Source organism: Lathyrus oleraceus, chromosome 7, assembly GCF_024323335.1.
Source record: "Lathyrus oleraceus cultivar Zhongwan6 chromosome 7, CAAS_Psat_ZW6_1.0, whole genome shotgun sequence".
Taxonomy (NCBI): domain Eukaryota; kingdom Viridiplantae; phylum Streptophyta; class Magnoliopsida; order Fabales; family Fabaceae; genus Lathyrus; species Lathyrus oleraceus.
The window spans coordinates 263,869,972-263,942,060 of record NC_066585.1 but is presented as its reverse complement, the minus strand read 5'-3'; the positions used below and the strand labels follow the sequence as shown (position 1 = coordinate 263,942,060).

Below are 72,089 nucleotides of genomic sequence, written 5' to 3'. Positions count from 1 at the left end.
TTCAATGGCATAACTATCTTCCGAGTTTGGATTATATGATTGATGTCGTTTAGACCTTGCTTTAAACTTTGCTTTGATTTGATGTTTGCTTTCCATTTTCCTTTGCTGTCTTCTGAGTTGACAATCGTAGTTGGCTTCTCTCAGAGTCTTCAACTACCAGAGTTGTCTCCAGATAAGCAATTGATGTTCCTAGATCAGAATCTGCATTTGCTCTTTAGATTTCGTTCTAATCTTTGAGTATTTGCACACTTAACAAATATTTAGTGTATAAAATTGTTCTTCTACACTTTGTTATCATTAAAACACAAAGGTATGTAGATGTAGAACCGAACTTATTCTTACAATCTCCCATTCTTTGATGATGACAAAAAATGTATTTTGATTAACAATTTTGATAATTATGTTTATAAAACTCCAGAGTTAGGTTTGTAAGCTCCCCATGAATTTTATACTTTTAAAATTATTTCTTCAACTCAAATCTGCAAAGTGAGGTTTACAAGCTCCCCCTGAGTTTAAGATTCAAAATCATTTTGGTTCAATGAAAGTTCATATCATATACATATCCATGCATTTGGATAAACATAGTTATAAAACGTCAAAGATAGGTTTGTAAGCTTCCCCTGAGTTCTATACTTTCAAAATTATATCTTCAACTTAAATCTGCAGAGTAAGGTTTGCAAGCCCCCTCTGAGTTTAAGATCTAAAATAATTTTGGTTCCAATGAAGGTTCAGTTCAGATAAATATGCTAATAGCTTCATATTAAGGTTTGTAAGCTTTCTATAAGTATTTTAGACTATAAAAAATTCTTTATCTCAAAGTACCAAGTGAGGTTTGTAATTTTTCCATGAAGATCATTTGAAAAACAATTATATTTCACTTCAGAGTTGTTACATTTAATTCTTCAAGGGTCATTGTCATTAACCTATTCAGAGTGTTAATATTTACACACTCTATAGATCATTTTTCTTCTCTCTTATGCTCAATGTATGGGATATTATTCACTAAATAAAAATGATCAAAATCATTACTCTTATCCCCCTTTGTTGTCATTAAAAAGAATCATAGAATGATACCAAATGAAGGAAATTTAAAATCATGACAGAGAGTGACAAGGAGAATGAAAGAAATATAATCGTTATGGGAGAAAAAATAATGAAATAGGATGGAATGATTGATAACATCTTTTCAATGCTCTAGTCGGTCCAATTTTATTCTTGATAACTGAGCAAATTAGAGAGTATCAGTCAAACTTGGAAAAATGTGCTTGAAGACCAAGAAGTTTCTCTCTCCTTTGTTTATTGGAGCAAGGAAAGTAAAGTTGATTTTGCTTTGTCCCAAAACATTATATATAAGATATGTTTTATTACAAGCAAGATCATAATTCTTTATCATCTCCTTTCAATCCCTTATATATCTATCTCTTGTTATGAGCAATTCATCAGAGAGATCTAAGATGAGTTCCTCAAAAGAGATCAGCAAGGCTGATTTGAAGCACAAGGATGCTGATAAGAAAACGCTCAAAGATGAGAGGTTTAAGTCCCCTGAAGATTCAAAAACACACACTGGTAAGACTACTGGAGCAACTGTGCCGGGAAGAACTTCACTTACCAAGATGAAGAACCTCAAGAAAAAGAAACCAGCAGAAGATAGTGGATCAGACACAGATGAGGACTACATGACCTTCCTTATGTTAGGTGGTTGGAATTCCGACCTAGATTGAAGGTTGTAACTATTTAAAGTGCTTTTGTAGGCCTTTAAACAAAGTCTTGGATTGTAATGGCTTTTGAAGAATACTAACAAATTTCTTTTCCATTACTTTTGTTTCTTTTGAAGGTACGAAAATCAATAAAACAAAAAAGAATGAGTGAGATAAAGAGATAAAAAGACAAGACTAGGTTTATATAGGGGTGAAGGAGAGGAAGAGTAAAAGATTTGAAACGAAACAATAAAAAAAGAGAAAGGAGATGGGAGGAAACAAACACCAAGGAAAACTGAAAAGACGTGCAACGACTTTGTGTGTGTATGTGTGTGTGTGTGTGTGTGTGTGTGTGTGTGTGTGTGTGTTTGTGTGTGTGTGTGTGTGTGTGTGTGTGTGTGTGTGTGTGTGTGTGTGTGAGAGAGAGAGAGAGAGAGAGAGAGAGAGAGAGAGAGAGAGAGAGAGAGATCATTTATATTCTAATTGATTGTTGACATAAGGAATGCCAAAGCATGATTTTGTTTTACCCAATGAAAATAATAATTACCTAAAGGTACTTCAAGCGTTTTTTATAGCTTAAAAGATAGTGATACAACTTATAACACATATTATCCATAACAAAGTACTTGAGAGTAACCAAAGTTTTTTTTACAAATTAAAAGATAGATTAACCCTAACAGGGTTCTGACTTAGAATCTTTTAACCAAGACAATCTTCTCACACAAAGAGTTGATTGGTTTAGAGGTGAAAATATTAGAATCAAAATTGATCATTCTGATGTTGCACATTCTGAGATTTTATCATTCATTTCAAAACAAGGTTTTCTTTTAAATTCTTTTTAACCAAAAAGAAACTTATATTCAACAAGGGATTTTAGATAAGATATCAGTCCTTTGAGGGTTTGTATTAGTGAATATCCTTCTGAACATTTCTATTGATTAAATGATGTTTATCTTAGTATGGTTGTCATTTTGAATGCACAATATGATTCATAGATAAACACAAGGAAAAAAGTTAACAAGGGAAAGCGAAAGTTTTACCCTTATTGCTTTGATGAGCTTCTTCTCCAGAGGTTTTAAGAATATGAGTGTTGCATCCAGATTCTGATTGCTCTCATCTTTCATTCCTAGATTGTTGTTCTTGTTGTTTCACCCTTGAGTCAAGGATTTATACTTTCCAATAACTTTCTTTAAACATTCAGATGGCATTGTATGATAGTTGTTTTACAATGGTGCCATAGGAACATGTTTCATAACTTTAGCAAGGAGTCCATAAGACATGAGTTTCCAGAAGGATTTTGGCTTTGAAAATATTTCGAATATGCTCAAGTATCCTTAACGTTTTACTGGAACGATGTTTGCATCAAATTTTGAACACTTATGCATTCAATAATTTTTAGAGTCTCTTTCTTCTGATTCCTTGCCTTCAGGGTCTAACAAGCAGTTCTTCAGCCCTACATGTTTTTAACTAGCTTTGACTTTTCAGAGCCAAGCTATATTTTTAAACTAAACATGAATTGATTCATTTTTAATATTGGTTTCAGTGTTACATGCTATGTACACTACTACAAAAGGTGCTTTTAATGTCAGACGCAAAATGCATTTTACCTCGGCTGTAGTAGCGAGGTAACGAAAGGCGTCATGAAGATTTATCACTTATCACCTTGGTGATTTAAGAACCGAGGGGTAACGTTATATGCACATGGGTTCGAACCCCAGCAGCAACGCTTTTATTATTTTTAAAACTAGTGTATTTTATATCTTGATTTATCTTGAAAATCAAGGGATAAGATTATTTCTTTTTTTTAATGGTTATATTATTTACCCATAATATTACATTGTTTATACAAAATATTAAAATAAAAATAAAATTCTCTAGAGATATAGATAAAAATCAAATTCCCAGGGATCTTGATAAAAATCAAATTCCCTGAAGATCTAGACTTTAGATCTTCGAATTATTGAATATTGGGGAAGATCAAATATTGGATGCAAGATTATTCTCTACGGATCTTGCATGCATTTGATTATGAAACAAAACAAAATAAGGATTAGATAAATAAAATCAATATTCAAATATATGATTTTGTGCTCAAATAAATATTTAAGAAAACAAACCTTAAACCCAAGTAATTTTTTTCTCTTGCAATCCATCTTAGAGAACTTTTCCAAATGTTTTTATGTTTCAAGCATTTCATATTCTATATAGGTTAGATTTTCAATATTTAGCATACTTTTATAATGCATGCCCCTTAGGTTTCACGCGCATCACTAAACGCATATTCTTGAGCGTTGATAAACATTAAATGGATGCCAAAGATTTGTTTAAGAGCGTTGAATATAGTAAAAAAAATGTTTAATGATCCCCTCGGTCACAAAGAAAACCGAGGTGAATAAGCTTTTTTTTTAATTACATTTTTTTACACATAATATTAAAAATACATTACAAAACCTGTTTCCCAATGAAAATTTTTATTTTCCATGTCCAGGTCTCATTTTAAGATGCTAGAGATCTGTTTCCCAATGAGAATTTTTGTTTTCTGCACTTGTAATCTATCCTAGATATATTTAGTAGCAACTCATGATCAAATGGACGGTGGTGAATATCTTTTCCAACAGATATTCATCAAAACTCTTCCAACAGATCTCAAGGGTAAAATGGTGTTTGATGAATATCTCTTTGCGGCGGCTACATATATATTAGTCTCAGGGTAAAATCTATTTAACGAGTGTTTTTATAATAAAATATGATTATTAAACACTTTGGTTTTATTATAAAATCGAGGTGAATAGTTCTTTTTTTTAAATTACATTGTTTATACATAATATTAAAATACATTGTTTATAACAAATCTTCGGTGATATCCAAATTTTGTTGCATACCCTTTAAAACAATTTTTTTAAACAAGAATGATTTTTTGCACTTGCAATTTATCAACTGAGTACTCTTCAAAGGTTGAACTCCCTTCTTTAACTGAGCGTTATTCCAAAAATACAAAAACGAAAACATCAACACCATTATGTGAGATAGATTGCAAGGGCAGAAAAAATGTTCTGTTCAAGATACAAGAACATTGAAGATTTTTTTGTCTTGCAATCCATCCCAGAGAATGATGCTTGCGAGATTGGGGCGACTTCATATTAGTAAGGGTTAGGGTAAAATCAGTTTAACGAGTGCTTTTATAGTAAAATTTTATTATTTTATGTCTTGGTTAAATAGAAAACTGAAGGGTTAGAATATTTTATTTACACTTATAAACAAATAAAATCATAAACTGCGATAGTTAGGAATCGAAACTTGTACTGAGTTTTTTTTCACCTCGGTGCTTTGAAAATCCGAGGGAATATATGGTTTTTTATTTTTTAAAATAATAAAAATAGTGTGTCTTGGCTTTATACCTCGATTTTCCATTATTCGAAGTGAAAGCTTCGTCATGAAAACCGTTATTTATTGTAGTGGTAGTCTTTTGATCATTTAAAGTATCTTAACATGATACACTCTTAAGAATCAAACTTATCTAATTTCTTGTTAGTATAAACCCAACAAAGGACATGTTGACTTCAAACAAAAACAACCGAGTTACTGAGATCAAAAACAATTTTAGATCTTAATAATTTGAAGTTTTCTTTTATTATATTAGTCTCAAACTTATCTAATTTTAATGTTTTAGATCAAAAACAATAATTTGAAGTTTTCTATTAAACTATTGAGACTATATAAGAATAGTTTAATGTATCCATATAATAGTCTCAATAGTTTAATGTTTTAACTCATGATCATCAATGTATCCATATAATAGTCTCAATAGTTTAATGTTATCCCATTTTATAATAAAGTTCGACTATGGATACTTCAAGAATAATGTTCTTATGTTTAATAAAATCTCATGATAAAGTCATACTTAATGTTTTATTGAACATAATAGTTTTTCTAGAGATTTTATTATTTTTGAAAAACAAATATAACAAAAAATGTATTTTATCTATAACCATATATAAAAGAGATACACCATTTTGGCATGGCCTACTTATTTTCCACGTTTACCTTTTAGGCAAACTATTTTTATCTCACACATACATATAACAGTTTTCCCCCAGTTACAATATAATTGGTAACCACTGTCAACTTCCTCACAGGCATGGAGAAACTAGACTGAGATTTTTTTTCTTTCATATTTATCCTTTGCAAGTTGTTGAAATTTCTATCGGTTACTAGAATAAAACAAAATTATAATTAAAAATTAAAACAAAAGAGCATACTACATACCCATGTACATCATTAACTGTGTAAGATAACTTCCACCACCACAATACAACATGGCCCTTTATCTTTTTTTAGGACTATTTCACTTTTTACACTCAGTAAAAAATAATATTAACTCATTCTTTATTATTCTCTATATTGTTTTTCAAATAACTATTGTAATATGTTTCTATGATTAATACTTCTTTCAATATTGGACTGATTTTTCAAAGATAATTTATTCACTCTGCTACGTCAAATCTTCCATCTTCTTTAAGGCATGCTTACCACATTTTAATAATCCAAAATCCTATGCACAGTTTTTCATACTTAACTCTTAAGTTGTGATTGTTATTATTCATCTTGTAGTACTATTTTTCAACATAATTAGTGAAATTATGTTGCTTATAAATTATATGTGTGCTTGGAAGTTACATCACTAAAATGAAAAATAATATCCGTCAAATATCAAGTCAACAACAAATGGCAAGAAGGGACGAAAATGAAAGGAAAAAGGAGACAAAATATGAACAACAAGCAAAGAGAAAACCATTTATTGAGACGACGTGAAAATTATAGGTGGCGGCAAGAGCAAGAGGAACAAGCTCAAACATCTCGTACTATAAATAATCAGTCGAAAGTTCCATTTCAAAATTTTACAAATATGACTTTTTCAAGATCACACTTTCAAGAACTCATGACAGTGATACCGGCCCAAGTAGAATTACACATATACATGATGTTACACTTGGTTGGTGATGATCAATATAGACATTATATTGTATGTTGTAATAATATTGTTTATTTGTCATCTCTTGTTTTAAGTATTTAAATCAGCATATCGTAATTGCATATCACCTAATTAACTAATCAACAATAGTCAATCTGATACATGTATAAGGGATATTGTTCTAAGTATGCGAGCAGAAATTTTAACACATGTATATAGGTTAATTATTATTTTTTGTTGTAGAATTTGGCCACCAACGTAACTTGATTATATCATCATGTAATGATTAATATTAATACTGCAAAATAATAAATTGTTAAACAAATCTGAGACGTAAGTACATTGTCCTCAAGGATTTATCTGCCTCATTACGCGCAAATCTTAGTGAAATTCTGGTATAGTCAGAGTTCAAATATTCTATACGAAGTCATGACATCTGATCCAACATTGTTACTAATACAGCAAGACAGTTAAAAAAAATAAAACCCAGTACTCATATGCACACAGTCCCAGATGTCACAACATCTGCTACTCTACCACCATGGACAGAAGAACATCCAGTTTTGTCCATCTAGTACAAAGACACAGTAGAGATCAAACATGGAACTTATGTTTATTGATCCTGCCCAGTTATCAGCATGATGTCTCAACATTGATTTAAACATCACATGTTCCAACATTACAGAAGGATGAACTGTAACAGACCAACCAGTCTATCAGTAACACCAGTCAATAATGAATGTCATAACATTCTGTTTTACAATCAGACTGCAGGCTATGTGTCAAGTCTGTTATTCTCTTCATAAACAGACTAGAAACAGACTAAGTTATAACAGACAAAATATAGTGTGCAGAAGGTAAAAACACCAGTAATTGTTAACCCAGTTCGGTACAACATTACCTACTCTGGGGGCATACCAAGCCAGGAAGAAGATCCACTATTAGCAGTATTAATTCAGAGTTAAACTCCCCCGTTTACAACTCTTCACTTAATCCCTATCCAATGCAATCTATACCTAGGCACTCCTAGATAGAAACCTCCAGTTTCCATTCCTATCACTACAATTACCATGTAATGCTTAGACAACTTGAACATGCTTCACAGCTTCGTTCAAGAACATAACAACTCTTGCCTACAGGCTTTGAGTTACAAAATAATCTCATGCTTTCAAGCACTGAGAAACACTTGGTAACCTTCCCACAGGTTGGGAGGTTTACCTCACATATACCCCTAATTTTTACATTGTTTGAGGCTTACAAAAACTAGGTTACAATCTGCTATTTATAACCTAACCACCCAACTGGATTTGGGCCTTCAGAAATCGTAGCTGCAAGCTTCTCCTTTGCTGTTACAGAGCTGGCAGAATTCTTCTGCTACAATCAAGGTCTTCAATCTTTTATTTCCTAAAAGATCTCCATATTTGGGAACTGTATATTCACCAAATATATTTACCAAATCTTCTGATTGAATCTTCAAGATCTCCACACAGGAGTTAGGATATTCACCAGATCTCCTAATTAATCACAAACCAAACCAGAATTAACTGATTCAGTTTTATACACATGTGAGATGTCACAGTCCCGATGTCGTGACATCTTACATGACATGTTGGTCCAGATGTTGAACTTCTTTAACCCAACATATTAAAACAACAGAGGTGATTACATTATTTGTTTTACAAAATTAATGCCAATCTTAAGGTACTAACAATCTCCCCCTTTGGCAAATTTTAGCTAAAACAAATAACCCAATATGGGTCTGCACTTCCTCTTTGTCTTTGACAGCCCCAATGCCACCACCACTGTTGGTGTACATGAGGAAGAAGATGTACAAGGATCAGCTCCACCACAACCCTTCCCCTCAATAGTAGGGCTTCCTGAAGAATATGTAATGCTGAGTACATAAATAATGTAACTCAGATCATAAGACACAACTGTCTTCTTAACTCAGATCACAAGACACAACTGATATACCCAGTTAGTGACTTTTGTGTCTGAATCCATCTTCTCCTTGCTACCAGATATTGCTTGTTTCTGGTGCATCCTCAGGACAATGTTTCTCTCCCCCTTTTTAGCTAAACATTTATAAATGACACCTTCACAAAACCAGATCCAGGAGCAGTATGCCCAGATCTTAACAAACCCCATAGTTTAGAGGGAATGAAATATCGCTCTTGTGAGAAGAGGAGTGCTGATACATCCTTTAAATAGGCCAGACCATGCTTAGGAATTAACGGTAGGAGTAAATGCTTGGTCAAGATCCATCCATATTTGCTGAGAATCAGTCAGAGAATCACCACCAATATCCCAGACAATCTTTGAATACCTTTTACAGCTCTTGACTGTTTCCAGAAACAGCAGCTCCAAGACTATTCCATAAATGCTGTCAGACATGTTACAAGCTATGTCTTAACATTTGATACTGCTTTTGTCTGTGTTCTTCATATATCCTCCCTATCGCCATTTTCTAAAGCCATTTTCTCACCTCCAATGGTAGCTTGACATCTGGCACCACACATCCATATTTCCTTATATAACTCCCAGCAGGTACATAGGATATCTTATGTTAAGACATCACATATGGCATCTTGTGAATACTCTGTCCTTTTTGTTCACAAGGCAAACTATCAGCAGTTAAACCATATAACAGTAGTTCAATCAGCAGCAGAAGCAAAACAATTACTAGCTATGGCTACTAGTAATACACACATGCACAAGGGTACTTCTCCTCCCCCTAAATCTGTGCAACAAACAGAATTACTAGTTATGGATGCAACTAGTAAGACACACAAATGTACAATGCACAAGGGTACTTCTTCTCCCCCTAAATCTGTGCATACATCAAATAACAGCTGCTGTAACTCCAGCACCTGTACCAGCCAGAATGTCATACTGACATCTGCTTCCATATTTCCTTATGACTGTAAGTTTCAGAAGGAAATAAAAATATTGTCCAAGGCAATGTCATGACATCCGGTCAGACATTCTTCTGCTCACTCAGCCTTGACACACACCACATCATCCCACTAGCTAACAAGGTTCCATACCTTGTTATCTGAGAACACATAGACCACAAGCTTGATGTTTACTTGCAGTGCAAAGACAGAACTCCCCCTGTCATGAACAACCAACTCTCCTCTTGAAACATGGAGATCACATATGAACATATCCAACACCCCAAGGTTTTACCTTTACAAACTTCCTGATTCAACGAGAACCCAGACCACTTGATGAATGGAAAACATAAGACGCATCTTCATGTCTTCAAGAGCACACCCTCTGTTCAACCCTCTTGGATGAACACATCCATACTCTGTGTCAATCTCTCTTCTAACCAGAACAAAAAACCACTTCATAAAATGTTCTAACATGAGTTAGGACATCCTTCACAACATAACACCATCTGCTAATCTTCAGATATCACTGAGTCATTAGCTTGATCCACAAGAAACCAGACACAAATTGGGACATATACATTCTCATCCCATTACACGAGATAGTCTTCCATAGATAGCTCAACACTTCTTCCACAAGCTCCAAGAGATGAACAGAAAACACCTCCTTTTGTCTTCAACATACTGCTTATCTGCTCAAAAGTAACTTGTCTCAGACTATCCTCAAGAATAATCAGTTGCCATATGTAGATTATCTTGATTCTTCGAACTCACTTCTGAGATAGACCAAATGCCATTGGTTGATTACCTCCTTCATGAATCCTCATATGAAAAAGTCAAATGCCATTCTTTGACCTCTCCACGTTTATCAGACTTCTCCCAAAGATATTCTGACCTTCCAAGTGAGACTTAACTTCAAGCTGTTTGAAGTATCCAATCTACAACCCTGTAGACCCTTCTATCTCAAGTTGATGTGCCACTTCACCAACTAAGATTCTGATGTTGAACCAAATGTCATAACATTGTGTTTTGACATCTAGCTGTTGAATTCAGCTCCTTCTTCTGCCACTTGAAATAACTTCCTCCCTTCATAGAACAAGAGTTCAATGTTCTCATAGACTTGATTGTGGAACCAAGTTTGAGTAAACATCCTCCATCCTGCAGGTTTGCAGTTAAGTCATCCAAGCTCACACCTTGATGAATCCCTGCTTCTTCTCCAAAGACATCAGACACTCTGATGCATGAGTCTTCAGAAGGACCAGTTAGAAACTATCCCTTCAGCTATGCCAAGGGTTCCACTTCCTAAAGCAAAGCTGTTTCCATGATGTCAAGACTGCTGCCACTTGTTCTTGACTCCATAGTGTGCATTAGCAAATGCACTTCCTTACCTAGATCAGAAGTAAACTGATCCAAGTAACCACCATCAGGACTATGATGTTGTCTTCTTCTTGTACACACCAAGGCTGAACATGTTTCTTGCCAGGAAACCTTTTCAGAGATCATATGCTTTTGTTGCCACCAAAGTGATAGATCATAAACCAATGTACTATCCTTCCTGTGATTCTGCACAGGATCTTGAAGAAGAGATGTTCCAACATCTTTTAAAAACATCATTTATCTTGAGCTCCAAGGATAATCAATTAAATACTTGTACTTGGCACAAGTAGACATTGATCTTAAATCCTTTCCCAATATTCCTTTCAGATACTTCCACCATAAGAATACTTTGAAAAAAACTTTTCTAGTGTCAACATCTTCTGCTTGCAAGCACCTCAACAGATTTGAAAGTCTTCCCAGATTAAATTCACCCTTAGGAATGAGAGAGATGAATTCTTCCTTGCAAATGTGTCACACATCCACCAGAACCCATGTGACACAGGTCAACACCCAACTAGACCCTAGGCTGACCGAATGTGAGGAGGTTAACCAAAACTCCCCCTCAAATTAACAATCATGGAAGCTTCACACCAATATCCATGCATTGTACACAAATGTCTCAACATGACATACATCACCCCTATCGGTGGCAACTAACTTTATGAGTTATACCTATACATACTCCAATCACACCAATCAGACTCCAGCTGACCATAAGCACTGGTGAAAGAAAACAACACCCGTCAATAGTAGATATGCATTACCAGAACATACTACCTCGACCAATCTCTGAATCTTCATATTCTCACTCCTTGAAAGAACTGTCACTTCTGAGCGTGGTGTTTGAATAACAAGATTCATGGTCCCAATCCTCTTAAATGAAATCTCAATCAGGTTACCCCATTATTGACTTCTAACGTCCAGGGGACTTGTCTTCCAACACAACATAGTACTTCAGGGAACAACTATCCAATCCTGATCAATCTATAGGAATAAGACAGACAGCATGAAATTGCACCATGTCACATCTCAACCAGCTTCACTTTTAGAGATCAGACGTCTAAAAAGTGACCTTCTTGAGCATACATACAGTTGACCCTACCCTTGTCAACTTAGCACACACAGATGTCTCCTCTTCCAGGTCAGGAGTAGGTTCCAAACAAAAATGTCCCTTTGTTTGACACCTAAACACGTCTGCTCTTCAACCAGTAGCTGCATACTTGTTGAACAACATGTTCTAACATCACCTAGAACATTAGTTCCACCTCCTTGGAACAAAACCCTCCTTGAAAGTCTTCAAGGTCTTCATATACACTACCCAAGAGAGTAAAAGAATCAGTGATCAGGTGATTCTTCATATCCACCTCACTTAAGTATTTGGTACCTTACCATATTTCATCTCCCACTTAAGTGCATCGTACCTTACGGTGTTCCTTAGTTACTCTATCTCTCATCAATCCGTCCTTTGTGTGTGACCCTATAGGTTTTCGCGGCGTCGGCAATTATATTAAATCACGTATTTAACATAATAAACAGTGAGCGGTATCTAGCAACACATCACTGCTACCCAAGTCACGAAAATGTCATGTGATCTGACAAAACCTCATGTGATAATAATTATGTGTATAATTACCCCTTTGCCCTTATGTCTATATTGAACACAAGGTATAGACCGTGTCACCCTTGTCCAGTTCAATATTGGGCCCATAGACATTTATCCTGTTACGCAGGATTGGCAAATTCCATCTAGGACACTCATGTCCCTCAGCATGCTTCGTGGAGTACCCATCAACTGTCTTTATGGTTATCCAGTTACGGACAACGTTGGATCAGCAATAAAGCACTCGACTCTACATCTAGGATCCATAGTGGTTTCAGGTCGAAGAGTGGTATACACTATTATCACCATGAGAATAACTTATGACACTTTGCATAACTTTCTATATAGTATTCTCATAGCGGGTCAATCCGGTATAAATATTACTCCTAATATTCATACCTATGTTTAAGACTTGATAACTCTTTATCCATGATCCATGAGATGTGATCATCAGTCTACAAACATAATAGTCTTAATGCTTTAATGTTATCCCACTTCACATTAAAGCTCGACTACGGATACTTTAAGAATAGTGCCCTTATGTTTAATGTGTTCTCATGATTAAGTCACACTTAATACATTAAACGGACTATCTATTCTAGGGACTTTATTAATCAACCATAATAAAGAAAATGCCTTTTATTATTAATAAATAATTCGATACAAGTACCAAAAGTATTGGCCTCTAGGGCTTACACCAACAATCTCCCACTAGCACTAGAGCCAATCAGGCATACCCCGTATGCCCATTGATCCAGTATGGCCATCATGCTTCTGCTGCGCAAGAGGCTTTGTCAGTGGGTCAGTTATATTGTCAAGTGTAGGTACTTTACATATTTTCGCACAACGCCTAAGTATGTGTTTGGATCGTTGGTGAGATCTAGGCTCCTTAGCTTGTGCGATAACACCATTGTTATCATAATAGAGACCAATGGGATCCACAATGCTAGGGACTATGCCAAGTTTATTGATCCAAACAGCTTCCTTTGCTGCACTTAAGGCAGCAATATACTCGGCCTCAGTTGTAGAATCAGCAACTGCATCTTGCATTGAACTTTTCAAGCTCACAGTGCCACCATTTAAGCAAAACACATAACCAGATTGGAATCATTCATATTAAAGCGTCTCAGCACTTTGTCTATGTATGTACTCTGACTTAGGCCAAGTAGTTTTGTGATCTATCTCTATAGATTCTGATTCCTAATATATAGGCTGCTTCACCTAGGTCCTTCATAGAAAAGCATTTCCCCAACCAAGACTTTACTTGTTGCAGGGTAGGGATATCGATTCCAATGAGTAATATGTCACCTACATATAATACCAGGAATACGATCATGCTCCCACTAACCTTCTTGTAGACACAAGGCTCATCTTCGTTCTTGATGAATCCATACAGTTTAACTATTTCATCAAAACGAAGATTCCATGAGTAGGTCACAGGCTCATCTTGATCCATGAGTAATACATCACCTAGATCAGATATCCATATATCTCAGGTAGGTGACGTATCCTGCCTGACCTACGCTAGTCTTGTTCTACTTGAGCAGGTTGCTCTTACACAACTACTTGTGTTTCCTGCTCTAATTCCTCCATAGGTGTATCGATACTTTGTGATTCTTGAATTTCTTCAAGTTCTACTTTCCTCCCACTGATTTCTTTGGAAATAAAATCCCTTTCTAGGAAAACTCAAGTTCGAGCGACAAACACTTTGCCCTCAGAAGGATTGTAGAAATAATATCCTCTTGTTTCTTTAAGATACCCCACAAATAAGCATTTGTTAGATTTGGGCTCAAGCTTAGTTGAAATTTGTCGTTTCACATAAACTTCGCAACCCCAAATCTTCATGTAAGACATATGTGGTCTCTTACCACTCCATATCTCATATGGTGTCTTTTCAACCTTTTGGATGGAACACGGTTAAGTGTGTAAGCTGATGTCAATGGTGTATGTCCTCAATAGGAGTTTGGAAGATTGGTGTGACTCATCATGGATCGGACCATGTCCAACAGGGTTCGATTTCTTCTCTCAGATACACCCTTCCATTGGGATGTGCCAGGAGGAGTAAGTTGGGATAGGATCCCACACTCTTTCAGATGGTCATCAAACTCTAGGATTAAATACTCACCACTTCGATCTGATCGAAGAGTTTTAATATTCTTACCTAGTTGGTTTTAACTTGTTAGGTTTCACCCTTTTGTATTAATGTTATTAATAGGCATTTCAAGATCAAGGACATACAGTCCATTATTCATTTGTGCAGTAGCATAGAATATATCATTCAAATAAATTGAGCAACAATTGTTCTTTATTATAAATGAAAAACCAAACTTGTCCAAACAAGCAATGGAAATAATATTCCTGCTAATTGCAGGTACATAATAACAGTTCTCTAACTGAATTATTAAACCACTAGGTAAAGTCAATTCATAAGTTCCTACGGCTAAGGCAACAACCTTTGCTCCATTACCAACTCGTAGGTCGACTTCACCTTTTGCCAATTTTCTACTCCTTTTTAGTTCTTGCACATTTGTACAAATGTGAGAACCGCATCCAGTATCTAATACCCATGATGCAGAAGTAGATAAATTAATTTCAATAACAAAAATACCTGAAGTTGGAGTCTCTACTCCATTCTTCCTATCTTCCAGGTACTTTGGGCAGTTCCTCTTCCAGTGTGCGGTCTTACCGCAATGGAAGCAGGTGCCTTCCTTTTCTATGTTTCCACTAGGCTTCAAAGCAGCACTAGTGGGTTTGGGTTTGGCAACTTCCTTGCCTTTCCCTTTATCATGTTTGAGGACAATCCTCATGTCTCGTTACCAATCCAGAAAATTTGTCCCAGACAATTTTTCCTTGTCAAGGTTTGATCGCAATATGTTGTTAGAGGTGTTTGTTGTCATGGTAATCTACACAAGGATTAATGAAAATATAAGTATTATTGACATATTTAATTAGGCCTTTAATTAAATATGCTCCCACTATTTTATTCAAAACAAATGACCCTCATCATTTGATTCGGAAAATCCCGTTGGAAGATTTTCTAGTGGGTTGAGATCCATATTTCACTTCGTTCTAAGTCCGCGTAGGCGGATTACACAAAACTAGGTTATTTTAGGTAAGAACTCCTTCCAATTGTATCTCATACAACTCTCGAAAATTTCAGTTGGGTGAATAACTCCTTATTCTAATCCATCATATGGATTATTCCCAACTCTTGCTTCTAAACATATATATAATCTTATTATAATTTGTTTAGTTAAGTTTGACCCATTGTTTTAACAGTTGGATATTACAATTATCCCATCGCACCTTACTAATATATAGATCATGCACCTCGCGTAGGCGAAACCTATATTATCCATTACTAGTCTTGATGAGTGTTAAAACTTGGAAAGCATAAACTTAATATTTATTTTGAGGGAATTGCAATTTTTCTGATCTCACCGGCTTGTTTATCATATAAACCGCCTCTCACATGCATCAACATACATTCACATGCATCAACATACCTACATACAAAATGAAACAGTTATGGCCCCTAGCGCAATTGTTCTCCCAAGCCAATGAGAGAACCTAAGCTAACCTACGACGATCTAAGCTTTTCCAAGCAAGATCTTCAAGGTTGTCCTCCTTTGGCACTGACTTCTTTGCTTTCTTCATATCATTACATTACATGAAAGAAACTCGTTTTACATACGAGGGAGTGAGATGAGAAAAGAAGTTACATTTGGGAGATTAAGAGAGGGGCACGACACGCAGGTCGTATTTTAAAACCCAAAGCAGAATAAAGGAAAACTAAGGCCATAACCGATCACCACAAGACAATAATAAACACTTTATTATTATTAATTCCTTTAATTAATTAAAATTAAAATCAAATTAAATCTCGACGACCGATCACCACATTTTAATGAACAATTCATTTAAAATCAATGTCGCTTTTCGCATCAACACTTGATACTTTTAAAGCACTGAGTTAGCCGAACGGGTGAATTTTGCCTTGCGTTAACCGGTTAACCATATGTGTTAACCGGTTAACACTGTTTGAAATCTGTCAAAAATTGTTTTCTGCCTTGCGTTAACCGGTTAACCAAATGCGTTAACCGGTTAACACTGTTTGAAAATGTCTTGGAAAACTGTTTTCCGTCTTGCGTTAACCGGTTAACCAAATGCGTTAACCGGTTAACACTGTTTGAAAACTTAAAAATTTTAATTTCGCATTGCGTTAACCGGTTAACCATATGCGTTAACCGGTTAACACTGTTCCAAAAAGTGTTTAGAAAGCACAACTCTTGTGCAGTCAAACCCCAATCGCATAACTCTCTGACAACACAACCCTTGTGCCGTCACTAACCCTGATGCACCAATTTCAGACCGTCAAACACATCTCGATTGTTAATTCAGTATGATTGATCAACACGTCATTGCTTCACCATACTAATGTCGGATCAAGAAGCAAACGACCATTGATCGCTCAAAGGAAAACAATCATTAAGGGTTTGAATGAACGAAACAAGAACACTATATCATATATAATGTATTTTGCATCAGGGTTACATATATCACATATATGTAACTTGATCAATCTCAATTTAACCTTTGATTCATTCTGTCTTTAATCATATTATTACAGAACAAAAACAAATATCAGATTCATGGTTTCGTAAGTGGCTCTGATACCACTGAAGGAGAATTGCCATCCAAGGCGCAGCGGAATTTAAAATTTTCTCCATTTAGTGATCCTTACGAATGGGCATGATCAGTGATAGAATCGTTACCTCTTGTGGCGATTCAAACCTTTGGTGCAGATCTCTGATAATGATCAAAACCTTTGATACAGATCCACGGGGCGATCACAAACGTTGAACAATGACAACGTCTCTACTCAGTCCACACGAACGGATTCCTTCAATCGCAGTGCTAGCTGTTATGAGTGAAGGCTTTGAGTGAGAGAAAGAGGGAAACAAAATTCCAAGTCTCTACTTGAATTTCTGTCTGAGTGGATTAGAGTGACAATGCTTCTACCCAAGGGGTTCTATTTATAGAACCACTTGTGTGGGCTTCAAGCTAAAAAGCCCACTTAAGTGTATTTTGGCCCATATCTTATAATATGCCCAAAATCACTTAAGTATTTGGTACCTTACCATATTTCGTCTCCCACTTAAGTGCATCGTACCTTACGGTGTTCCTTAGTTACTCTATCTCTCATCAATCCGTCCTTTGTGTGTGACCCTATAGGTTTTCGCGGCGTTGGCAATTATATTAAATCACGTATTTAACATAATAAACAGTGAGCGGTATCTAGCAACACATCACTGCTATCCAAGTCACGAAAATGTCATGTGATCTGACAAAACCTCCTGTGATAATAATTATATGTATAATTACCCCTTTACCCTTATGTCTATATTGAACACAAGGTATAGACCGTGTCACCCTTGTCCAGTTCAATATTGGGCCCATAGACATTTATCCTGTTACGCAGGATTGGCAAATTCCATCTAGGACACTCATGTCCCTCAGCATGCTTCGTGGAGTACCCATCAACTGTCTTTATGGTTATCCAGTTACGGACAATGTTGGATCAGCAATAAAGCACTCGAATCTACATCTAGGATCCATAGTGGTTTCAGGTCGAAGAGTGGTATACACTATTATCACCATGAGAATAACTTATGACACTTTGCATAACTTTCTATATAGTATTCTCATAGCGGGTCAATCCGGTATAAATATTACTCCTAATATTCATACCTATGTTTAAGACTTGATAACTCTTTATCCATGATCCATGAGATGTGATCATCAGTCTACAAACATAATAGTCTTAATGCTTTAATGTTATCCCACTTCACATTAAAGCTCGACTACGGATACTTTAAGAATAGTGCCCTTATGTTTAATGTGTTCTCATGATTAAGTCACACTTAATACATTAAACGGACTATCTATTCTAGGGACTTTATTAATCAACCATAATAAAGAAAATGCCTTTTATTATTAATAAATAATTCGATACAAGTACCAAAAGTATTGGCCTCTAGGGCTTACACCAACAGAATGGTCCATCCACCTACTTCAAGGGACCATTCAGGGAAATCACAGAACCTTCCACAGGTTCCAGCATCAGTACTAACATAACTCCTTCCAAGATACCAGAAAGTATCACCCATGGATCTCATCCAGACACAGAACAGGATGCCTGCTCTGATACCAATTGAAATTCTGGTATAGTCAGAGTTCAGATGTTCTACACGAAGTCATGACATCTGATCCAACATTGTTACTAATACAGCAAGACAGTTAGAAAAAATAAAACCCAGTACTCATATGCACACAGTCCCAGATGTCACGACATCTGCTACTCTACCACCATGGACAGAAGAACATCCAGTTTTGTCCATCTAGTACAAAGACACAGTAGAGATCAAACATGGCACTTATGTTTATTGATCCTGCCCAGTTATCAGCATGATGTCTCAACATTGATTTAAACATCACCTGTTCCAACATTACAGAAGGATGAACTGTAACAAACCAACCAGTCTATCAGTAACACCAGTCAACAATGAATGTCATAACATTCTGTTTTGCAATCAGACTGCAGGCTATGTGTCAAGTCTGTTATTCTCTTCATAAACAAACTAGAAACAGGCTAAGTTATAACAGACAAAGTATAGTGTGCAGAAGGTAAAAACACCAGTAATTGTTACCCCAGTTCGGTACAACATTACCTACTCTGGGGGCATACCAAGCCAGGAAGAAGATCCACTATTAGTAGTATTAATTCAGAGTTAAACTCCCCCGTTTACAACTCTTCACTTAATCCCTACCCAATGCAATCTATACCTAGGCACTCCGAGATAGAAACCTCCAGTTTCCATTCCTATCACTACAATTACCATGTAATGCTTAGACAACTTGAACATGCTTCACAGCTTCGTTCAAGAACATAACAACTCTTGCCTACAGGCTTTGAGTTACAAAATAATCTCATGCTTTCAAGCACTGAGAAACACTTGGTAACCTTCCCACAGGTTGGGAGGTTTACCTCACATATACCCCTAATTTTTACATTGTTTGAGGCTTACAAAATCTAGGTTACAATCTGCTATTTATAACCTAACCACCCAACTGGATTTGGGCCTTCAGAAATCGCAACTGCAAGCTTCTCCTTTGCTGTTACAGAGCTGGCAGAATTCTTCTGCTACAATCAAGGTCTTCAATCTTTTATTTCCTAAAAGATCTCCATATTTGGGAACCGTATATTCACCAAATATATTTACCAAATCTTCTGATTGAACCTTCAAGATCTCCACACAGGAGTTAGGATATTCACCAGATCTCCTAATTAATCACAAACCAAACCAGAATTAACTGATTCAGTTTTATACACATGTGAGATGTCACAGTCCCGATGTCGTGACATCTTACATGACATGTTGGTCCAGATGTTGAACTTCTTCAACCCAACATATTAAAACAACAGAGGTGATTACATTATTTGTTTTACAAAATTAATGCCAATCTTAAGGTACTAACACTTAGATTAATAATTAGTTGTACTTCTAATGATAATCATTCATGTATTCTAATGATAATGCATTTCATTAATCACCATATAAAACATTGGAAAAAGAACAATATTTTCATCATCATTTATTTGCGGTCTTCGAGACATGACACAACATTATGAAGATGGCCTGGCTATTACTCTTAATGGCGGTAAACCAGATATTTTTCTAACAATGACATGCAACCCTTCTTGGAGTGAGATAACATCAAAACTTTTAAATTTTCAAACACCACAAGATCGTCCAGATTTGCTAACAAGAATATTTTGTTCGAAATTCGAGTAATTAAAGGATGGTGTTATTAATAAAGGAGTCTTAGGGAAGTTTAAAAGCTACATGTATCTCATTGAATTTAAAAAACAAGGATTTATGCATGTGCATATGTTGTTGGTCTTAGAAAGTAACGAAAAATTGCGGGACCCAGAAGAGTATGATAGTGTGATTAGAGTAGAAATACCTAAATTAGAATGTGAATCATAGTTGTATGAAATAGTTGTAAAACATATGATCCACAGACCTTGCGGCATAATCAACCGAAAGTCTCCATGTATGAAAGACGGACATTATAAAAAATGCATCCCAAACAATTCTTGGATGAAACAAGTCAAGGAACTGACTCATATCCTGACTATAAAATGAGGTTTGATTTACCCATATCTTAGGTAGAGATAGGTCCGTCGACAATAGATGAGTGGTTCCTTATAATCCTTGGTTACTGTTAAATTATGATTGTCACATCATTGTATAGATTTGCAGTATCATTAAAAGTATCGAGTATTTATACAAATATGTGTACAAGGGCCCTGATCGTGTGGCTATGGAGGTTCACAAAGGATGATACATGGATGAAGTTTAACAATATGTTGATGCAAGATGGATTTATACTCCTGAGGCATCATGGAAAATATTTCGATTCACTCTTTACCAATTATATCCTTTGGTTGAAAGATTAGAGATCGACTTGCCGAACCTCCATAAATTGCGCTTTTATAATCATCAGTAAATTGCAGATGTGTTAAATAATGAGTGCAACTCCAAAACAATGCTCAGACAATTCTTTTCATTAAATATAATAGATCCAGAAGCAATATATTATTTGTATAGAGAGATTCCAAAGCATTATTGTTGGAGCAAGAGGGACAAGGAATGGCATCACAGGCGGTCAATAAGAAAAGTTATTGGGAGAATTTATACGATATCACCTACGAAGGGAGATAAGTTTTACTTTAAAGTATTGTTATCTCATGTCACAGGTCCAACTAGTTGGGAATACTTTCTTACAAATAATGTCACTCCTTTCAATACATTAAAAAAATCAGCCGAAGATAGGGGATTTCTAGAGACTGATCGTAGTATTCGTGATTGTTCGGTTGAGGCTACGAGTCTCCAAATGTCATATGCTTTACAAAGGTTATTCGTGACGATTCTAATATTTTGTGAGCCTACTAATGTTAGAAGCCTTTGGAATGAGTTTTTTGCACATATGACAAAGGATTGTCAAACAACAAACAACGTTGTGGAATCAGTCTTGACTAATATGTTGTTGAAGGACTTAAATGAACTCTTAAACCTGCACGGTAAAAAAATTAAAGATTATGATCTCCAATCTTTACCCCCTAATACAGTGGAGGAAGATTCAATTACAAGTGTCGTACAAGAAGAGTTAGCGGTCGATATCCCCAAGAAGATATTGAATATGTTGCTAAATTAAATAATGACCAAGTGATTGCATTCAAAACCATTATGAATGTAATTCATCAAAAACACAATGGGGTATTTTTAATTGATGGTCCAGGAGGAACAGGAACATTAATGTCAAGTTTAAGAAGTAGATGAGAAATTGTCTTAGCAACTGCATCATCTGGTATAGTTGCAACATTGTTACCCGGTGGTAAGACTGCACACTCCTGATTTAAGATACATATCGATATATAACTAAGTTCCATTTGTGGTATTCAAAAGCAAAAAGATCTTACAAATCTCATTAGAGTTCTTGTTGTAATATTTTATGATGAATCCCTAATGACAAACAAAAATTGTTTAGAAGCCTTAGATCGGCCATTACAAGACATTTTTAGCAACAATACTCCATTTGATGGAAACGTTATGATCATGGGGGAGATTTTCGTCAAGTTCTTCCTGTTGTAAGAAAAGGTACTAAGGCACAAATGATTTCGGTGTGTATTGTTCAGTCTCATTTATGAGCTCATACCAAGATTTTACGTTTGCGTCAAAATATGTGATCATTGCATGATCAAGAGTTTGCAGAATTTCTTATGCACATTAGTGATGGTGTTGAACCTACCAAACCATATGACATTGTGAGGTTACCTTCACATATTGCAATCCAATGGGAAGGTGAACATTACATACAAGTACTTATCAAACATATTTTTCCCGATTTAGAATTGCATGGTTGAGATGCTCCTTAGTAGAAAGCAGTTTCCTATGCGACTAAGTTTTGCAATTAAAATAAATAAATAACAAGGAAAAATTGTTCCAAATGTTGGAATATATCTTCCACGATATGTTTTCAGTGAGGGACAGTTATATGTGGCTTTATCCAGAGGTGTTTCACAGACTACGACAAGAGTTTTAACTAGGGAAGAAAAAATGAAAGGAGAAGATGGTGACTACACACAAAATGTAATCTTTAAACAAATTCTTTTATCGCACCCACATGTATTCATTAAGTACATTAAAAAATTGCTCACACATTGATTCCCATTTTGGTTACACAAAATACCAAGATTATATTGTATTCTTTATATAATAATTAAATATAATATTATTTTGCTTTAGTATATAGCCAAACTAAAACACAATGAAATCTTCCAAGTATGTAAGGAGTTGAGACGGAAGAATGTTGAAACTTACTTCGACATAAAAGTAAGTTATACTCAATCATTTATTTTATGTTTTTATATCATACATCAATTTTGTCATATTTATTCTCGCTATTCTTATGTAATAAATTTTAGATATGAGACTTTGAAGATAAATGGAACACATGGAAGGATGAACAAATAATTTCATCCATCGACAAACTGGACAATAAGGTGTATTTATCTTTTCCGCAATATGTATAAAAAACTGTTTGTTGCATTTTTACCACTCTTTCACTAACACTTTTATCATCCTTATTAAAATAGATCAAATGTCTGAAAATTTACTATGTCCGTTGGAGCTCCATAGTGATAATAGATAAAACACAACTTTGAAAAATGGTGAAAAGAGAAATAATATCTCAAAGGATGGAGAGGTTTTTATTTTATTCATTGAAAAATATTTATCCCTAGAATATTTTTGAAGACATGAATTTAACTTTTATTATTGGTTCATTATGTAAATGCATTGTGTAAATCATTATGTAAATAAAATCATATATATTTACTAAGTCCATCATTTTCCTTTTTTACTAGAAATCCACGTAATTCGAAAATAAGTCAGAGTTGTTAAACAACTCTAAACTAAAACAAAGTATCTTCATTCCCCAGGTATATATTTATTTATGTCACAATAAACCAGATTATATTCAAACGAGTCATATGTTTTGAATGTATTTATTTGTTGATATGATATTTTGTCATGTATTTGTAGTTTTTTAAAACTCAATAACACATTGATAAAGGGATGTATGAAGAATTGAGTCAAATCTTTACATGGTAAAAAAAATACTATATTACACTACTTACTATTAATTTCACTATCTTTTTCTCTAAAAAAATTCTAATATGAGAGTCTTACATTTTTATTTTACTACAGAAATAATTGCAGGGAAAAAGAAAATTCTTCGGATAAAGATTTCATTTTCGGACATTCCTCTTAAAGAACGTCATTGATTACACAATATAAATAGTATTTTTTATACTTCACTTCTTGAATATAATTTTGAATATTTTTATTTACTATTTTCAAAATGTAATAATATTATTAGCATGTTTAGACAATATACCTTTATTTTTATCTTAACTTTATTTAATTCTAATAATTATCTCTAAGTAAAATTAGTTTTAGTATGACATATACGTGTTAGCGCAAAAAACTAAAACGGTATGACAATGGTGAATTCGAGTGAAAAACTAAAATATTAAAGCATATTCAAAATAAGTAATTATCATCTTAATATAAACTATGTTTATTATATTTAAATAATATTATTTTTAATAGGACGTAAACTTCATAAAATATGTCCTCTCAAAAGAATTCTATTATTTTAATGAGATAATAATAAAATTAGTATATACAGTTAATTCACTAAAACAATTTTAAATATTTTTATTTATCATCTTGATTTTAAGTCTACTTGAGGGTGTTTAAATAATATTATCTTAATGCAATGTATAATAAAAACCTCATAAAAATATATATGCATATTTATTTTTTTCTGTTATGCGCATTAAAAAAAGTGGGCAGACAGGCACAGGAGTGTCCGTCTGAATGCTAATTATTAAGAAATAATTTGATACAATTACCAAATTCTAATAAAACTAATGGTCTCTAGGATTTATGCCAACAACAACATTGAAGAAATTATTAATAGATAATAAAGCAAAACTTTATTGTTGGATAAAATAAATTTGATTACAAAAAGGACAAGTTGTACCGTGGTTGTTACAATACATAGATATGTGGATATGATAGACAATGAGCACCCAAGTTCTTCAAATCCGATTGGCGTTATTTTGACTAGAAAGGAAATGAGCAATTCATCATAAACCTAGAATAAAGTGTTCTTTATAACAAAACTATATATTTATTAAATCGGCCGAATTGGATGACTCGGTCACTAAATAATATCACGGACACCTGCAAAATTTTAAAATACCATAATTTCACATGTTCATTCTTTAAATTCAAATTCTAAATATAGTCATCACACACAATAAAATTGTACAAACTACAAATTCAAATAAATTTTTAACAAGGTCTAATTTCAAACAAGAGAAAATTGTTCCGAATAAGTTTTGTCCGATGAAAAAAACATGCATTTAACCCTTCGGTTTTCCAAAATCTCCAGTTCACCGGTTTTTACCAGTTTTGATCGGTTTTGGCCAATTCTCACGGCTTCGATAGTATACTTGACCGAGCAATCAGACCAGGCCGGTGACCTCTCTAGTTCTCGGTTCGACCGACCAGTTCGGTCTAATTTTTGAAACATTGCATATGATAGCCCCCTATAGTATTCATTTTATCTATTATCGTTACAGGATAAAAAGAATTCAATTCAATCTTAGTACACTTCGGTCTTATAAGTATATAATGACATAATCTCTGATAATCAAAGAAAAGAGCGGATGGTGAAGTTTGATTATCTAATATATAAGATTCAACAAGATGGTTAAAAAGGAAAATAGTTGTAATTATCTTGAGACCATATAATACCCGAGCACTAGACAAACTTTATTATACTTCAACCATGAAATTAAAGGGGTTGTTAGTCTAGAGTAAGTTTTCTTAAACTAACCATGAAACTAGTTATATAATAGTTATAGTTCCAAGGCTATATTATTATAGTTATTTTTCAAACAAAATCAATTTAACAACTTTTACTCTAGCTCATCTCATCGAATAAAAAAATATCAATATTCAACACAAGTTCTCATGAGAACAAATTTATATATTATGTGACTTAATGTACACTTGTGTGACCTTTTTTGTCGAGGACTTTTGTTTAATATTTGTTTTTATTTTTGTATTGGATAGACTAATTTTTTTGTTATTATTGTTCTTATTTATGTTATATGTGAATAGTTTGATTTCTTGGGGACATTGTTGCATAAATATCTAAGATAGAGATATTCTTACATGGAATGGAAGGAAAAGAGAATAATTTAAATTAATTTTTAAAAATGAAAGATACATAGTGATGGTTGAAAATTGTTGCATTCGAGTATAACCTGTTCATCTATTGAAAAAAATAATTTGAGTTAAACCCCTATATGTTGTCCATGGTAAAATAGAACCAGTTTCTAGGTTCACCAATCTATGATCTGAATTTACACTTGTCTTTTTTTTTAAGTATTATGATACCATAAAAATAAATGATTTTACATATGATGCAATAAGACTAATGTTGGAAAAAAAAACAAAGCAAGCATGGAGAAAAAAAGAACACAATCACAACACAACATAACGTAGAAACTCCAAAAGCGGAGAAAAACTACGTCCGTTGTCAAAGACAACCAAAGAATAACACTATATGAAAATTGTTACAACCAATAATATACTCTCAAATAACTCAGACCCTAGTACACTCACACCCTCCAAAACAAATATATTTAACTACATCTCACAACACTCTAATACAAGAGAACAAATAAAGTCAAATACAAGTTTAAAGTGTTTTTGACTAGTGCATCTTGGAATGAAGAATTTGAATCTTATATATATATGTGTGTGTGTGTGTGTGTGTGTGTGTGTGACGTATGTGTGTGTGTGCGTGTGCGTATGTGTGTGCGTGTGTGTGTGTGTGCGTGTGTGCGTGTGCGTGTGCGTGTGCGTGTGCGTGTGCGTGTGTGTGTGCGTGTGTGTGTGCGTGTGTGTGTGTGTGCGCGTGTGTGTGTGTGTGTGCGTGTGCGTGTGTGTGTGTGTGTGCGTGTGTGTGTGTGTGTGCGTGTGTGTGTGCGTGTGTGTTTGTGTGTGTGCGTGTGCGTGTGTGTGTGTGCGTGCGTGTGTGTGTGTGTGTGTGTGTGTGCGTGCGTGTGTGTGCGTGCGTGTGTGTGTGTGTGCGTGTGTGTGCGTGTGTGTGTGTGTGTATGCGTGTGTGTGTGTGCGTCTGTGTGTGTGTGTGTGTGTGTGTGTGTGTGTGTGGCTTTGGACTCCCTCTTCCTTCATAAAACTAAGCAATGTGGGTCTTCAAAGAACTTATATCCTATATATAATCTTGAACTCTCTATACATTCACAAAATTAAGCATTGTGGAACTTCTTCAACATGTATATTTTCAACCAACCCCAATAATCTCCACCTTGATTGAAAATAATACATAAGTTTTCACTGTCTTCACCGACAATCATATTTTTAAAAACTATCATACTTTCGCATGAAGAATATATTTCACTTGAAGATAAACCACTTCAAGAATTTCACATCGTCATCCTTCTTTTCTGATGTGGAAGGTCAAACAGAACTGCAACCACAAAACATACTAAGAACACTTATCCCCGAATAGAACCAGGATTTGATACCAGTTGTTGGGAAAAAACAAAGCAAGCATAGAGAAAAAAGAGGAACACAATCACAATACAAGAACATCACATGGAAACTCCAAAAGCAGAGAATAAACCACGGTCGTTGTCAACGACAATCAGAGAATAATACTATGTGAAAACTATTACAACACATAATATACTCTCAACTAACTCAGACCTCAGTACACTCACACCCTTCAAAACAAATATCACAATATTCTAATATAAGAATATAAGAAAGCAAAGAAAGTCAAATAAAAGTTTAAAGTGTTTTTGCATCTTAGAGTGAAGAGCTTGAATCATATATATATAGCTTTGGACTCTCTTTTACTTCATAAAATTAAGCATTATGGGACTTCTTCAACATGTATATTTTCAATCAACCCTAACAACTACGGCTCTTTCCTTTTTCACTATGGGATATAGCCAAATTTACTAATTAATGACAGTGTGTCACACAATATTTTCAATATTCAATTTCATTGTTTTTAAGCACTTTTACTGTTATTATATTTCCGTTTTGTTGGTTTTCAATAAATATTCCAAAGATTCTTGAAAATACCCAACCAAGTTGAAATCATCCTAACAAGGAAAATCTCATAGTGTTTTACTAAAAAAATTATTATGGTGGGGCAATGGGAGGACTAGCACACGAAAAATGGAAGAAAAACATAGGGAAAAATAATTCAATAGAGGCGCACCTACATATCACAATGATGATATCAAGCTTCAAACTGGCAAAGTGGCACTCTCAATAAGTACATTGGCACAATTCAAACATTATGCCAAATTTCCAAAATAGAGGTGTCGAGAAATAACGGTGCAATTAAGTATAGGTGCAGTGCAATCTTCCGTTTTCATAATATTTTCTATAAGTTGTAAAACATGTTTATTCAGTCATTAGAGTTCTTAGTTTTTATGAGTCTAAGGCATATTTTAGCATCAAGAACCAAGAAAAACAAAGGCAACCATTAGGGATTCATTTCTAATCATTGTAAATTTAATTTCTTGCTTTTCAATTGTGATAGCATGAATCTTTTAGGATGATTGGTTAGCTCTCTAAGATTAGGTTCCCCTTGGATAATTTTACCCTTACAATGGGAAACAATGTGATCTTTCTTGATTGTCTCTATAATGAACCTTTGTTTGATGAATTAGAATTTTTTTAGTTGATGTTTATATAGCAATGAGACTTACCCAGAGGTTTGTAAATCCGATTAATAAAATTATGGGACTGTAATGATTGCTCAACTCTTGATAAAAATACTCTCAATCGTTAGTCTAGTTTTACGTGTGATCGAACCTTCATAAGTTGCGATTATATTCTCCCATGACCTGGGAGGTTGCCTCAGACGAAGCGATTTACTTGGAGATCAATTCATTAGGTAAACGTGTTTTGTAAAATAGTCTTCTTATTAATGCACTATAAAACCTTCGTCTGTTGTGATTATATTCCCCTAGGACATGGGGATCACTTCGGAAAAAATGGGTTACTTGGAAATTAATTTGTTGGGTAACCCTGTTTTGTAAAATGTCATAACTAAAACATAGTCATTGTAGGTTTAGTCAGGGGTTACTCACTAGTATGGGTTGATGATTCGACATGGGAACTTAATCGTCTTTATTATTATCTTTTTAATCGTTAGTTCAACTAATTAGTTTTATAATTAGTAACAACCCAATCAATTGCTCTATCTGTAACCCTACTTAAGAACCTACAAAATAGGGCAGAGAAACCACCTAAATATTTTCTATAATAATCCAATTGTAAATCCCACTTTACAAGGGATGCCCAGACTTCCCGATTTTCAAAATTCAAGGGTTTTTAACATTCCATAAAAATTGAATCTAGATATTATGTTGGAAAATTTTATGCAAGCTAAAAACCAACAATTAAACAAGGTTATTAGGCTACTGAATTTTAAGGTAGACTCAATGGCCACTCAAATAGATTTTTCCTTTAGAACTACCGATATTCTCATTAACCATGCAACTTAGTATATCATTTTAAAAAATAGGAAACAATTGAATAAACCAAAATGTAATTAAATGGAAGAGAGCGAGCATAAGAGGAATCTAAAACCTCTAGTGAGGGGTTTGAGAAGGAAGCGGAAAAATATATAAGTGTAGATAAGGAAAAATAAAACCTTATGTTCCTTCCCAACCATATAGAACACCCATTCCATACCCAAATATTTTTTTCTAAGGCAAAGGTATAAGAGAAATTTAAAAAGTTTGTAGAATATTTGAATAAATTGTACATAAACATTTAATTCACTAAGTATATGTTTCAAATGACGCTATACACTAATTTTGAAAAAGAAACTTTATCTAAAAAAGAAATCTCAAGGGCAATTAAATTGTAGTTTCAAAATAAATTGCCTCATAATCAATGATCCATGAAGATTTTATGTTTATTATGTAATTGATGGGATGATTTTCGATATAATTTTGTGTTATCTTGAGGATAGTGTGGGTTTGATGTCGTTATCAGTATGTGAAACACTTAGTGTGGGTAAGTTGAAGTATAATTACATTTATTTGCAACTGGATGACCGGTCAGTCAAGTATCAAATGGGAATATTGAAATATGATCCTATAAATATAGGGAAGTTGTTTATCCATGTTGAGTTTGTGGTGTACTTGAAATGGGGGTATTCTCAAATTTCATTGGTTTTTAGAGACCTTTTCTTTTTATGATAGGTATTTCAATTAATTTCAAGCAGGTAAACAATTTAATGTAGGTAAATTTGTTTAACATTGTGAAAAGTCCTTCCTTTAAGGATTATTGTTAAAGGGTTGACATGATAGATGATCTATTAATTAGTGTCCTCCAAGACCTCTCTTTTATGTTTGATTATAAGTTTTTATGGTTGGAGATGAATGTGATGGTAAGAAATCGAAAGAATATAAGGAATTGTTGGATACAAATCTTATGGTTCTGAATCTCGGTTTTGAATTGATGGAGGTGGAAGATTCAACACTTCTTACAAGAGATACATCACAAGTAGAAGTTAAATTTTTTCCATCAAACCTCGTGCATGAATTTCTTAACAAATATTTGACCTTTTTTACTGTTGTTACTTCTTAAATGAATGTTAAAGAAATTAGAAAACAAAAATACTTGATTTTCTTTAAAACGTATCTAAAAGTCATTGGGTACACTTTTTAGAGCATCAAGGGAATTAATCCATCATTTTTCATGTCTAAGGTACTACTCAAAGAGAGTTGTAAATCCTCCATAGAGTATAAAAGGAGGTCAAATTCCAACATTAAAGAAATTGTAAAATGGAGGTACTTAAGCTTTAGTATGTAAGGGTAAGATATCTCATCTTTGATAGTGAATGGGTCAATCATGTACAAATGAATCCTAAAAATAGAGTCATTAAAAATGATATAAATGATTTTTTGCTACTAATATTGTTTTAGGATGGAGGATGTGTATATATTACAAAATATTGAATGAATCAACTCGTAAAGATCATTTTTCCCTTTGATTTGTTGACCGGATTTTAGAAAGTATGAGATTGAAAAGTTCACCGGAGTGAACGACTTTGGTCTGTGGCACTTGAAGATGAAAGCCCTACTGGTTCAGTAGGGTTGTTTAGAAGCATTGAAGGGAGCCGTAGCCATGGATGTTACGTTAAAGGATAAAGGAAAATTGACTATGGTAGAGAAAGCCCACAACGCCATCTTATTGAGCCTTGGTGATAAGGTTCTTCGACAGGTTTCGAAGGAGACGGCGGTGTCAGGTCTCTGGGAGAAACTCAAAAGTTTGTATATGACCAAATCATTGGTCAATCGCCTCTACCTGAAGCAAGCTTTGTATTTATTCAAGATGAGTGAAGACAAAGTTATGGATGAGCAGTTGGATATGTTAAACAAGTTGATTCTTGATCTTGAAAATATCGATGTAAAAATCAAGGATGAAGATCAAGCACTGTTATTATTGTGTGTTTTTCCCATAAGACATGTTCACTTCAAAGAAACTCTCTTGTATGGAAGAGAGTCTCTGACCTTTGAAGAAGTTCAATCAGTCTTGTACTCTAAGTATTTGAACAAACAAAAGGAGCATATGTCATCTTCGACTAGTGAAGGTTTATCGGTTAAGGCAAAATTCACAAAGAGAGATGGCAAGTTCGACAAGAAGATGGGTAAAAGTCAGCAGAAGTCTTATAATGGTGATGCATCTGGTATTTGATACTATCATTGTAAGAAGGAGGGTCATACAAGAAAAGTGTGCCTTGAACTCCTAAAAGACCATGGAGGTAAGGATAATGTCAACGCAATCATTATTCAAGATGGTTTCGACTCATATGATGTTCTTGTGGTTTCAAGCGATGAATCAAGTAAAGAGTTGATTATGGATTCAGGTTGCATTTGGCACATGACTCTAAACAAATACTTGTTCGAGGAACTATGTGATCAAGATGGTGGATATGTATTGCTTGAAAACAATCAAGCTTGCAAGATTACATGTGTTGGATCTGTGATATTCAAGATCCATGATTAGTCAATAAGGTTGTTGACTAAAGTCAGGTATGTACCAGATTTGAAGAGAAATTTGATTTCTCTTGGTGAATTCGACAAGAAAGGATATGTTTTACAAGGAAAGAAAAGTATTCTAAAAGTCATGAAGGGGTCGAAGGAAGTCTTAAGAGACGTGAAGAAACAAGGCTTGTATACCTTTGAGGATAAAGTTGCTAGTGGTTATGCAGATGTTGCATCTACGAAACCTTTGTCGAAGATATAAATTTGACACATGAGATTGGGTCACATCAGTGAAAGAGGTCTGGTCGAATTGGGGAAACAAAATCTACTTGGTGGAGACAAAGTCGAAAAGCTGAAGTTTTGTGAACCCTATGTACTTGGAAAATCTTGCAGACTAAAGTTTGATAAAGGCAAACAAAGATTACATGGATCCCTTGATTACGTCCATACTGATCTTTAGGGGGCTACGAGGTGTCCATCACATTTAGGGGCAAGGTATTTTCTATCCATAGTTAATGATTATTCCATAAAGTTATGGGTATTCATCCAAAAGACTAAGGATGAGACTTTTGAGAACTTCAAAAGTTGGAAGACTTTGGTCAAAAATCAGACTAGCATGAAGGTCAAGAGACTGAGAACTGACAATGGCCTTGAATTTTGCAATGAGGCGTTCGACAGTTCTTGTGCAACCTCTGGTATTGCAGGGCACATAACTACTCCAGGTACTCCCTAACAAAATGGTTTGGCTGAAAGGTTTAATCGAACCATTTCAAAAAGAGTAGAGTTAGATGTATGTTGACTAGTGTTGCGTTAAAGAATGTGTTTTGGGTTGAGGTTGTATCGACAACAACATATATGATAAATAGATTTCCTTCGACTCTGTTAGATATGAAGACACCTGAATAAATTTGGTCGAACATCCACCAGATATTGGTAAACTTAGAGTATTTGGATGTATAGCCTATGCTCATATTCGGCGGGACAAGGTCGAACCTAGAGCTCTGAGATGTATGTTCATGGGATATCCTGAAGGAGTCAAAGCTTATAGGCTATGGTGCCTAGAGCCAAGTCACAAGAGGTGTATCACTAGTCGATATGTGGTTTTCAATGAAGCTGGGATGGATTTCAAGAAAATTGATGACGTAAGTCAAAGTTCACAGATATATGAAGAAGAGATAGAACAAGAGGAGATTCATGTTGAGGTGGAGAATTACGATGTTATATTGTGTATCCCAGATCAAGTTGAAGAAGAAGCATAAGATATTGAAGATACTGAGGAACATGAGGAAATTATCGATGACCACCTATTTGAAAGAGATAGACCGAGAAGAGTCATCAAGCCACCCCAAAGACTTGGGTATGCATATATCATATCTTATGCCTTAATCTCTGCAAGCGAGGTTCTAGATGAAGAACCTAGAGACTATAAGGAAGTTATGAGGAGTCGAAATAAGACTGAATGGTTGAATGTCGTGGATGATTAGATGAAGTCTCTTCATGATAAACACATTTGGGAACTGATTAAGAAACCTGTTGGAGCCAGGTTAGTCAGTTGTAAGTGGATTTTCAAAGTTATAGAAGGAAACGAAGGAGTGACGTTGAAGAGATATAAGGCAAGATTGGTCGCAAGGGGTTTCACTCAGAAAAAATGTGTTGACTTTAATAATGTGTTCTCTCCTGTTGTGAAGCACATGTGCATTCAAATGTTACTTGCCATAGTGGCACAGTTCGACCTAGAACTGGAACAAATGGATGTGAAGACTGCTTTCTTGTACGAAGATCTAGATGAAACAATCCTGATGAGGCAGCCGGAAGGGTATGCATAAAAGGGTAAGGAAGATTATGTGTGCAAGCTAAATAGATCTTTATATGGATTGAAACAATCTCCTTGGTAGTGGAATAGAAGATTTAACAAGTTCATGGCACACATAAGTTTCATTAGAAGTCAGTTCGACCACTGTGTTTACTTCAGATTTCGACCTGGAAACTCATTTGTTATTTTGTTGCTTTATGTGGATGATATTCTCATAGCAAGCAACAATGTCGAGGATGTAATGAAGGTGAAGGTTGAACTCAATAAGGAGTTCGATATGAAGGATCTGGGAGCAGCATCCAGGATTTTTGGGATTGACATCCGAAGAGACAAAAAGCAGTCGAAATTATGATCATCTCAATAGACATACCTACGGAAGATTCTCAACAAGTTTAGTATGTCAAATTCAAAGTCTGTTGTGACTCTGGCAAACCCTCAATTCAAGCTAAGTATAGATCAATGTCCCAGTACTTAGGTCAAAAGAGCTTATATGAATAGCATCACATATGCTAAAATAGTAGGTTCTTTGATGTATGTTATGGTATTTACTCTACCCGACATAGCATATGCAGTAAGTCTTGTAAGCAGGTACATGACGAATTCTAGAAAGGCTCACTGGAAAGCATTGAAGTGGACTCTAAGTTACATAAATGGGTCTCTGAAGAGAGTCCTGATTTATGGTAGAGCATGTAGTGAAAATAATAAAGCAGAAATCGAAGGGTATGTCAACTCTGATTATGCAGGTTGTATGGATTCCAGAAAATATATTTCTGGATATGTGTTCACTATGTCTGGCACATCAATTAGTTGGAAAACAACACTTCAGAAGGTTGTTTCCTTATCAACCACTGAAGTGGAATATATCGCCCTCATTGAAATTGTGAAAGAAGCATTGTGGCTTGAAGGTTTTGCTAAGGAACTAAAACTTCAAGGTCGAGTTATCACTGTTAAATGTGATAGTCAAAGTGCTACACACTTATCGAAGAATTCAGCCTATCATGAACGAACCAAGCACATCGATGTGAGACTGCATTTCGTCAGAGGGGTAGTCGAGCGTGGAGAAGTCCAATTGCTGAAGGTTTCGACAGATCACAATGTTGCTGATATGATCACCAAGATATTACCAAGTTGCAAGTTTTTCCACTGTATGCAGTTGATAAAGCTGCATAAAGAAAACTAGTTTGTTTCTGTGATGTTATAGAGTTTGTTCCAATGTGGAGATTTGTGAGATATTTGATCGAACTCTAGTATGGTCGAAGGGTAGCTTCTTGGTTCGACAATTCTACAGGACCTTAGTATGTCGTCGAAGTCTGTTCACATGTTGTAGTCGAAGTATGCTAGGATTGTTAGCATGTCGAATTTGGTCTGTTCGTTATGCCCAATTGTTTAAGTTAGTTTGTTCTCTAAGTTAACTTGTGTAATGGGCCTGTGTGTAAAAGCTCATTAGTCTAGTAAGTTAGTTTTCTTATAAATAGCATACTAGTCTCTCATCATTGTATACCGCAAATCCTAGTTAGGGTGAGGGAGGTTATTTATTATTTTGTAACACATGTAATCTTGTTTCAAAGATAAAGTAAAGAATAGTAATTTATAGTCAAATTCACTGTGTTCTTATTATTTTCTTCTTTTCTATCCTTGTGAGTTTCTTACCTATCAAAAAACCAATTATACTTTATAATTTCAGTATCGTTTTCACAACGCTCATGTACCTTAGACTCTTGAAGTTATAGTAGTCGCTTAATCTATATTGCCCTTAGCGCGAGTTCTCAATATATCGTTCTTATCTATTACTGAAAAATTGACAAAAAGATAAACTATTCAACAAATTTGATATCAATAATGCAAATAATCGATAAATCAGCCTGCATCCTTATAAACTTCATATTACAAAATCTGAATGCATGTTATTGTTCTTGTTTGGTCTTTAAAATCTAATGAACTGATTTCTCAATTTCTATAATTTGAACAATACCCGTAGCAAAGAAAAAAGAACTCTTGCATTAAATGAAAGAATAAAAGTTAATGTGTAATGATCTATTGTTAAAATAGTTAGATACTTATTGGTTCAAACAAGATTTGATGACAAAACGAGATAAAATTAACAAAAATAATTCAATTTGAAATTATAGAAATGAAATGAGAAAATACATTAGTAGGAAGAAAGAAGAGAAGTTTGTATAAAATTCTCTAATCCAAACTAAAAACACGTTGTGTATTCTAAAACTAAAACGTGAAATGCATTTTTATGATTTAGAAGGACTTTTAAAAAACTAGAATTGTGAGAAAAGAAAAAATCTTGAAATTTTTTATTTATTATCGGTTTTGGGAGATTTCTAAAATCCATACACAAAGTTAGTTAGCATATGTGAATCTTAAATGTTATCTTAAAATTGAATTGATGTAACATAGGATAATAATTTTCAACCTCCTAGGAAGTACTAGTACTTTATTGAAGAAACTTGGGATATGCCTTTCACCAATTCTCCTGCTCATGAAAAGCCCATATCACTGATCAAAGATATTAATATCACATGGGCGGTTTGAGTTAGACTACAATAACAACAATTACGACTCAGAGAGATCGATTAATTCAAAAAAATCAATTTTACCGTCTGTTAACAGAAATTTCGTTTAAAGTAAAAGTAAAATTCCGTATAGACGGGCCTAATACAAGAATTAATTACATCTAGTAGAATTTGAACTTGAGACCTTGAGACGAATACACTCTCAGAACCCAAATCTGGTAGTACTTATTTATGACAATGTTTCATTTACTTTTTGATATACCAAAGTGGTGACCTAGTTTACTATACATGTGTATATATAAAAAAGCTAGGTACATGTATGGCATAAGCAAAATGCAATTTGTTTTGTTTTGTGTTTGATTGGAAGCAAATAAGAAAGGTTAAAAATAGGAAATGGAGATAGAGGTAGAGAGAGGAATGAGTTCAAAAAGAGGAATGCATTTAGTGTGGGAAAATCTGAGTGTTGTGATTCCAAATTTTGGGAATGGACACACAAAGAGGTTGCTTAATGGTTTGAGTGGATATGGTGAACCAAACAGAATCATGGCTATTATGGGTCCATCTGGTTCTGGAAAATCTACTCTTCTTGATGCTTTAGCAGGTTCATTTCTCTCTCTCTAACTACTTCTTTAATAACAATTTTTTTTTAAAATGGAAAAAAAATCTTAAGAGAAAGTATAGAACTGTTTGATCTGTGTCTTCTTCTTCTTTTTTTCTTTTTTTTTTCTCTAAATTATCTTGAAGAACTATGGATAATTTGTTTAATTTTAATGAAAATTAGTCTAAGTAATTTAGAATATTTGTAAAGCATTTTTCATTCAAATTAATTTTTATAATATAATTAATTTTTTATTAATGCTGGATAAATCATCTATATTTTTATGACGAAAATAGGAAGAAGAAAAAAAAATCAATTTGCTGATATTTGGTAAAGCGTTTCTGTATGAAATTGCATGAACACTAAGCGGTTAATTTTTCTTTATTTTTTAGAATAAAAAATGAAAAATGAAACAGATTATTTAGGCTTTTGGGTGATATAAAAAACAGTGGAAAGTGCTAATATTTTTCATAATGTTTCCAAAATCTCAGCTCTCACTATTTTCTTGAAATTATAAAATTTGAAACAAGGGACATATTAATCTGTAAAACAAATAATATTAATTAATATAACTTTAAGAGAAGGAGACCATAATGTTAAAAAAAAAGATTTAAATGACATCTTTTATATCGGCAAAACTTAATAATAGTTATATTATAAATCTTACTCAAGTTAATTCTGTGTCTTGGTGAATATTATGATATTCATAGAATTTAGTTAGGTGCCGCTTGCACATCTAGTATTAAATTGTTAAATGTTAGCTATTTTATTTTAATTTATTTTTTATTAAATTAAAATTTTAAAGAGATTTTGTTTAGAAATACCAATACACAATCAAAATTTATCGATGTACAAAAAAAATCAAATTTTATGTATGTCAAAATATTTGCTTGTTTTTTTAGGTGAACACTAAGTTATCCCTGAAATTTTACATGTCATTTTTAAAATATATTTCTTAGAGTTATGTTAAGAGCTGTCACATTTTTTTCTAGAGATTTTGTATGAATTAGTCATTGTTTAATTATTATAAATATTTTGACAAATTTAATATCTTATGTGGTAGCTGTCTATTACACTCTCTAACTAAGTTATATGGTTAGGAGGAATTAATATAAGCAAGACAAAAACTTATCCTTTCTATATCCCAAAAATTATTTTGTTAAAATAAATTATTTTAAATTATAAATCACTTTGCAATCTTAATTATATCTTTAAATATTTTCTCGGTCATTTATTGTTAATTTTTCTTTAATTTTTTTAACTTTTTTTCATCTATAATAAATTGAAACGGTTATGCATGTGCTTGACATAGATTTACAATACGATGATTTATTGACGTTGATTTGACATTTTATTCTTAGGGCCCTTTAGAACTAGAAATATAGATGCATATATTCCAACACATCTGACTATCAAATTCCTCTTAACAATTAAAATATATATATATATATATATATATATATATATATATATATATATATATATATATATATATATATATATATATATATAACCGTCCATTTGAAAATAATTATTTTGCGTCTATTATAAATTAAATTTGACCGAATTCAATTAATATTTATTTTTATTATTCTTATTATCCATTATAAAATTGAAATTCATTGTTAGATTATCATCATTTATATAATTTAATTATGGTAAAAATACAAAGACATGTAATATAAAATTCTAAATGTTATTTAATTTGTAATTAAAAAAATAGTAATGAGTAAATTAACATTAAACTATATTAAAAAATTTATCGCATAATAATAATATATTTTTCAATAATAACAAAAATATTCTTCAGTTGGCCATTCTAAAGCTTTAACAATTTTATTTTTAAAATTAAAAAGTATATATTTGTAAATTTTGTAATAAATAGGTAATTTTTATGGATTTGATCCGGTAAATATTAATCTCGCAATTTATCCACCAAATTTAGTTAATTAAAAATCAAAATATCACACGTCAAAATCAAATTTTTAGAATAAAACTTCATATTAAATTTATATCTTGGATTTAATATCAACTTAAACATAGGTTGTCTATCCTTATATTCTACATATTAGCATTTAAAAAAAAAATCTAGAGTATTATGGACTTGTATTTATATTTTGGTGTACAAAAAATTTATAAAGAATTTTTTTATAAAAGTTTTAAATAAAAATTTAATTTAAATGATTATTTTTAAAATATTATTGTAGGTATTTTATCATTTTATCAAAAAAAAAAATCATAAAATGTTATTTTAAATAATTTTTTATAAAATTCATTTTTGATATATAGTTTTTTGAAATAATTATGATTTTGACTATGTTTTGATCTTTAATAATATATGTGTATGTTATAGAATGATGTCTTTTAATTTATTAAAAATAAATTTAAAAATTTTTATAATAATTTAGAAAACCTTTTTATAAAATTCATTTTTAAAAATTAAAATAAAAATCTATTTTTTAAAAGCTAAAACAAATGGTTGCCTTTATTTTTAAAGTAATAGGATGAAAATTCTTACATTTCACATTGTAACTTTAGAGTGGGAATGGATTAAAATATGTAAGGTTGATTATAGATTTATAATTATCGGTAAAATGATGAGCACGTGAAGCGATTAAAATTGTAGCTACATTATTCTCCATTCCTTGAAAGAATGGAACAAAAGATTGGTATTTTCTTTGATGAATTTAAGATAACCAAAATTAGCTATATGGCACATTTGCGCCATCATAATTAAACATCTATAACAAACCCAACAAACAAGACCTATACTACTCACCCTCCTATGGCCCATGCATGCTTAAAAGTGTAAACAAACTTCAAATATTTAGACACAATTTTGACTTATTTATCATAGACTTTTCTTACAAAGAAAAAACTAGGCCATGGCACTTGCCAAAATAAATGGATAAAAATAATTTTATTGTTGTCCAAAAATAACAAAGTGCTTGAAATTAGTGGTGGCAAACATGCATGTCCACTCCGTTTAGGCCCGCTCCATAAAAGTCCGCAAAAAAATGGGCGGGACGAGACGGTCATAATTGAGGATGTGGACCTAAAACTTAGGTCCATCCTGCAAAAAAGTGAGGATGGGGCGGGGAAAACTCGCGGACACTGCACTCTTTAAGTTTAAAAATACAAAAATTTATGTAAATGCACGTGCCCGCAAAAGCCCGTGAAAAAAATGGGGCGGGACGGGACGGCCACATTAGAGGGTGAGGGGTTAAATTCTTGGTCCGTCCCGCACTAAAGTGCGGGCAAAACGGACATGCCCAGTGGACCGGACCCGTTTTGCCACCCCTATTTGAAATGTGTCATAAAAAAATTTGTCACGATTAAACTATAACAAAATAGAATCTCTATTTATTTTGTCGCAGTTAAATTATGGCTAACTTACACATTACCTTCGAAAACGGCTCTAATATATAATTGGTATTCATTGCGTTGCAGGTAGATTATCTAGAAATGTTATCATGTCTGGAAATGTGCTTTTAAATGGAAAGAAAAGGAATCTAGACTATGGAGTTGTAGTAAGTAACTTATATGAATTTCTTTTTTAATTATTTCTTGTTATATACAATTAACAAGTAATTTTTCATAATAGTAACATATTTTCTATGTATCAAACACTATACAGGCTTATGTGACACAAGAAGATATAATGTTGGGAACCCTAACAGTCAGAGAGACAATATCATACTCAGCAAATTTAAGGCTTCCAACAACAATGACAAAACAAGAGATGAATGACATTGTTGAAGGAACAATCATAGAAATGGGTCTTCAAGATTGTGCTGATAGGCTTATAGGAAATTGGCACTTGAGAGGTATAAGTGGTGGAGAAAAGAAAAGACTAAGCATAGCACTTGAAATCTTAACAAGACCTTGTCTTTTGTTCCTTGATGAACCTACAAGTGGTTTGGACAGTGCTTCAGCTTATTTTGTTGCTCAAACTTTGCGTAACATTGCTCATGATGGGAGAACTGTGATTTCTTCTATTCATCAACCGAGTAGCGAGGTTTTTGAATTATTTGATGATCTCTTTCTGCTTTCTGGAGGCCAGACAATTTACTTTGGACCGGCTGAAAATGCGGTTGAGGTACTTTTTGTGTTGACGCCGGATTACGTGTTGCGTTTGTTTGGAATAAACTCTGATATGATTTTTATGCAGTTCTTTGCGAAAGCGGGATTTCCGTGTCCGAGTAGAAGAAACCCTTCTGATCATTTTCTTCGCTGTATTAATTCAGACTTTGACACTGTCACGACTACTATGATGGCTTCCCGGGGAACACATGTATGTAACGATTTGTTTTATGTTTTATTGATCGGTTGAAGTGTAAACAGATAACACCTGTGGTTGGATCGTTGTTTCGTCCTGGTTTGAGCGGTTTAAAATAGTTGAACTGTTATTGAGACGCGTCTTTGGTACTATGTTAAACTAATTCCTTTGAATGCAGGAACAAAAAACATTAGCACCGTCAACGGTGAACTTATCGACAGCAAACTTATCGACAGCAGCGACCAAAGCAGTACTCGTAGAGAAATACCGTTGGTCAGAATATGCGACTTGTGCAAGAGCAAGAATCAAACAAATGTCGAACTTTGTAAGTAGAATTCTACACCTAGGATGCTGTAACTTGTAACCTAAGTTTTCTATAATAACATGAACAATTTTACTATATGAAATTATGAAGAACGAGGATTCGTGTTAATTACAGGACGGGCGTGATTATGAAAGTAAGAGCAAGAGCCAAGTCAAATGGTGGAAGCAACTATCAACTTTGACTCAGAGATCTTTTGTGAACATGTCTAGAGATGTAGGGTACTATTGGATAAGGTTAACAATCTATGTTGCTTTATCTTTGTGTGTTGGAACAATCTTTTTCGAAGTTGGTTCAAGTTATCAAGCCATTTACGCAAGAGGAGCATGTGGCGCTTTTATATCAGGTTTCATGACATTTATGGCCATAGGAGGATTCCCATCGTTCATAGAGGAAATGAAGGTATCGAATCAAACGCTGCGCTGAACACTAATATTATCGTCTCTAACACTTAGTGATGAAGCTAAAGACATGTTTTCTATGTTGCAGGTCTTCTATAAGGAAAGGCTGAATGGATATTATGGAATTGCAGTATACATTCTGTCGAATTTTCTCTCTTCTTTTCCTTTTGTAGCAGCGATGTCCTTTGCTACTGGGACGATAACATATTATATGGTTAAGTTTCGTCCCGAGTTTTCGCATCTTTTGTATATCTGTTTGGATCTTTTGGGATGTATTGCTGTTGTGGAGAGCTCAATGATGATTATAGCTGCATTGGTTCCCAACTTTCTTATGGGATTGATAATTGGAGCAGGATATATCGTAAGCGTAACATAACCCTTTATATATTTTAGTATCATAATTACTTCTAGTCATAGTTAATTCTGGTTCCTAATTGAAATATATTATGTGTGTGCAGGGTCTTATGATGATGACTGCTGGCTATTTCCGGAAGATCCATGATCTTCCTAAATTCTTCTGGCGTTACCCGATTTCATACATCAATTATGGAGCATGGGGATTGCAGGTATATTTGTATTAAAGTTGTTTCTATAAGCTATAACAAGCTGTAAACTCCTCTAAACACTTACACAGTTACATGTTTATATCAATTGCAACTTTGAATGTCTTTGTGTATGACGTAACATTATTGATTCTGGGAAATGGATGCAGGGAGCATTCAAGAATGACATGATTGGGATGGAGTTTGATTCATTCATAGCTGGTGGACCAAAACTGAAAGGAGAAATAATCCTCACAACAATGCTTGGAATGAAGGTTGATTATTCAAAATGGTGGGACCTAGCTGTGGTCATCTTCATCCTCTTGTTGCTTAGAGTTTTTTTCTTTTTCATTCTCAAATTTAAGGAGAGAGTTGTACCTTTCCTTCACAGTATCTACACAAAGCAAACACTGCAACGAATCATGAAGCGGCCTTCGTTCAGGAAAACTCCGTCGTTCGCTTCCAAGAGACACCAACCACTGCATCCATTGTCTTCTCAAGAGGGTCTCAACTCTCCATGTCATTAGAATTCCATTGTTTCCTGATATAAATACACAGTATTCATACACTATATACCCCCAACATTATTATATTATAATGCATTTGGAAATACTGTTTATTTCTGTATTATAGTTTACGCGAGTAAAATATAAGAATCGGGACATGGATTATGCGCACTTATGGTTCATAAGTTTTTAAAATAATAAATTTCACAATTATTTATGGAAATAATACATTATTTACAGTTAGTACTTGACAACTCATATATTAGTGTTGCATTCCCCATGGCATATCATTTCATCAAGAGTCTGATCTTAACTATACCAGATATATTTTTTTGTGAAGTTATCAAACAAATGATTCATGCATTTGTAACTATGGCTAGAAATATCCAAGACAGTGCCAGAGAAACTACAAAATATCTGACTACACCTTTGAAAAGTATAAGAATTTTCCATGGATTTTAAGAATATTAAGATCTTTGTAAGTTTACACCACTAACCTAGTCATTTAAGAATCAACCTAATATCAACTAAAGTTTTAGCAGAATATGAACCCATCCATCTGTGCAGCAAATATACTTGGCAAAAAACTGTAGCCCATGCTACTCTTCATTTGATTTCTTCTTATCCGACTCTTCATTTGATTTCTTCTCATCCGGCTCTCCACTTGATTTCTTCTCAACCGATTCTCCATTTGATTTCTTCTCATTCGATTCTCCATTGGATTTCTTCTCATTCGATTCTCCATTGGATTTCTTCTCATTCGACTCTCCATTTGATTTCTTCTCATTTGACGCTCCATTGGATTTCTTCTCATTCGACTCTCCATTTGATTTCATCTCATTTGACGCTCCATTGGATTTCTTCTCCTCTGACTCTCCATTGGATTTCTTCTCATCTGACTCTCCATTGGATTTCTTCTCATCTGACTCTCCATTGGATTTCTTCTCCTCCGATTCTCCATTGGATTTCTTCTCCTCCGATTCTCCATTTAATTTCTTCTCATCCGATTCTCCATTTAATTTCTTCTCATCTTCAACGTGATTGTCAAAACCATGATGAGGAACTTCAATCATTGGCTTGGGAATTGGCCGTTCATTGAAATTTTCAGGAAAAAATTCAAAGTCAGGACCAAAGTTGAACTTTACTGTGCAGTTTGGTTCATTTGGCAGAGTATACATTGAAGCAGCAGGATAGTAACGACCACCATAGAGGTCCTTGAAAGCAACACCTTGGCATACACCATTTTTAAAGAAAGACATTTCACTTCCTGCACAGGGAAGAGAATATTTGAAACCGAGTGAATTTTCATTCCATACTCAAAATACAACTTATAGCAAAGGAAATTTAACAGTTGTTCAATAAGCAAGGGATATAGTTGTTCAATCAATGGCCATAGCATTTCAATTGTAGAGGTATGGTGTTTCGAGAGCTTGTGAAAATAGTTGATTGTATGTGTATTAAATTGCCTTCAACGTATTTTCATAAGCTTTCAAATATAAGTAAAGTAACTTATAGAAGCAGTTCGTACGCAGTTCATGCAGAATTTTCTCATTTATTTTTCAATTATAGAAACATGTACATAATCAATTGAACGAATAAGTTGTGTACCTAACAGCAACCTATATATCATGACCAATGGGCTCTGACAATTTTCCAAGCTATTGAGGTTCCCATCCCAAGTATCAAGCACACACAGAACTCCCAAATTAGTGAATATTCAGACATTGAGATTAAGGAATTCAAATTGCTACGTACCTAAGACTAAGACAGAAATGCGGCAGCGGCATTGCACATAGAACCAAATCAGGATCAAATTACGATCACCTTCGCATAAAGTATTTAGTGGGTTTATTGTCTGACAACTATAACTACTGGCCAAAAATACATTGGTGACAGAAGGTCAACATCAGGAGCCTGTATCTTCATAGGTCCTAATCTAATCTCCTGGTGGGCCAAGAAACAGCCTATCTTCTCCAGGTCAAGCACCGAAGCTGAATACAGAAGTCTTGCCCTTGCCACATCAGAATTACTTTGGGTTCAGTCTCTTCTAACTGAACTCCAGGTTCCTTACTCCACTCCTACTGTCCTATGTGATAATATGAGCACTATTTCTCTTGCTCACAACCCTGTACATCATGCAAGAACAAAACACATAGAACTAGACTTATTCTTTGTTAGAGAAAAAGTGCTCAGCTGATAGATATGGCAAGGTGTATAGTAGGACACGTAAGAAGAGAGAGATGAGGAATAGTGTTACTCCCACTCAAAACTAATTCTGTTAGGAGCACATGGGAGAGGTGCCAGGTGGCAGGAAGAGAGACAAATCCAGATCTGAGGGAATATATGCAAAGAGAATGTTCCTTTGTCAGTATGCATGATTTGAGTCTCATTTTCATAGGAGAGATAAGGCCTCTCGAAGAGCTTGACCCTTTTCTTCATCTTTTCTTTCCATTTTCATGCTAGTTTACTGTATTCTGCTAGATCCCATATGAACTCTAGCCTTATTTCATCAATAATATTCATCAATTGACTTACTTGTGTCACTGTTCCATTTCTATTGTTGCTAGACTACTGGTTTGATCCTAACAATTTGGTATCTAGAGCCTTGGTTTCGTTTTTCCTATGGATGGTCATTACGAGAAGCGTTATGGAAAATCGTGTTGAACTGATAGAACAGTGGATGGGTAACATGGAAGCGTCCATGGAACAAATTCGTCAACTCGTTTTAGATCAACAGTCACGACCTCAAGTCACCGTTGATCAGATACGTCAACTCATTCAAGAACAACAAACGCGGCGTCACAGACGTAAAGGGCGTGAGGACCGGCGAGACGACGACGGCGAGGGAAGCGCTTTCAGCTCAGAATCAGGGGAATCGCGACCACGACACCATTATCATAACGATAACCAGAGAGGCGGAATTTTTGGAGGAAGGAGGCGATTGGAGATTCCGATATTCAAGGGAGAGGATGCGTATGGGTGGTTGGTGCGGGTGGAACGTTATTTTCGACTCCACGAAATTCGTACGCAAGATAAGGTGGACACGGTGGTGTTAGCGATGGAGGACAGGGCGTTGAATTGGTTTCAATGGTGGGAAGAACAAACACCGTTGAGGAACTGGGAGGAGTTCAAACTAGCTGTGATTAGAAGGTTTCAACCTGGATTGCTGCATAATCCATTAGGACCATTGTTGAGCTTGAAACAGAAGACAACAGTCATGGAATATAGAGACAAGTTTGAACTCTTGGTAGCTCCGTTACGAAGGGAAGAAAGAGGTATGCTGGGGTCTATTTTCCTGAATGGTTTAAAGGAAGAAATTCAGGCAGAGTTGAAGCTCTATGACAATCACGATCTGGCAGATGTGATGGATCGTGCGTTGCTAATTGAAGGAAAAAATGAAGTAATGGAGAGAAAGAGTACTGGGTGGAAGGATAGGGGAGGGACTTATAAATTCAAAGATCTTGGAGAAGTGTGTGGTGCTAAAACAGAAAGTGGAAAAAAAGGAGCTGGACCCACTGACAGATACAGGGAAGAAGATTAGACCCTGCAGAATTGGAAGAAAGGAGTAAAAAAGGGTTATGTTTCAAGTGTGGAGACAAGTGGAATAGGGACCATACTTGTAAGTTCAAACACATGAGTTTGAGGCTATGTGAAAGTAGTAGTGAGGAAGAAGAAGGAGTGAAGGAGTCATTAGAGGAGAGGGAAATGATAGCTGAGTTGAAGACTTTGCAATTGTCCCTGCAGAGTAGGGAAGGGTTTACTTCTAACAAATCCTTCAAGGTGTGGGTCACTGTGAATGAAAGAAAGGTGTTAACATTGATTGATTCTGGGGCTACCAGCAATTTCATTGATTCCAAGTTAGTAACAGAATTGAAATTGAAGGTGGTAGATACTCCAGTATATGTGATTGAAGTTGGAAATGGTGAAAGGGTAAGGAATAAGGGGTGTGTGAGGGGTTACGGTTTCAGGTGCAAGGGGTGGAATTTAGTCAACATTTTTTTCTAATGGAGTTAGGAGGGTCTGATATGGTGCTAGGAATGGATTGGTTGGCCAGCTTGGGTAATATTGAGGCAAATTTTGGAGAGTTATGCCTGAAATGGAAGCAAGGAAGACAGAAATACAATATACAAGGTGACCCTGCTTTGTGTACCCGACAAGCTTCATGGAAAGCTATGCTCAAAGCTTTGACAGATGAAGGGATGGGATTTTATTTGCACTCCATGGAGGCCAAACAGGCTGGGAATAACACCAAGACACCAGAATGGGAGAGAATCCTGGAACTATTTGAAGAAGTATTTAATCTCCCCTCAGGGTTACCTCCTCCCCGAGAACATGACCATGCTATCCTACTCAAACATGACGCTGCTATTCCAAATCTCCGACCATATAGGTACCCTTTTTATCAAAAAAATGAGATGATAGTAAAAGATATGTTGCAGGCTGGAATCATAAGGCATAGCACTAGCCCTTTCTCAAGTCCAGTTTTATTGGTGAAAAAGAAAGATGGAGGATGGAGATTTTGTACTGATTATAGGGCTTTGAATAAGGTCACAATACCTAACAAATTTCCTATACCGGTTATTGAAGAGCTACTAGATGAATTGGGGGGTGCAGTGATATTCTCTAAGTTAGATTTAAAATCTGGCTATCACCAAATCAGGATGAAGGAAGCTGATGTAGCCAAGACAGCTTTTAGGACTCATGAAGGCCACTATGAGTATTTGGTTATGCCTTTCGGGCTAACAAATGCTCCTTCCACATTTCAAGCACTCATGAATGAAGTGTTGAGGCCTTTTATGAGGAAATTCTGCCTAGTGTTTTTTGATGATATACTAATCTACAGTAAGGGTAGGGAGGAACACCAACAACATTTGACTGAGATTTTACAAGTGCTGAAAAGCAACAGACTGTTTGCCAACAGGAAAAAGTGTTCATTTGCACAGGAGGAGATTGAGTATCTGGGACACATCATTTCGGGAAAGGGTGTATCAGCTGACCCAAAGAAAATAGTAGACATGTTAAAATGGCCCAGGCCTAAAGAGTTGAAAGGATTGAGAGGGTTTTTGGGATTAACAGGGTACTACAGGAAATTTGTGAAAAATTATGGAAGGATTGCTTGGCCTTTAACTCAATTACTCAAGAAGGATAGTTTTGTTTGGAGTGGTGAGGCTCAAGAGGCTTTTGAGAAGCTTAAGGAGGCCATGACCACCATACCAGTGCTAGCTATGCCGGATTTTAGAAGGGAATTCATCCTAGAAACAGATGCCTCAGGAAAAGGAATAGGAGCTGTTTTAATGCAAGAAGGGAGGCCTATTTCATACATGAGTCAGACCTTGTCTGACAGGGCTCAGAAAAAGTCTGTATATGAGAGGGAGCTCATGGCAATTGTGATTGCTATTCAAAAGTGGAGACCCTATTTGCTAGGGAGACACTTCAAAGTCCACACTGACCAGAGGAGCTTGAAGTTCATTACTGAGCAGAAAACAATGGGGGAGGAACAACAGAAATGGATTTCAAAATCGTTGGGATTTGACTTTGAGGTTAAATACAAACCAGGGAAGGAGAACAATGCAGCTGATTCCTTATCAAGACAGATGCAGTATGTTCATATCACAACAGTTCAGTGTGAAGCTTGGGAAGGATTGGAGGAAGAAGTCCAAGGTGATGAAAAACTAAAGGCTATAGTGCAAGCCTTGTTAGCAGATCCTAGTAGTCAAACTGATTTTCAGCTCAAAGGTGGTAGGTTGTGTCATGAAGGCAGAATAGTGGTTCCCAAGCAATCACCCAGAATTGCTTGGTTCTTACATGAATTCCATGATACTGCTGTGGGAGGACACTCAGGATACCTAAGGACTTACAAAAAAATTGCTAGTGTGGTGTATTGGGAGGGTATGAGAAAGAGGATACAAGAGTATGTGCAAGCTTGTGAAGTGTGTCAAAGGAATAAGTATCAAACCTTGAGTCCTGGAGGATTGTTACAACCTTTGCCTATACCAACACAGACATGGAGTGACATTTCCATGGACTTCATAGGAGGGTTGCCTAAGGTGCATGGAGTGGATACTGTGATGGTAGTGGTGGATAGATTGACAAAATATGCTCATTTTCTTCCTGTGAGCCATCCTTATACTGCTAAGGACATTGCTGATTTATTCATAAAAGAAGTGGTCAGGTACGAGTTTGAAATACAGCAGTGCTTACCATCCTCAGTCAGATGGGCAAACTGAGGTGGTCAATAGGTGTTTAGAAACTTATTTGAGATGTGTAACTGGGCTGAAACCAAAACAGTGGCCAAAATGGTTGGCTTGGGCAGAGTATTGGTACAATACCAATTACCATGCCTCCTTGAAAACCACTCCTTTTGAAGCCTTATATGGAAGAACCCCACCAGTGCTAATAAGAGGGGATACTCCGTTTTCAGCAGTGGATGAAGTCCACAAACTGACTGTTGAGAGGAATGTTATGCTCAAAGAGTTGCAAGAGCAGTTGCTGAAGGCTCAAGATTTGATGAGAAATCAAGCCAACAAGCATAGGAGAGAGGTGGAACATGAGGTGGGAGATATGGTGTTTCTAAAGATTCAACCCTATAAACTTAAGAAGTTGGCCAAGAGACTTAACCAAAAATTAAGTCCCAGGTTTTATGGGCCTTATGAAGTGATACAGAAGATAGGGGCAGTGGCCTATAAATTGAAACTGCCTGAAGACACGAGGGTGCATCCGGTGTTTCATGTGTCATTGTTAAAAAAGGCTGTCAAACTTAATGTAGAACCTCAACCCCTACCAGCTTGTATGAAGGAGGATTGGCACCTAGAACCCACTCCTGAGAGGGTTGTGGAAACCAGGAGAACTGAACAGGGGGTATTGGAGGTGTTGATTAAGTGGAAGAATTTACCGGAATTTGAAAATTCTTGGGAATTAGTTGAGAAGATGACACAGGAGTTTCCTGAATTTCTCCTTGAGGTCAAGGAGAGTTTTGAAAGGGGGGGAATTGATAGATATGGCAAGGTGTATAGTAGGACACGTAAGAAGAGAGAGATGAGGAATAGTGTTACTCCCACTCAAAACTAATTCTGTTAGCAGCACATGGGAGAGGTGCCAGGTGGCAGGAAGAGAGAGAAATCCAGATCTGAGGGAATATATGCAAAGAGAATGTTCCTTTGTCAGTATGCATGATTTGAGTCTCATTTTCATAGGAGAGATAAGGCCTCTCGAAGAGCTTGACCCTTTTCTTCATCTTTTCTTTCCATTTTCATGCTAGTTTACTGTATTCTGCTAGATCCCATATGAACTCTAGCCTTATTTCATCAATAATATTCATCAATTGACTTACTTGTGTCACTGTTCCATTTCTATTGTTGCTAGACTACTGTTTTGATCCTAACATCAGCAAACAACTTAAGGTCACTCATGTACCTGGTTAGGCTCGAAGAGCATATATCCTCCCCAAGGCTCTTCCTCCTTCAAGATTTGAAGAACTTAGAAGCAAGCTCACAGTATGTGATTCTGCTCAAATCACCCACAGTGCAGCTTGAAGGCTATTAAAGGAGCCATTCATTTAATATTATGAGATTTGTAAATAGGTTAACATGAGCTTACTATAGGATTAATGTACTCTATCATAGCCTAGTAACTAACTTCAGTTACTAACTTCAAGATTTGAAGAACTTAGAAGCAAGCTCACAGTATGTGATTCTGCTCAAATCACCCACAGTGCAGCTTGAAGGGGGCTATTAAAGGAGCCATTCATTTAATATTATGAGATTTGTAAATAGGTTAACATGAGCTTACTATAGGATTAATGTACTCTATCATAGCCTAGTAACTAACTTCAGTTACAGTTAGAGCAGTTATAGCAAACTATAACTGACTGACTAATGTCAGTCAGCCCTAGGTTTTACCTGCTATAGCAGGTCATCCATCAAATCTATAAATAGACCAAACCCAGTGTAACTAACTCATCAATGAAATCATAATTCAGTTTTCTCCATTGATTCCAAGAGAATCATGGCCAATATTAAAAACTCTAACAGGAGGCATCTAAGTTATTGAAAAATGTCACACCCGTGACTAAGCCAATCGATATACTCAAGAGCCTTGATCATGAAATAACACAACATTCAGTAGGCTTTAGAAGTACTATCATTTTAAAAAGTATTGAAAAACAAAATACAGAGTTCTCAAATGAAGTCCTCGGCAGAATCATGGCTAGCATACACTTGAATGGAAATGGTGAATGCATGTGAGAATTTCCTGACCCACAACGTGCGGATGCCAAGTTTTAGATGGCGTTTTCATAATTCTACTCAGTCTTTGCTAAATGTGTTTTCAAGAAAAAGAAAAACGTGTGGTCACACTTCTATCTAATCTCTGTTGCAAGTTTCTGGTATGCAAGGGGTGGAAGTTTTTGGCATACTGTCTCATCTTCTATCTCAAGTCTTGTTTATGTGTTTCTGTTCACTCCCTCACTTGTTTTCTCTTTTGGATGATGTAGTCTCTGTTTTCTCAAATCTCAGAAATTGTTTCTGCGCGCAAAAACACTTTTTTCATACGTTTATTGTGCTTCATATAAGATGTTAACATCTTTTAATTTTTGTTCTGAAGGTCCTTTCATTATGGATTTTTCGTCTGAGAGAATATCGCATAAATTTTTGTCTCTACAAAGTCCAAATACATAACGTGATATAGGCACGATATGGTACAGAAAACTTTAGAAAAACAATACAGAGCATACTAGGTTCACTGATATATGAAGAAAGTAACTCGGCAGAGCACTCTGCCAGTTACGAACTTGTGGCAGCAAAATAAGAACACAGCAAGATAATAGAGCATGAAAGGAACTTCAGACTTATTTCAATGAGAGCACACGACAATTCAGCAAGAAGCAAGTGCAAACCAGAGATATGATGACCCCAACAGATGCATGCAATTGCAAGCCCTAGTTGGTAAGAAGTAGGTCTATGTTGCAATGCAATGTGATTTAGGAATGAATGGTAAGCTTTTTTTCAGTGAAGAACACAAACTTAGCAACAGTGGTATAGAATGGTAAGCCTTTTTGTAGAATTTCAAAGAAGAACAAGACAGGCTGGATTTAAGGAATATGACATAAGTTTGTCCATATTGATTTTTATCTGAGCCATAGCCATACCCAGACCCAGACCCATATCTTATATGGTGAGTTGAATAAGAAATATTTTCAGGAAAAACATTCAAAAGTAACTGCATACTTTCTAGATGGGCACTAGAATGTTTCGTAGCACAAGTGTTGGTAGCGTCGTCGGTTTTAGATATTTGTTGTTGGGCATACATTTCCATTTTTATGTATATGGAGTTCATAGGGTTTCACTAACTTCAGAGTTTAGACATACATACAGAAGGGATTCCATAACCAAGTTCACACACTCAAGGATCTAAAAAATTGTTTCTCAGTCCATGTATTCACTATCCTCACCCCTACAAAAATGAACTATCAATTTGGCCCTTAGATGATAAACTGGTAAAAATAAATTCTCAGTATCTAGCATCTACACTCTACTCTACAGTTTAATACTATCACAAGGTAACCAATCAATCAAACATCAAATAGATGATAAAATAGAAAAGCATAGAAACAAAACAACAGAGTTGAAGACTAACCGGGCACAACTTTGGGTGGATCTTCCTTAGCATCTTGAGCATATGCATATCTTTGTCCTTTATACCAAACCAACTGCTTGTTTTTTGGCGCATACTTCTCTCCATCAGGCAAATTAATATAGAACCCAATAACATCACCTTCTCCGTAACCTACATCGCCATATTTCTCCCTCAAAGCCTTATGAATCTTACTCCCATCAATATCCCTATACCCAAAACTATTCCCGTCATACCCAACAGGTGCCTGCAAATCACCCTTATCCATAGCCCAACCTAAACGTGTGTGTCCAGTCTCCCCTAACCTCACAACCTTTATCTCAAAGTACCAAGCTCCTTCAATTACCCCTCTCGTTGCCTTAACCATTCTATAACCCTTTGTGCTCCCTGCACTCAACCTATCCTCACTCAACTCTACTTTCTCCGCTTTGTATATCTTTGAGAGACATATCTTCATATCTGGTGTATCGTCCGTTTTATCCGGGAACCTTGGTACCGGTGTTACCAGAACGCTGTCTTCTCCACCATTTGTGTTGTTGTTGGTGTTATTATTATTATTGTTGTTTTTATTGTTGTTGTTTTTGCTTTTCTTTTTCCCTTTCCTTGTTGATTTTGTAGCCCACACATTGTTGCTCTTTTTCTTCGATTTCTTCACAGTTCCGTTTGCCGGCGTCGATGTCGTTGCGGTTGACGCAACAGCATTTCTTGTCCCGTTGTTTTCCTCCGGCAATGACACCGATTCGTCCTTGACAATATCCAGAGAGGACAGTTGTTTCTGCTTCTTCGGAGGCGGTTCTTCTTCATCTTCATCGGCATCTCCTCTACTCTGCTTCGGGGAATTCAAGCCGTTTGATGCAGCTTCGTCGGAGGAGGGATCATCAGAGGGATCGAGCTCCGATTTTCCATCGTTTTGGGGTTCGGTAAGGGTGTCAGAAGGGGTGCTTGAAGTGATCAGAGGTGCGTATGTTGATTCCATATCGGTAGCGACGGAGGCAGCGGGTTGGTCGGCGATGGGTGCGGTTGTGGTGGCGAGTGGAAGGTCTTCATCTTCATCTTCTTCGTCTTTGTATGTTGCTTGAAGTGTATCCATTGGAATTAGGGTTTTGAGTGCAAAAGTATCGGAGAGATTTCAATCTGAAAAGGGAGGGTGGTTCCGATGAGAGGAGAAGGAGGAGTGAATAGGGAGAGAATAGAAGAAAGTGGTGAAAAGTTGGACAGCCCGGTTTGGGTTGGGTATTAGCTTTGAAGGCCCAACGGGACAATAAAATCACTCTTACTAGCATTTGAGGATATTACTCTAAGTGGAAGTGTCACCCTCCATTCATATATGGCACCTTTATATTTAGAGGTGTTTTATTATTATACCCTTCATTACTAAATAGCATGGTATATTATGGAATTCTCAAGATTGAATTATAAGTTATTTGGAATGAGAAGGAGAAGTCGGGTGAGTCTGGTATTCATAAGAGATATCGATATCTGGATTGCTACTTATGAGATAAATAGGAGTTCGAATCATTTAGTTTTCAGTAACACGTTTTTGGATGGTGTGTATAATCGGTGTAACGGATATAGAGTTTTTCCTGGTTACATGGGAGTAAGGAATTTGATAGAGATGACGTTACATGATAATGATGATGACGATAGACGCTATCAGCACCATTTAATCATGATACTTGAAAGGAAACTTCTTAAATGATCCCTGGAGGTGTGATGGGTATAAAAGGTCTTCGGGTTGAGGAAGGAATGGACAAACACCAATAGAAATAATCAAGTAACACTTAGTTCCCATTGTGTTTCTAGTCTCTCCTGATTCATTTAAGGAAGATTATCCAAAATTGTTTATCAGCAGGGATGGCAATGGGTAGGGTTTAGATAGGGTACTATAATACACATCCTCATACCCGCTATTTAAAAAAAAATCCTCATGTCTGAGCTCATACCCGCTTGGGTGCCAAAATTAGCACTTGTACCCGTGCCCTATGGGTATGTAAGTACTCATACCCGTACATATGCACTCATATTAAATATAAATAGATCAATTATAAAATATCATATAATTTTAAAAACTTAAAAAGTTTCAAACAACTTATTGTTGAAATAAACTAACACTTATATTAAATACGTAATGGTTTACCATTGATATACATTTTATAATTGATAGACATACATTTTTATATAATAACATAAATAAAAATATATAATATAAATAAAAATACATAAATATATAGTGTGCAGGTATGCGGCGGGGGTGGGTATCAAGGTGCCCATACCCGCACCCATAACCGCTTCTTTTTATGGGTAATTACCCGAGCTCATGCCCGTACTCATTTTTGCGGGTTTTTATCCTATCTGTTGTGGATAAATTTGTGGGTGCCCATTGGGGATGAGTCAAATTATCATCCCTATTTATCATGAACATTTGGCGCCCACCGTGGGACCTCGGTAAAACTTTCCCATACCGCACAAAAACATCGCAATAACACGGTGTCTGGATTGTCTCCTAGTAGGAGTGAATCTCGCATTCCATCAAACATGGCACAACGTTTAACAATTGTGGAGAATATGCGCCAGCAGAATGAGTTCTTGCAAGAAAGTGTTCACACACTTCAGCAAACGCAAAATACTATGGAGGGGGAAGCAGAAGAAGAACTTATAAATCCTTAACCTCTTTTAGAAGCAATATGAGGCGATCAAGTCCCAGAGAATTTTAAACCACCATATTTGTTATCCTTTGATGGCAAAAGTGATCCATATGAGCATATAATTTTAATTAACAATCAAATGATGATAGTCAGGGCTTCTGACTCTTTAAAGTGCAAGCTCATGGCAGGAACGTTCAAGGATGTGGCCTTACATTGGTACATGAGCCTACCTATATTCTCAATCATCGGTTACCAAGATATAACCAGGAAGATGGTGTAGTATTTTTCCACCAGCAAGCATAGAAAGGTGTCCACCACTAGTTTATTCAACCACCGCCAAAGGCCCTCTTAAACTCTCTGTGAATATATGGCGCGATTCAATGAATGAACAACAAAAGTTTCTCATATGAATCAGAAAATGTTTGTGGGAGCCTTCCAGAATTTCAATGAATCTTTGGCGTAAAAGTCGGCCACCAGCATGGATGAAGTAATGAATAGAGCATAATGTTATATCAAGGGCGAAGAAAGCAATATAGATAAGAGAGCTCGAGATGCTAAATAGAATATACAACCTAGGAATGACAGATACGGTCCTAAAAAAGGTCACCACAAGCACGAGTCGAGGGAAAGATCGACGATAAAGCCTTACCGGAGGCCATATGACAGCTTTGACAAGAACTTTACCCCACTCAATTCAAAGTGCGCTGACATCCTGCGTGAAGTGTATCATCTCAAACTATTACCAGAATCCAATCACCCTAAGAGGGACAACGTTGTACTGGGAAAAGACGAGGATATGTGGTGTGCTTATCATCATTTGAGAGACCACCATACTGAAGATTGTCATCAGTTAAAAGGAGAAATCAAAATTTTGATCCAAAGAGGCCAGTTGTTATCATACGTGAAAGATGTCGACAAATCAGAAGAAAAGAGAAGCCAAACTTGGAAAACCTCACTTCCAAGAATGGAAAAAGTATCGAGAAGATGTGTGAAACCCAGGTAGCACGCCACACACTTAAAACCATCTTGGGAGGTTTTGCTGGTGAAGGTAAACAAGCTCGCCCAGAAAAAGATATGCATGGTCAGTAATGCATGTATCATAGAATTTGTTTTCAGGAAAAGAAGAAAGACATGTCACTGTCAACTTTTCAAGATGGGGTTCGGAAGATGTTCTAGCACATGAGAAAGACCCAGTGGTCATAAAAGTACAAATTCATGATTAAAGTGTCAAGCGAGTGTTAATCGGACTGGATAGTTCTGTCAACATATTGTATTGGGACACTTTCAAAGGCATGAACATGAGTTTCTACCTTTCAAAGTCACCCGGGTAAGTTTCTCTGAGGAACAGGTCCAGATACTAGGGAATTTGCCTATCATGGCTATTTGTGGGAGTGGAGAAAATGCCAAAGGCATCAAAGTGGGATGCATGATAGTAAATGCATCCTCACCATATAACATTATCATCGGAAGGCCGACGTTCAACACTCTAGATGCTGCAGTGTCCACTCTTTATCTGGCCATGAAGTATCCTCTAGACGATGGACGAGTAGGGGTAATTAAAGGCAATAAGTGGTTGGCCAAGAAATGCTACAATGATAGCCTAAAACTGAAAAATAAAACCCAACAGGGCCATCCTACAACTAAAAATCCTTTAAAGGTGAACCTGGTTGACCTCGACCCTCGGGAAGACCCAGCGGATGATAGCTTGGCCCCTATTAGAGAATTAAAAAAGGTGCAGATTGGTGTTGGGGATTTTCAGATCACGCAGATAGGTTCAGGACTATATCAGGAATATGAGACAAACATCATCAAGGTATCGATAAAAAGCGTCGAACTTTTCACTTAGAAGCCCTCGTACATGTCTGGGATCGACCCAAATATTGTATGCCATCAGCTTTCTCTTGATCCAACAATGAAAGTCGTAGAATAGAGGAAGTGAAATATGAAGAAGAGAAAAGAAAGGTTGTCGCATAGGGGTAGGTAAGCTCTTGAAGGTCGTATTTATCCGGGAAATAAAATATCCCACCTAATTGTCCAATGTCGTCATGGTAAAGAAGAAATATGGAAAGTGGTGCATGTGCATATATTTCGCCGACCTCAATAAGACTTTCCCAAAGGATCCTTATCCATAGCCACACGTCGATAGACTCAACGATGGCATATCACTCGTACAATCTATCGCACGGTGACCTGTCCTCCTACACTTAAAGCACCTCAAAACATTATTATTGCACTCATTAGCACGGTGGCCCAACTCTCCACACTTGAAGAACTTGACATAAGTGGGAGTCCCTCCCCCACTTGGATTTTTCTCATATGCACCTTTCTGCTTTCCTTTGTCAGCTGGAGCACTGTATGATTTTCCTTTATATTAACTTTTCCCCTTCCTCTCAGTAACGCTCTTGTAGTTATTTCTATGATCCCAATAGATCTCAACCGTAAAGCGCATCCAACAGTCATCCGCAAAGAACGACAAGCAAATAACTGATTCATTATTTTCCCATACACACACACACACACACACACACACACACACACACATATATATATATATATATATATATATATATATATATATATATATATATATATATAAAGCAAGCGCCAAATCGAGGTAACGGGTTTCAAACAGAAATTCATTTCTCTCTTATTCTTCATATATTTACTTGAGTGTTAGAGTGCTAACCTTGCAGATACCCTCATTCCACCGCATCGGAGGTTGCGATCCACTGTCACCTTCATTCAGACTTCTCATTTCTGGTTCCAGGATGGAACACAACCCGTATATGGAGTCGGAGGGTGGCTTAAAAGTGGGAGACATGTTCCGCACATGATAAGATTGTGTGCGAGCTATAAAAGAGTTTCATATGGAAAACTTTGTTGATTATAGTGTTAATCGCATTAATGTAAAGATATAAGTCATTATGTGTCGTAATGAGCTTTGCATATTTTGGCCGACAAAGGTTTATAGGAAGAGAAGTGATTATGGGAGATAGTTTCTATGGGTCCACTCATAGTTGCACTACGCCCAATATTCTACAAGATCGTCATAAATTAAGCTCTCGGATAATATGCTAAGACATTTTGCCTTTCATTAGTAAGGACACAACATTAAAGGTGGGTACAATAATCTCCCATATCGGTACACGGTACAATTATACTCCCTCCTATGAGAAAGCATGGATTACAAGGATAAAGCCTATTGAACATGTATACAAAAATTGGGAGGCTCCGTACAAAGAATTTCCATAATATTTGGTGGCACTTAATACATATGCTCCTGGATATGTTTGAATTATGGAGACGTTGTCAACATATATGTAGGACATAACATGTATTAATAGAAATAAAATATTTTATCGACTCTTTTAGGCGTTTCAACCATGTATCAATGGTTTTGCATCCTGCAAACCTATTATTCAAATTGATGGAACATGGTTGTACAAGAAATACAATGGAACTTTACTTATGATAGTGACATAAGATGACAACATCGATATCTTTCCCATTGCCTTCGCCCCGATTAAAGGTGAGACTGGTGATGGTTGGAGTTTCTTCTCGCGAATCTCATAACACATGTTACTTCACAACCCAACCTCTATTTGATTTCAGATAGACATACATATATTGAGACTGCATATAATAATCATGATAATGGTTGGAAAAATATTCTTTCTACATATGTCTATAACATTAGACATATTGCACAAAACTTCATGCGGGAAATCAAAGACAATTGTCTTCAAAAAAAGTTTTGAACACATGGTATGCTTTAAATCAACCATCATTTAGACATTATCGTGAGGAAATTAGATTGTCAAATGCAGATGGATTAAGGTGGTTCGATAATATTCTAGTGGAGAAATGGACTAGGGCATTTGACGAGGGTAGACGATGGGGCCACATGCTAACAAACCTTATGGAATCAATGAAATTTGTCTCCAAATGCATTAGAAACCTACTTGTAACCGCGTTGGTGAGAGCAACTTATTTTAGGTTGGGATCACTATTCATGATCAAAGGAAAAAAATGGAGTTCAGTGTTACAATCAGGGAATTTGTTCAGTGAAAGCTTCATGAAAGTTATAAAGGAGTAAACTATCAAAGTTAACACACATATGGTTACAAGATTTGACTGTCATAGTGTTGTACCCCAAAATTTTCCATCCATTTTCGCTTCTCATTTGACTTATGGCTCGAGACTCATTCATATTTCATTCACGTGCATCATTCATTCATGATTAACACTTGCTAACAGGAATCATATATTCAAGGTTTATGGTTGGCAAAAACAAGGGATTTGCTTGAAGATTATGGTATTGCACACCTTATGGTTTGAAACCCTAATTCTTGTCTTTGTTCTTATTGGATCTTGTGTTTGACCTTCTGTGTAATTAACCTGACTTCTGAACCCTGATTGTGGGTCCATGGTTTGAGGTGTTATTTGTAGAGCTTTGGGCTTTGTTTGAAACCCTAATTAGGGATAAGTGGTATTCAGGTGCTTTGCTGGTTTAACTTTCTGATCTACGGTTCATTAAAACCCCAGTCATTGACTTTGAGGTTTGTCAACCCTATGGTTTACATTAAGGTATTGGAAACCCTGGTTGTGGTTCATGGCATTGATATGCCACTTGAGTTGACTTCTCACCTGGCTTGAGGTTCTTAATTTGATACACAACTTTGAACTTTGACCTAGTAAACTCTATTCATGGTGTTATATGATTGATTCAAGGCATGTTTGCATTCATGTTTCAGTGACCTCATGGCCTCATGATCCATTTGATTCTAGTCTTATTTCATTCCCACTTCATCCATTACTTTCATGGTTTTATTAAAATGTCAAGATTTATTCATGCTTTAATTTATAGTCTCATTGATACAATTCATTGTCCATTTGATCAAGTCATTCCATGACCCATTAATTCCATTTCATTCATTCACTCAAACATGTTCAAAAATGCATTGAAAGCTTTTGTTTCAAGTTGATTTCATATTAAACAAGAAAAAAAGGTCAAGCCATTATGCTTCATACATGACCCCATGCATCAAAACAAAGAAAAAAACATTTATGGGTGAAGGAAATCGATTGCCATGTTTGGGAAATCTATTTCCCCTACTCCAATAGCCAAAAAAATACATTCCTGGGTGATGGAAATCGATTACCATATTTGGGAAATCGATTTACCCTGCTCCAGTAGCCACAAAATACATTCCTGGGTGATGGAAATCGATTACCATGTTTGGAAAATCGATTTCCCCTGCTCCAGTAGCCAAAAAATACATTTCTGGGTGATGGAAATTGATTACCATGTTTGGGAAATCGATTTCCCCGGGACAGTGGGCCAAAATACTGCATTTTCAGTAGTAATGCAGTTTCATTTGCACTCTAAACCAGTTCCAAATGCTTGCATAAATACGCATAGAAATCTTTACATAATTATGCCGCAACCAACCATATCATTCATGCATTGGACCAAGCTCTTAACACTTCAATTCACCAACCTTCTCAACATTTGTGAGTTACTTATAACAGTCTCAAACTATTTCCAAACCACATCAAGCTAACTCCAAACCACATCAAACTAACTCCAAACCTCTTCAAACTAATTCCAAACCATTTTAACTAATTTCAAGCCTCATTTAACTAATTCCAAGCCATATCAAAACTAACTTCGAACCTCCATTTGATCCAAACCTATAATCTATATAAACTCATCACTGTAATCAAATCAGGGGGAGATGACCAAAAATTAAAATCACTCTCAAATTACTCATTGCAAATTCAACTTTTCTCCTCTCACTTCATCTTCGACAATTCCTCTTCCTACATAAAATCTCAAATCACCATTGGAGCAAGCTTCACATTGAAGTTTATTATCAATTGAGCTAAACCTCTTGCATTCAATAATCATCCCTACATTCATATAATCAACATCAACAAAAATAATTCAATTCAGAATTTTCCAGAGTTGATTCTTAAAGAGGAGGAGTTCATAGTAGAAGTAGAAGATTAAAGATTCTGAGTAGCATACCTATGGTTTTCACTTCATCTTCATCACCTTTAAATTTCAACAAGTTCCAAGACAATCCTCTGTCTTGTAGGTCAGTGAATTTTCATCTTTGCTTGTTTGCTGAATTTTTTATAACACAATGTAACTTGTATAGTGGAGAATCAAAACCCCAAGGTTCGGTGGTTTGATTCTCCTCCATCTCCATTTAATTTTAGATTTTGTGTTTAGGGTTCTTGACTTTAATGGCTCAATTTCCAGAATTGATTAACTTTTAGTTAGAATATATGAGAGATTAAGATAGAAGAGGTTGAGAGGAGTATGAAGATAGTGTTTTTTCTTGATTCCAGCCAACCCCGCCGCCTCCTGCACGTTGGTGCCGGAGCTCCGGTGGTGGTTCCTTTTTGACATGAAAATTGAAATTGGTGTGTAGAGAAGACATAATGTGTTTGTTATTTTTATTTTTTTTTGCATTTCCCTTTGCAAATTCTGTTGGGATTAGCCATTAAGTCAAATATTTTTCTTTCCACACCCTTGTTTCACTAGGTGTTATCCTTTTTGGATCCAACAACACTTCTTTGTATTTGGGCTTATTCTATTGGGTCTAAAGCCCCTATTGCTGAATTTTGCACTTTATATTCTGTTAGACGATAGTATCGATCTAGAAGGGGGTTGAATAGATCAGTATTTAAATTTAGCGCTTTGTAAAAATGTTTTCAAAGGTTGCGAAAAGCTCCAAAGACCACAATCGTCTAAATGATTCGTTAATGGAAAGATCAGATATGCGTGAAACTGAATGGAATAACTGCGATAGAGATAATTAACCACTGTCTAAATCAATCGATTAATTACCACAATCCTTGATATCGTTACCTCTAATGATGAGTAAACACAATAAGAGAACAAGTAAAATATTAATAGATTTGTGTGAGATTAATTTTATCAAACACTTGGTGTGCACTCCACACCAAGTCTCAATTTCACTCAAATTGAATGTGCTAAATTTTACTTAGTTACAATCAAAGTGATTGCATCAATTTGTCACTATGCATAACAATTAAGCAAGATTGATTTTACTATTAATTTCATACAAAACGTAATTAATGCAGAATTTAAAGAGTTAAGAGAAAGAGAGAACAACACCAGATTTGTTTAGGCAGTTCCGCTTTCGTCCTCGCTTAGGGTACGTCTGCCCCCAATTCTAAATTTAGAATTGAGATCTTTATTATCAAATTACGAAGTTAATAAAAGAGAAGAAATGATCACCACCAACCAACCCCAAGTGTTGTTGCAAATCATATTCACTTCTCTCCCTTGATTCGAGTTGAACCAAGTCCTTCAAGCGTTCCGAACAAACCTCCGGTTATAACTACCTTATTGCAAGAACTCCATGTTCTCCAAAAATCTAGCTCGGTTGATTTCAATCTGATATGCGTGAAACCTCTGATTATAGCCACCTTATTGCAAGAACTCCATGTTCTCCAAAATTCTAGCTCGGCTGACTTCAATCGCAAGACGCTTGAACCCTAACCTTCCTTAATAATCCTCTGGTTACTGTTACTTGTTTGAACGAACCCACCGTTCTTCAAACCTTTCACACGGCTAAATCTGTGGAACAAAGATTAATGCATAAAACCCCAATTCTCGGAGGACAAAACCCCAATGGTTTTATTCAAGAAAAACCCACTCAAAGCCTCTAACCAAACTAAGATTACACAATCCTATTTGGACGTTATCACCACAGCAATGCACAATGTCATACCCCAAAATTTGCCCATTTATATTTCAAGACATTTTTCAAGGCATTCCGACTCATTTTCATGACACTGATCTTACGGGAACGAAGGCCCAGCTCGCGAATGACCCAAACTGACCTATTCGCTACACGCTCGCCTAGTGATAACATGAAAGTGGTTTATTTAGAAGCACAAGTAAAAATGGAGGAGAAGAGGTGCAAAAAGGAGAGAAAACGAACCGAATAGCAAAGCCCAGCCCAAAGCGCAAGCCACAAATGCTGTGCTTGTGACGGACGTCACGGAGGGCGTGACGAGCGTCACGCAAAGCAGCCTTGTGACGGACGTCACACATGGTGTGACGAGCGTCACACCACTACCCTACTTTTTGGGCGCACGTAACGCCTCAGAGACTTGAAGAGACGTTGAGGAGTATTGGGCCCTATATCCACGCCATGAAATTAGCCACGTTAAAGAGCTCTTGGCAGCAAGTAGTTACTTAATGGTACCAATATAAATAGCCACGAAGAAAACCTAGAACGGGGGGGCTTTTTCCACATTTTTCCTTTGCCGTTTTCACTTTTGCATATTTTCTTTTCCAGCAGCTTAGGCATTGTTTTTCCTACGAGTTCTACACTATTTTCCTTGCAATTTCCTATTTCTTTTTCAGCATTTAGTTAGTTCTATTCACACAATAGTTTCTACAAAGGAAACTATTGTGTACCTTTTTACCGGATCCAACCTTACGTTAGGATCTAGTTTATTTTCTTCGCTTTAATTTGTTGTTTATTTGACGAATCCAAGGACAAATCCTGCCGGCTTGTGGCGGAGTGTTCAGGACTACTGTTTAACTTATTCCGAGTAACCCTAAAGGAAACCCGGAAGGAAAAGCCTACGGCAGCAAGGTCACTTCCGCTCAATTCGATCCGATCGGCCAATTCGAGGTTGCAATTCAATTGCCAACAGGTTTGCGTTACTATCACCGCTTTATGTTCCTAATGCACATGTGATATCATAATTGAATTCATAAATACATTTGAGGTTTTGCATGTGGACTTAAGTATGCCTGGATACCTTGAATTGTTGTAATGGAGGCCGCTGTTTCACTCTGTTTTGATCTTTACCCATCCGACTTATCTTATTATAACCAGGCTTAGTTTACCTGGTACTATTACTGCTTTGGTGCAACTCTTGATTGCACCCTGATTTGGTACTCTAATCCGTTTGCTGAATTTTGTAAAGGTTCACCTGTCCCAGGAAAGGATTGCTGTCTAGGTCTTCCACTTTATTTGTGGGATACCCTTGTGGAGATTCGCCCTAAATTACTTGATTAATTTTAATGTGTTAATTTTTATGTATTAATTTTAATGTGTTAATTTTAATGTATTAATTTTAATGTATTAATTTTAATGTGGAGATTCACCCTAATTACTTAATTAACTTTAAAATATGGACTTTCAATATGTGATCTTGGACCTCTCTTTTGCCTTACGATTACGGTATTACGGTCATGTCCCGCGAATGTGGGGATACCCTTAGCAAAGACCCTTCGATTAAATCATCATGTCCCTTTAAAATAAATCATAGTCCCTCGGATGTTGCCTTCGAATATATGATTTTGTCCCTCGATGACCCTTCGGTGTAGCCTACGGTTAAATGATGATCGTCCCTCCGAATGCTAAGGTATCCTTACAACTGTTGCCTTCAATGACCTATCGATGACCCTACGATGACCCTTTTACATCCAAAGGATAAAACTACTTACTTCTCAATAGTAAGGACAGTTTTACCCTCATAAGGATTGGAAATGCCCATAAAGACCCTAGGAAGGTATGACTCTCAACTGCTGGATCATAATCTAAAACATTTTCCATCCCTCACACTTTGCAAATCCTAGAACATCACCACTTGGTATACATTCATACTAGAATCATTACCAAGTTATATTTTTTCTAAATCGTTTTCAAAATCAAACGAGATAAATACTTTGTATACATTCATACGAGAATCATTACAAAGTTGAATTCTCTTTTCAAAACATTTTTAAGCAATTCACCCACACTTTTTCAGACAAAAACATAAGTGATCCAGCAATTAAGAGCCCATGGATAACCATGGATACAAAGGGTGCTAATACCTTCCCTTTGTATAATGTACCTCCCGAACCTAAGAATCTAAATTAAGGTCTTTCCTGTTCTTTTCCACCTTTCCTTATTGGATAAAAGAAAAGTCGGTGGCGACTCTTGCTATCCGCGACATTGCGATAAAAAAAACACAAAAAGTCAGTTCACCGTATGACACACAATTATCAACAAAAATTATTATGTGTAGTTGTTGAGAAATGCAATAAAGAATGAAGATGAAGAGCATTTTAGTGTACATCTTTCACTTTTCTTGTTGGTTGTTGAAGAAGAGACTCTAGAATATTTATATGATGCATGGGCAAAGTAACAAACATAACAAAATAATTTTGCAAAAATGCACAACAAAAAAATTAAGTGTCAATAGCGACCAGTCGACCTGTTCACACAGGTCACTCGACCTATTCAGACCCGAGGCAATGAAGCAGGCGATGAGTCAACTCAAACAGGGGATGAGTCGACTCAAACATGGTTTTTCCAGAGTCGAGTCGACCTATAACTCGACCTGTTCAGACCTGTGGCAACATGGTTCAAATAAAACAGGCAGTGAGTCGATTAAAATAGGGGATGGGTCGACCTATGACTCGACCTGTTCATATCCGAGAGTTACGCTCCAAGTCATGAGTCGACTCACAGACTCGACATGTTCAGACCCGAGAGTTACACTTCAAGTCATGAGTTGACTCACAGTTTTACCGCTCCAAGTCATGAGTCAACTCAAAGTTCTTAAACTGTCAAAAATGAGTTTTTGAGATGTATTTTGGTTAATTCAAACCATTCTCTTATGAACCTAAGATACTAACGATGATCAAGTGCATTATTCAAGTCAATGAGATGCTCTTATATGCATGGACACATTTCACTTATACTTTGAGCATGTTGGAGGATGAATGTATTTTATGATGTGATGACACCGTCCAAAGCACACGTTATGAGCAACTATAAAGGTTCAACATCATTAAAATAAGGACTAAGAATCTTTGCCCTCACATACTCCCCTTTTTTAATGATGGCAGATTGTGGCACAATCGCATACTTTGATAGACATCTCCCCCTGATTTTATGCATGCATTCAAACCATTCTGCTATTATAAATCTGCTATTGTGTTTCCATTGCTTCTCCCCCTTTGACAACATCAAAAAGAAACAATGATACGGTCAACGAGAAATAAAGATATTCATTAGCACTTAGTCAACTACTTTGTAACAGATAGACATTAACGATGCACATAACATGAAGTCAATGGAAGAATTATAGGCATAAATATTGCACGGAGCAAAAGAAAATAAGTAAACAACATTGCCATAATTGTTTAGCATAAACTTTAAGACAAATAACTAAATACAGTAACATGGATGTTAAATATGATACCTAAGCAAGGTCCGGCATAATTCAAACATAGAAATTGATCAAACTTAGATCAAACCATAAAATGAACATCAAGAATTACATTACATCGAACAAGTATATACATACATAGTTGATCATGATAGTTCAAATAGATAGGAATGATATTACCTTCAGTGATGATAGACGACGAGTGCCCTCACGTAGCCTGCACTTGTAAATCAAGGAATAGACATGCATAGATATAGAGCAAACATCATATATAGATTTAAAAGTGATCTGAGATATCGAGAACACCAAGTTCCCTACGGATGTGGAAGAAAGGCTCTGTTGCAAGTGGTTTTGTGAAAATATCGGCAAGTTGATTTTTGATATCAACGTGCTCGAAGACAACATCACATTTCTCAATATGATTCCTAAGGAAGTGATTCTGAATTTCAATATGTTAATGCGCGAATGTAATATAGGATTTTTGGTTAAATTTATATCACTTGTTTTGTCACAAAAAATGGGAATACGTTCAAGTTGAACATTGAAGTCGAGTAATTGTTGTTTGAGCCACAAAATTTGAGCGCAACAATTATCGGCTGCAACGTATTCCGCCTAGGTCGTTGACAAAGCAAATGAAACTTGCTTTTTGTTGTGCCAACTCACTAAGGAATTTGAATAAAAATGATAAGTGCCACTAGTGTTTTTCCTATCCGATTTGCAATCGATAAAGTCGGAGTTAGAGTAGCCAACCAAAAAGCAATCACTTCCCTTAAAAAATCAAAACCCATACTTTGAAGTACCACAGAGGTATCTAAGTATGCGATTGACGACCTTTAAATATGATTCTTTGGGACATGATTGATACCTAGCACACATGCATACACTAAACATAATATCTGCCAGAGATGCGGTAAGATAGAGGAGGGAACCGATCATACCTCTATACCTTTTTATGTCTACGACCTTACCATTTTCATCCCGATCCATATTAACCGCAGTAGGAATTGGAGTGTCGAATACTTTGGAGTTTTCCATATCGAAGCGCTTGAGTAACTCATTGCAATACTTTGTTTGGCTCACAAAGGTTCCTTCTTCAAGTTGCTTGATTTGAAGTCCGAGGAAGTAATTTAGCTCCCCCATCATGCTCATTTCAAATTCTCCCTGCATCAACTTAGCGAATTCCTTGACCAAATTTATGTTAGTAGATTAAAAAATAATGTCATCTACATAGACTTGAACTAAAACAAAGTGTTTTCCTTGACGCTTAATAAAAAAGGTTGTATCAACCTTCCCTCTTGAGAATCCTTGTTCTTGTAGAAATTTGCAAAGACGTTCATAACATGCCCTAGGGGCTTGTTTGAGACCGTACAAATCACATTTAAGCTTATAAACATAATTAGGATGCTCATAGTTTTCAAAACCGGGAGGTTGAGATACATATACCTCTTCATTAATGTGACCGTTAGGAAAGCGCTTCTAACATCCATTTGAAATTTTGAGAACAAGCATAGGTAAGAAAAATGCGTATAGCCTCGAGTCGGGCAACCGGAGCATAAGTTTCCTCATATTCGATGCCTTCCTTTTGGTTATACCCTTGAGCAACAAGGTGAGCCTTGTTGCGAGTTATAACTCCGTTTTCGTCTAACTTGTTCCTAAACACCCATTTAGTATCGATTACTCGATGGTCTCGTAGAGGGAGAACAAGATCCCATACCTCATTTCGTTTGAACTGATGAAGTTCCTCTTGCATTGCTAAAAACTAATGTTCATCGAGTAATACGTCTTTGGAGTTTTTAGGCTCAATTTGAGAGTCGAAAGCGAAATGATAACAAAAGTTACTTATCATTGACCGTGTGGTAACTCCCTTTGAGATATCTCCTAGAATATTATCGATGGGATGATCCTTAGAAGATTTCCATTCCAAAGGAAGATCATTGTTATTAATCGAATGATCCTCCTCTTTCTTTTCAGATATCAGATCCGTCTCCTTCTCAGCTTTTCCCGGATGAGGTTCAACATTATTTTCTTCTTGATCTTTTATCATGCATTCCGAAGGAACACCTACACCATCAACAATAATACCTTCTCCGAAAATTTTAGGATAAGATTCATTAAAGGTAACATGCATGGATTCTTCAATGATAAGTAACCTTTTGTTGTATACTCTATATGTTTTACTAGATTGAGAGTATCCGAGAATGATACCTTCATCGACTTTTGAGTCAAATTTACCAATGTTTTCTTTACCATTATTTAATACAAAGCATTTACATCCGAAGACATGAAGATGTGAAACATTAGGCTTTCTTCCCTTTAACAATTCATAAGGAGTTTTGTTTAGAATAGGATGAATGAGTATCCTATTCAATACATAACAAGTCGTATTTATGGCATCGGCCCAAAAATATTTAGGAAGGCCATTTTCATTTATCATAGTCCTTCCAAGCTCTTTTAAAACTCAGTTTTTACGTTCGACTACTCCATTTTGTTATGGAGTTCGTGGAGCAGGAAAGTTATGATCAATTTCGTTTGTTTCACAAAATTCCTCAAAGAGGTGGTTTTCAAATTCACCTTTGTGATCACTTCTGATAGTAACTATGCTAGTGTTCAATTTGTTTTGAGAAATCTTGACAAACTTTTCAAAAGCTGAAAAAGTGTCACTTTTACTTGCTAAGAAGATGCTCCAACAAAATCTAGAGTAGTCATCTACTATAACAAAACCTTAGTAGTTTCCACCTAGACTTTTAATTCTAGATGGCCCAAAAAGGTCCATATGGAGAAGTTCAAGGGGTATCATTGTGGAAACAATATTTTTAGATTTAAAAGAGATTCGTGTTTGCTTTCCCATTTTGCATGCATCACATAAGTGATCTTTTGAAAATTTTATTTTGGGAAGACCACTTACTAGATCTTTAATAATAACTTAGTTTGGCAAGTCAAAGTTGACATGCGCTAATCGCCTATGCCAAAGCCACGAGTCTTCACTCATGGAGATGAGATATTTAGCGCTAGTCAAAGATACTTCATTCAAATCAAGCATGTATACATATTTACCATCCAGCCCTTAAGCACATCATTCTTTTTATCATTATGTTCAATCATGCAACAATCTTTTGAAAACTATACTTTATATCCTTTGTCACATAATTGGCTAATACTAATGAGATTGTGCTTAAGGCCTTTAACTATAAGGACATCTGAGATAGTAGTAGATGGGGAATTACCTACACTACCTTTTCCGAGTATATCTCCCTTGTTATTATCACTGTATGTTACAAACCCTTTCTTCTTAGCCACAAAGTCAAAGAACAAGGAAATGTCACCCATCATGTGTCTTGAGCATCCACTATCGAGAACCCATGTTATCTCCGTATCCTCAAGACATTCCACATACAAATTTAAACAAGGGAAGGAGGTACCTAATTTTCATTGGGTCTTAGTGAGTGAGTGAAACTTTGGTTGCATTTGAGCAACCGTTGAAAGATGCCTTTAGGAACCAAAAATCTCCTAAATCGGCATTGAGCAATAGTATATCCCCTCTTGCAACAATATAGACAATTTAAGTTCGGATGAGAGTTGCTTTTTCTAACTTGATCCTTTACCATATAAGTGTAATTTTGATAAGGATTATTCATGTTACTTATAAAATGTGATTGATCAATAGCAAAGGTAACTTTAGGTTGTAAAGCCTTGTCTAATTTAGCTTGAAGAGTTCTAACCTCTCTTTGCCACATGTGACAAGTTTCACATCCAAACCATCTAAACCAAAATCCCTTATCATCTTCAGTTTTGCCTTTAGTACCCTCTATCATAGATTAAGAGTTTCTAATTCCTCTCCGAAATCGGAAATCTTCTTTTCTAAATAACAGAAAAATTTCTTATTTGAGGCTAAGCATTTAAAAGTTTTTTTGGCCTCATTGTGTAGAGTACTAAAGGCTTTTTGCAAATCAAAATAAGACATTTTATCAACATGATCATACTTAGAATGACTTACATTCTTTTTCTTCTTTTGATGAGCCGTAAGACAAACATTGACATTTTCTTCTTCATCACTTGAGTTATCATCGCCTGAGGACTCACTATCGCTCTCCCATGTAATGTATGCTCTTCTAGCTTTGCTCGATTTCTTCTGAAATTTGTCTCTTCCTTTGTCTTTCTTCAATAAGGGACAGTCCGACTTATAGTGGTCGACCTTCCCGTAATCATAGCGTGATCCTTTTGACTTAGTTGTCTTACATTCCTCTCGATTCGAGAATTTTGATTGTCTTCTATAGTTGACAAGATTTTTATCTGAATGTTGAACTTCATTGTTTCTAAGGTATCAGTTATATCTCCTTACGAACAACTCCATGTCTTCATTTTGAATCTTTATCATCATCACTTGATTCACTCTCACATATATTATTGGTGGATGACTTAGATCTTAAAGCCTTTAAAGAGATAGACTTCCTTCAGTGTCCTTAGCTTTCTCATTCTTTTCCTTCTTTTGATTCTTCTCATGTTTCTCAAGGTTCATGAGCTCTTGTTCATGCTCTTGAAGCTTACCAAACAATGTTGTCATGTCCAATGTTCTTAGATCATTGGCTTCCTTAATCGCGGTGACCTTTGGTAGCCAATCCCTGTTAAGACATCTTAAGATTTTGTTAGTAGCAACATCATTAGGGGTAGTTCTATCAAGAGCATTTAACCAATTAATTAGATGAGAAAATCTCTTTTGCATATCGGCAATTGTTTCACCATCCTTCATATGAAAAAGGTCAAATTCTTGAGTTAGAGTGTTGATTCTAGCTAGTTTGACATCATTGGTTCCCTCATAGGTAATTTGCAATGAGTCCCACATAGCTTTAGCACTAGTACAATGGGATAACTTTAGCACTAGTACAATGGGAAACCCTATAATACTCATCAACACCTAAGGCAGTGATGAGCATATTTTTGGCTTTCCAATCATAGCTATACTTTTTCTCATCTTCTTCGTTCCATTGTGCTTCAGGTTTAGGTATAACGACATCATCCGCATTGGTCATGGTTATTTCCATGGGACCATCTTGAATGACTTTCCATACCTTCATATCAAAAGAGTTGATATGGATACGCATAAAATCTTTCCAATAACTGTAGTTTCACCGGTAAAAATAGGCGCTCTATTGTATGCCCTTTTAAGATCGTTACTCATTTTCTAAATATTTATATGCGAAGCACTAGATAAACTGGCGCTTGTGATATCACTTGTTAGACGATATTACCGATCTAGAGGGGGGTTTGAATATATCAATATTTAAATTTAGCGCTTTTTAAAAATGTTTTCAAAGGTTGTGAAATCTCCCTAGACCATAATCGTCTAAACGATCCGTTAATGGAAAGATCGGATATGCGTGAAACCGAATGGAATAGCTGCAATAGAGATGATCAACCATTATCTAAATCAATCGATTAATTACCACAATCCTTGATATCGTTACCTCTAATGATGAGTAAACACAATAAGAGAACGAGTAAAATATTAATAGATTTGTGTGAGATTAATTTTATCAAATAATTGGTGTGCACTCCACACCAAGTCTCAATTTCACTCAAATTGAATGTGCTAAATTTTACTTAGTTGCAATCAAAGTGATTGCATCAATTTGTTGAGCAACTACTATGCACAACAATTAAGCGAGATTGATTTTACTATTAATTTTACACAAAATGTAATTAATGCAAAATTTAAAGAGTTAAGAGAAAGAGAGAACAACACCAGATTTGTTTAGGCAATTCCCCTTTCGTCCTCTCTTAGGGTACGTCTACCCCCAATTCTAAAAGTAGAATTG

General features: G+C 35.6%; 2 protein-coding genes across 2 annotated transcripts; one reads left to right on the top strand and one right to left on the bottom strand.

Moving 5' to 3' along the window:
• Nucleotides 1-36,062: 36,062 nt before the first annotated feature.
• Nucleotides 36,063-42,898, top strand: LOC127108376 (ABC transporter G family member 15). Its single transcript, XM_051045841.1, has 9 exons — nucleotides 36,063-36,734; nucleotides 40,182-40,261; nucleotides 40,369-40,830; nucleotides 40,903-41,025; nucleotides 41,189-41,335; nucleotides 41,450-41,734; nucleotides 41,822-42,094; nucleotides 42,192-42,299; nucleotides 42,446-42,898. Exons 1-9 carry the CDS (start codon nucleotides 36,527-36,529, stop codon nucleotides 42,800-42,802), a joined length of 2,043 nt encoding a protein of 680 aa, XP_050901798.1. The 5' UTR covers nucleotides 36,063-36,526; the 3' UTR covers nucleotides 42,803-42,898.
• Nucleotides 42,899-43,085: 187 nt separating this feature from the next.
• LOC127108377 (protein TRAUCO) lies at nucleotides 43,086-53,722 on the bottom strand. Its single transcript, XM_051045842.1, has 2 exons — nucleotides 52,415-53,722; nucleotides 43,086-44,048 (listed from the first exon to the last, which is right to left on the bottom strand). The coding sequence occupies exons 1-2, from the start codon at nucleotides 53,499-53,501 to the stop codon at nucleotides 43,381-43,383; spliced, it is 1,755 nt and encodes a 584-aa protein (XP_050901799.1). The 5' UTR covers nucleotides 53,502-53,722; the 3' UTR covers nucleotides 43,086-43,380.
• Nucleotides 53,723-72,089: the final 18,367 nt, after the last annotated feature.

Excerpts from the sequence above, each read along its gene's own strand:
- LOC127108376 (XM_051045841.1), top strand. The coding sequence starts at position 36,527 with ATGGAGATAGAGGTAGAGAGAGGAATGAGTTCAAAAAGAGGAATGCAT. Across the intron at positions 42,095-42,191 it reads TAATTGGAGCAGGATATATC|GGTCTTATGATGATGACTGC; the intron begins GTAAGCGTAACA and ends ATGTGTGTGCAG. Across the intron at positions 42,300-42,445 it reads ATGGAGCATGGGGATTGCAG|GGAGCATTCAAGAATGACAT; the intron begins GTATATTTGTAT and ends AAATGGATGCAG.
- LOC127108377 (XM_051045842.1), bottom strand. The coding sequence starts at position 53,501 with ATGGATACACTTCAAGCAACATACAAAGACGAAGAAGATGAAGATGAA. Across the intron at positions 44,049-52,414 it reads TCCACCCAAAGTTGTGCCCG|GAAGTGAAATGTCTTTCTTT; the intron begins GTTAGTCTTCAA and ends TTCCCTGTGCAG.